General features: G+C 42.3%; 1 protein-coding gene across 6 annotated transcripts; it reads right to left on the reverse strand.

Annotated features, from left to right (window-relative positions):
* Nucleotides 1-31,190: 31,190 nt before the first annotated feature.
* On the reverse strand, nt 31,191-47,964 carry Nr4a2 (nuclear receptor subfamily 4 group A member 2). 6 transcript variants are annotated; one of them, XM_040745364.1, is made up of 8 exons: nt 47,865-47,964; nt 37,160-37,280; nt 35,812-36,677; nt 34,949-35,078; nt 34,407-34,570; nt 33,389-33,591; nt 32,893-33,071; nt 31,191-32,742 (listed from the first exon to the last, which is right to left on the reverse strand). In XM_040745364.1, the coding sequence occupies exons 3-8, from the start codon at nt 36,673-36,675 to the stop codon at nt 32,486-32,488; spliced, it is 1,797 nt and encodes a 598-aa protein (XP_040601298.1). In that variant the 5' UTR covers nt 36,676-36,677; nt 37,160-37,280; nt 47,865-47,964; the 3' UTR covers nt 31,191-32,485. The 6 variants fall into 6 exon arrangements, 5 of the variants coding, with proteins under 5 accessions (XP_040601298.1, XP_012968031.1, XP_040601300.1 ...); XM_013112577.3 differs by lacking the exon at nt 47,865-47,964 and adding an exon at nt 38,884-39,010 and having other exon boundaries at nt 35,812-36,499; XM_040745366.1 differs by lacking the exon at nt 47,865-47,964 and adding an exon at nt 38,884-39,010 and having other exon boundaries at nt 34,482-34,570.
* Between the last annotated feature and the right edge of the window lie 12,984 nt (nt 47,965-60,948).

Below are 60,948 nucleotides of genomic sequence, written 5' to 3' on the forward strand. Positions count from 1 at the left end.
TTTCAATGGGGTAGCTAATTACTTTTTTCTTTTCTTCTTACTAAAAGAATCCTCAACTATGTAAAAATCTGAATATCAGCTGCTACTTCTAAAGGCAAGCCAAGTTGACCAACAACCACATCAATGGCAACTTACAACAAGACATTCAAGGGTCTTGAAGTAAAACAGTACTCTACCAACTTCAGTTTCCCAAAGAAGTAAGTCACAACAAACTACTAGGGTCTAAGCCCCAGGACAGTGAAGTCTTTTGTTCATAATGGTCTAGCCAATGCCTAGACATCACATGGAAAAGCATAAATACTAAAGAAATGATGAATGACAATCTTCTGATTGTCCCAAAGGATGGGGAGGAGCTTAATTGAAAAAGAAAAACGTAGAGTATCAATCAGTGTGTTTATTGGCATGCAAAAACTGTAAAAACATGAATAAGAAACAAAGAGAAGCAGAACCAAAGGGAGGACTCAGACAATAAGGGCCCATACTGTCAAGCCTGGGTTCCATACCCAAAGCCACAATGGTGAAAGAGAGAACCGGCTTCCGTAGTCTGTCCTCTGACATGTATGCACCATGCATGACTCAAGTACAAATAAATAAATGCTAACAGATTTTTTTTAATTTTAAAGAAATTCAACACCCAATACTTGTTGGGTACACTGCTGTCAAGTGTTTCACTGACCTTGCCTTTATTCCCCACAGTCCCAGGGATGGCCCCATGACCTCTATCCTAAGCCAAAGTCTCTGTTACATGAGAAGAATAGATTCCCAAGAGAATCAACCTGCTGCTGTAACTAAAATTTAAACTGAGACTTAACTCACAATTCTGTAGCTCTTTACCGTATCCTCTCAAACTTCCAAAGTAGAGAAAATCCTGGCAGGCCCAAATGCAGAGGTAGAGGCTGAGATTAGAACTGCTGATGACAGCTTCACAAAAAAGGAATGGGATGTCTTATAAATTAACAGATCTAGAAAGGCCTTTGTGAAATGCAATGGTGAGCCAGGCCTGGGTGACATAGCAAGCTCCAGGCTCGCTTTGACCCCATGGCGAGATTCCTGGAAAGGTAAGAAAGAGAGGGAGGGGACATAACAGTGACCACTCATACAATGCAGAAATTTCGTGGGCCTTTAGTTTAGCACATCAATTACAATGTATCTAATAATTGCATTATCATACCAAGCAGCAAGAACGCTCCCCACCCCCCAGAATTTTCAGATGACTTGGACTCTGCATGGTCCTGGTTCATTTCAATGGGCCCTGCATAACCCTACGTTTGCAATTTCTGGAGCACCCTTGCTGGTTCAGTAAGTGATCGTGTAAGAGAAGGAGCTCAGCTAGAGGCTGCACACCCTGGCAGCCTCCAGTGAGCCTCGAGGCTGTGAGAGAAATGCTGAGTAAGTTCATGTCAGTGACACCAAGTGGGAGATCAAAGTTTCACCTGAACAAGTTGGAGAAAGTCACACTGTGCCCCAGGGAGGAAAAAGCTAAACGGAACTAAATTAAAGTTTATTAGATTGATCAGACAGTATGCTAATCAGCGATCTGCTTCTCAGGTCACACCGTCTAACCTGATTGAAATGGGCATGGCTGACACCTGCAAATGAGTTTTAGACACTTGATGTATACACACAGAACATGTTTGGGCCGATCCAAATCAAACCAAAGTATGTGAAGCTAATGCTTAAGTCATATTAATGTAAAGTAACAGAGACCCTAGTGTGGTGACTGCAAGTCAATTTGAAATATCAACTTTGGTGGGAAAAAAAATCTCGTGCACGCAAAGAAGTCATCAAACGGTTGGTTTAATGATTATCAACAGGTCAAGACTTAGAGAGAGCAGAACTAAGGAAAGTTAAGCAGAATCAAAGACGATAGAAAATTGGAAACTAAGACAGCACATCTAATTGGGTACATCTAATCAAAACCCGACATTCATTTCTGATTTAAAAGGCAGTTCTTAGGGCTGGGGTGATGGTTCTGTCAATAAAATACTTGCTGTGTGAGCATGAGGACCTGAGTTCAATCCCCTGAACCCACTTGAAAGAGGGTGGGCAGTGCATGCTTGTGATCCCATCGTGGAGGAGGCAACACGGGCTGGTCCCTGATGCTTGCTGGCTTCTCAATTTATCAAAATCACTGAGCCCCAATGAGAAAGACTCTGTCTCAAAAAAACAAGGTAAGAAGCTGACATGAGTTCACTCTACCAGAAACATAGATGAATACATTTTTATCTTTCCACAGTGTCAGCATTTATTAAATAACAATAAATTCACATGGTTCAGCCATTTCAATAACAGCAATTTTCCAAATGATCCCTTCTACATAATCTGGCCAAGGTGAGTGTAGATTTTTTTATCCAATCTTAACTATTAATATAAAATATCATATCACACATAACACAATACACAGCAAATGGACCTAATTATGAATATGCACATATGTGATTTACAGAAACAATATGAATTAAAGGACTGTAACAGAGTTCAAAAGGTTTCAGAACTGGGCTAAGAAAGACTGTATTGATTAAACAAACCAGACCAGTGCTAGGATAGACCAGTACTGGAGTCAGGGTTTAAGAGTAAAGCTGTTCTAACTATGAGGTGAAAAACTGAACCAATTCAGAACAGAAAATAGCAGGTCAGGTCCAGATGGACAAACAGCTGGGTGGGCAGGCAGTCAAACGGGCCACATCTACAGCAGGAGGACCTAACAGGGCAAAAGCTCCAAGGAAAGTCGGGAGTCCTATGTTGATCTTTGATGAACACACCCAGCATCGGAGGGCAGGTTGACGTGGGTCTCTTGCCATTGCTCTGTTAGACTTGATAGATGTCCATGGCTTTATGAGACCCATAAGGGGATTAAAGCCTTTCCTCAGTCTGGTGTGTCTAAGCTCTTGGTTTTGTTTTCCCTGGTATGATTTTAACCACACCTGTGTCCCTACAGTCTTAGTTTACCCTGATAAGTTTAAAGGGTGGCTCTCTTTCTACTTACAGGAATGTCATTCTTCAGTCTATGCTGGATAGTAGTGTCTGACAAATTTTGCAGTGTCCACGCTGAGTCAGTGACCATCCTCTTCCTTCAAGACAAAGTCAAAAGCTGATAGTGAGCTAAAGAAATGGCTCATCACTTAAGAGGACTGGTTACTCTTCCAGAGGACCTGGGTTTGATTCTCACTGTCCACATGACAGCTAAGAACCATTGGTAACTCCAGTTCCAGAGGATTCCAGCTTCAGGGACAATGCAGGGTAATGTGATACACAAACATACATGCAAGCAAAAGCACCCATACACAATAGATAGGTGGGTGGGTGGGTGGGTGGATAGACAGACAGACAGATAGATTTTTCTAAAGTTGATAGTAAGATGGAATTAGGGATGGCATAGCCTTAAAAAACTCACTGTCTGAGATAAATGTGGAGTGACTTAAGGTAAGTCCATAGCTTGATGTCAAGAAGAGCAACTGAGGAAGACATCTGACATCAACCTCTGACTAGAACACACACAGAGAGACACACACATGCTTACATACACACACACATGAGCACACACATGAACACACACAAACATGCATACACAGACACATGCCCACATACACCTGGCAGATGTGCACAGCTACCAAGCCAGCCAGGGTCTATGCAGAACTTCTTTGGATTCCCCGTTGTCTCGTTTCCAGCATCTCACATCTCTCTATGAAATAGTTTCCTGTCCACTAACTTGATTCTTGCCCCAAACAGGCCAAATCCTTGGTCTTGGTGGGTTATACATTTCCTCCATTCACTTCTTTCCTGGTCTGCTGTTTTTACTGACACCACCAACTGAGCTTGAATTTTTCATCCTCCACCCCATATTTGACCAACCTTCTTCAACAGTGTGCCTTAGAGGGCCATTAGGACTTTACAAGCATGCTAACCAATCTGAGGAATTGTAAGGAACAAGGTGGAAAAGGAGATGGCCTCAGACAGAAATACCACAAACTCCACTGCTCTTATGGAACTCTAGAGTTCTAGTGAACAGACATTCCTCAGTAGGTTGCTTATCTGTGGTTGACTTGGGGAAGCTATTTTTTTAACATCTTTTATCCAGTTTCATGGCTTTGTGAAGGGAGGGAGAATAAGAGAGAGAAAGAGGAAAAGAAAAGGAAAATGATAAAGTATGTATGCTGAATCTTTTTCAGAATAACCAGACTGGGAGTTATTGGAAACAGCTCCATTGGTAGAGTGTTGACTAGCATGCATGAGTCCCAGGATTGGATCTCTATGGCTACATAAGGGAGGCATGACTGTACATGTCTGCACACCCAGCTCTCTGGAAAAAGACAAAAGAGGATCAGAAGCCCAAGGTCATCCTCAGCAGATAGAGAGTTTGAGGCCAATGACACACTGTCCCAAAAGGAGGGAGGTAAGTCAAGGAGCAACTGGAGGAACTGAAGAAGTGTCCCTTAGCACACTTTTAAGAAAGTGGCTCTTAACTGAAGGTGATGACTTTCCCTTAGCGGATGGTCAGCAATGCTGTCACTGGAAAAGCGCTACTGGCTTCTAGTGGGGGAAGGGGAAGGCCAGTGCTAGAACAGGCCCCTACAACAAAGAATTGTGCAGCAAAAATATCAAGTATCAAAGTCAAAAAAGCTAGCAGAGGGAATAGAGAGATGGCTCAGTGGTTAAGAGCACTGACTGCTTTCCCAAAGGACCTGGGATCAATTCCCAGCACCCACATGGCTGCTCACAACTGTCTGTAACTCCGGCTCCAGGGAATCTGACACCCTCACACAAAAATGCATGCAGGCAAAACACCAGCGCACAGAAAACAAAAATAAATAAAAGAAAGAAAAGAAGAAAACCAGATCCAGATGCTAATGCTATGGATGTAACTACTCAGGGTTAGAGCATGTGCTTGCCTAGTGTGTGCTTTCATATCCAGAACTACAAAATAGATAGATAGATAGATAGATAGATAGATAGATAGATAGATAGATAGATAGACAGACAGATAGATAGATAGACAGACAGATAGACAGATAGGTAAAATAAAGGGAAAAACAGAAAACAGCAAAGTTTTCCCTAGCGATTGTCAAACCAAGAAGAAACTGCCTTTAGGTCCAAATAAGTAAGTGTGGAGGGATTGTCACCAAACTCATTTAGACCCCAGAGTAAAAAACAGTCATATGGCAACGTTCCTAGTTTTAGAAAAACTAGGCTTATATCATCTGAGTACATTTCAAGAAAAGATAAATTTACAAGTATGAATTTAGGCATGAAATTAAAATATTTTAAGATTTAAAAGTAAATAATGTTTAAGAGCTAATAAATATGGCTACCCTAACAACATCCAGGAAAAAAAAAGTCACAACATTTTAGCAGTTGACTAAGAAACATCTTGGGAAGATATATGATCTGATTTTTGTTTCTTTGCTTATTTGTCCATTTGCATAATCACTTTATAATAGTTTCTATATTTAAAAAAATAAGTCAATACTTCCTCAAACATAACGGGTTTAAATATATGTCATCCACAGTTTTAGTAGTTTTGAAAGTGACTTGTGGCTTCCCAGTTCAACTTAATGCCATTTTAAATTCATTAACTTTCTCATTGCAATGACTGAATGACTGATACAGCAACTCTCATCTGGGTCATAGCTTCAAAGACTTCAGTCCATGCAGTGGAGAGGGTGTGATTAGGTAGAGCTACTGGCCTCAAGGTGGGCAGGAAGCAGAGTATAAAAGCATCCGCATGATATAGTCCACAAGGACAGTCCTTCAGTGACCTACTTCTTCCAACTAACCCCTACCCTCCACAGTTCTACCATCTCCCAAAAGTCTATTTATTAGACCAGAACCCCTCCCTTTCGATTATCTCTACAAATGCCCTCACAAACACACCCAGAAGTAGGTCGTTCTAATCTCTAGGAAGATTCTCAAGTTGGAAATCAAAATTAGTATCACACTCATGTAACATCTTAATAATTGTTTAACGCCAAAAAAGTAAATTTACATCATTTTGGTTATGACCAGTAAACTTTCAGGACATTCAAGTTTTTGTAGGTAGTGACTGGTATCAAATACTCTTTAACTAGTTCAGTATTTTGTTTTATATTATCTTCATCAATATTGGCAATCTATATCAAAACACCAATAACATGCTTTGCAATCTACGAGTATAATTCACTTGTTTCTTACTAGATGAAACAATTGAGAGCTTATTTATTTATTCTATTCATCATTTATTTCTTCTAAATGAATTATAGCTTTGATATGCCTGAAAATTTTATTTTATGTTTTTCTTGAAAGTAGCTTATATTGATTTAATCACTCAAGTTATCATTTATTCTTCACATTCTACTTGCTTTGTAATTTAGTAGTCTATTCTCTTAATAAATAGAGAAATGGTAAGACAAAGTACCCTTTACTTAAATCCTAATTTTGAAGCCCAAATTTTCTTACTTGTTTTATTGAGATGTCTAAAATATTCTTTCAACTTCAGAATGTGTTTTTCCTCTTAATAAAAATGTCTATGTGAACACACTGTTGGATCCCCTCTCTGGATCTTAGAAAATGCCTGTGCATGTGAGTAGCCTTGATGTTTAAGTTGTATTAATTTTTTCTGAGATGTCCTGCTAAATGAAGTCACTGTCAAATGTTGGCCAAGCAGCAAAGAAACCAAGGACATGAATAGTCAACTATCTTTATTGCTGGAGGCTCCACATAGCCAAATCCAAACTAGCCTCCAGAGATAAAGGGCGTTGAATGACACTGTTAACCAGTTGGCCTCCTAGGCCATAGAACAGGGCCAAAAATTAAAGAGCAGAATAAAAAAACCACATACAAACTAGACAGGGAAAATTTCATGAGGCCACAACCCTACATAAAGAACTATAGGCAGCTGAGAGAAGATGGGAATGGGGAGGGAAGTCTTCCCCAAGGAAGAGCCTGCTAATTGGTTGTACACAGAGCAAGCAAAAGGTCAGTCCTGAAAACATACAAACAAGTAGTACACAGACTATACAGGTTTTATTTGGTTTTATATATATATATATATATATATATATATATTATACAATATATATAAAACCTCTATATATGGGAATATATATATGCATGCATGAAATACCAATTAGTAAGAGAGAGAGAGAGAGAGAGAGGAGGGACATCAGTTTGAAGGAGAATAGAGAGGGGTCTATGGGAGGATCTGAAGGGAGGAAACAAAAGGGAGAAACTAATTTATCTGAATGACTATTATTCTTTAGACTTTCCACCCTACGCCATTTGTTTTGGGGCTGCTACGCTTGTGTTCACAAAGGAAAAAAATTTGAAAAAAATTGTATGATTGGTACTTGATCATAAAGTACCTTGTGGCTTTGCTTGTCTCTCTGAGCTCAGTCCAGTCCGGTCTCAGGGGCTACCATCCAAAATTACCTCTGCCTTCCAATAGCTATTGGCCAACCTGTGCAACTCATACGGTCTGTCTGGTCCTGAAACTCACTGTGTTTGTCTGGCCCTCTGCAGCTGAGGTGTTACTGGCTCATTCAGTCTCTGTGTAAGCTCCACACTGGCTATTCACATTATATTCATAATGCCTCCAAACACAATTTGTGGCACAATAAACCTTATCAGAGGCTCAGGTGTTCACAATATAACATATATAAAAATAAACAGATACTTCCTATTTAGGAGGAAAAGGAAGAAAAGAAGAAAGAGATGGGGGAGGAAAAAGAGGGAGTGGCAGCAGCCGGTCTAGCTAAAGCACTACTTGTGACTACCATACAGTCTTGGTTCAGGAAAGCATATTTATCCTCTAATACATTCGCATATCATAATCATTTTGAAAGCTTCAACACATGTCTTCTAATGGTGTCACTCTATATAATGAGATATGCAAATTAGAATGTTATAGAGTCTTAATTGCATTATATCATTCAGAGTTGTAAATGTTCAGCTAGTTACAGCTCAGATAGGGCAATCAGAAGAAGAGAAAAGGAAGAAGAAATATCCTTTTGGCTGTTTGACCAAAAATGAAATGGACTCACATTGCTAATGGGAAAATTAATATGCTCCTCAGATGTGTAGTATAACAGTGGGTTAACACAGATGGCCTCCAGAGTTATATCATCACTTCCTAATAAATGCTTTATGAACCCTAGCTTCAGCATTTTAGGGTCCCAAGGCACTATTTCATACATTGTGTTAAAGCTTACAATAAACTCACAAAGAACTAAAAAAAAAAAAGTAAAAGTTGAGACTAATATAGCTTATCAGGGAAAGATTATAAAGGAACATATCCTCTGTTGAAGAGAAAATGTATATGCTTTCCATGTCACTAAAAATTTTCCATGATGTTACTTCCCAAAATCCAAATCCTGACAAGATTTGCCACGATGTGAGACTGGAAACTGGGAACCTTTTCTTTCCATCTGAAAATAGGTAGATTCAGCTATGTATTTCCAACTTCTGTTTGAGCGGATGCTCTACAACAAGCGGCTATATGCAGCTTCAGGAAAACATGCATTCATTTTCATCTCCTGCGGCTACTCTGCTTCATTCTGTGCCTGCAAGATCAGAGTCGGAAGAGCGGAAAACTACTGAAATAAATAATATCACCTCTTCCTTTAAAATTCAAGATTTACTCTCCCAGTAGTCACTTTAACTCCCTTCCTCAACTTAAACACCCATTCTTATTACTTCATTTAAAAATCAGTACTTCCACTGGTGGTGACACATGCCCTTAATTCCAGCATTCAGAGACAGATGCAGGCAGATCTCTGTGAGTTCGAGGCCAGCCTGGTCTACAGAGCTAGTTCCAGGACAGCCTCCAAAGCCACAGAAAAACCCTGTCTCGAAAAACAAAACCAATAACAAAAAAAATCAGTACTTCCCCCACCCAACCCAGTCACTTCTGGCATTGTTGCTCCCCCACAAACAGCACTCACCTCTTTGACTGTCCCCGTTTCCAAGGGAACAGTGTTCTAGGACCATGCTCTCTCAAGTTTTCTTTATCTGGCTCACTTACCGTGGTTTCTTGGATTCTCCAATTGGATCACACAGACACTTAATCATATCAGAAAGAGAAAATTTTAAGCAGAAAAATCACTGTGCTGTCTAAAACAATCCAGTTTTATCATTTCATCCTGGAACAGGACATCCTTTCATTTCTAAAAAACAACAGCACCAGGACTTGTCCATGATGCTACATTATATGGGTTCATAATGATCTCATCAACTTTCCAAGACAGGGCACTGGAATGGCAACCCTATCTCTGCCAGTATCGTTATTTCCATGTGTGTCATCTCTTAGTTTGTGCTTTCTTCTTGTATTCATTGTCTATAATGAAGCAACTGACAAGTCCCACTGATTTTTCACCCTGAATGTTTCTGACATTCTATTCCTTTCTCTTGTCCCTTGCCACCACCAATGCACTGGCCACATCATGCCATACTTATTACAGCGTGTGCTTTCCATGATCAAATGATAGAACTAGATCATCTTGGAGTTCTCAGAGTATTCTGCAAATGCTTCACCACTGAGCTACAGACACAGCCAACCATCTTTGCTTATCTATCTGCTCTGTTAACTTTTCCGCAAGTAACTTCCCATTCGCACTTCTATGGTGTTACCGTGCTACCATTTAGGGGTTTTCCTCTGACCTCCCAATTCCAAAGTCCAGCGCAATCAGCAAACATGTGTTTTATTGGCCCTTACCAATTTTAACCATAAAGTTTCCCAGGTGAAAAGACTCTGGTGGTCATTAAGCATTACCCTTTCATTTGAGTTCACTGTCAGAAATAACATATAGGTTAGATAATAAACAAGACTCAAACCAGCCTTCTTGATTTCACCTTCTCAAGTAACAGCGATGTTTAATCTTGTATGAATTGTTGTAGATAGTAGAGGAGGGAGACGTTTTAGCCAGAGGGCCAGAGTAACAGATAATACTCAGGTATTCCCTTCCTAAAATGCTAACTCCACTATTAATTCATATATTACTATATGTTTCTCTAAGTCCTAAGAGTTAGGGACACAAAATTATATTGAGTGAAAAGAGATTAATCTTAGAAGGTTACATACTGCATTGCTATTTTTCCATTTATACAACTTTTTAAATCATAACGTTATAGCTACAAAAGGATTCATGACTCCCAAAGATTATGGAGAGAAGTGGATGGGGAGTTGTTAATAAAAGATTGCATAAGTAACTGTATTTGACCACAGTAGTGGTTCTGAACACCTATACTGTGATGACACAGCATAGACAGACGCAAACATAAGAATGAGAACAACTACAATTGGAACAACCTGTATAAGCTCAGTGGATTTTTCCAACATTACTTTCCCAGTTATGATGTGGCTATCACTGAGGGAGACTAGATGGGATTCTTGGTACTGTTTCCTACAATAACTGAATCCTAAATATGAAACATATAAAGTTTGTTTTTTGAAAAATCAGTGGTATAGAAGAGTGGCAGTGTTGACTAGTGTTAGATTGATTTTTGAATAATACCTGATGTAAAGTTCAATTTAAAGAGAAACATTCACAGGGGATAGTACCAGAATATTCCTTGTTTATGGCTGGAATTCTGGGAGAAGAAGACATTTAAAAAAAACAAGGAAACATATCTACTGTTTTCCTTTTGTCTGTCTCTGACCTAAAGTTCCTGCAATACCAGAACTTGGAGGTAGAAACAGGAGTATCAGAAATGTAAGGCCAATCTTGGCTAGATGTTGAGTTTGAGAATAGCCTGTGTTGTGATACCCCATCCCAAACGTAGGAAATAAAAATAAATAAATAAAGTTCAGTTCAGAAATCATAACATTTGTGAATAATGGTATAGTTTCACCGTCTGCACCACCATTAGGATTTATCTCATTTCCATTATATTATTGGAATCATCCAAGAACTATTTGTTAATTGAACACCTATTATATGTCATGGTCATTGACTACTTGTTCTTCCATTTTTCATGGAAGTCAAAAACTTTGCCATTTACTAAATTTAGGAGTTCTCTAATCTAGTTCTTTAAGTGTATTGATCTCCAAACAAAAATGTAGACACATCATTCTTTGGGCAAACTGTATGTATTATCATTTATTGTTTAATTCTTGGGGATAATTTAATATTTCATTCATCAATACACAGAGCAGCATCTTGATTCCATGGTTCCCCTTCCACCTTAAAACGCAAGTCTTCCAAAGCCTACGTAGGCCAAAGCAATAGTGGCTCTACTCAGTCTCAAAACTTGTTCTTGGTAGGAATGCACTAATTATGTCTATAATAACTAATTTTGCCATTGCCTGGTATCCCAGTAAAAGAACAAAAACAAAAAAAGAGTGAAACAATAAGGGAGCTAGAAGAAGTAACAGCAGGAAGAGGGGAGACAGAGATAGTGGGGGAAAGGAGGGCAGGACAAAAGGAGAGAGGAAAGAGAATGGAGAAAATATAAAAGCAACAACACTACAGAGGGTATTAAATTAGAGTCAGACTCAGAATACACCTGAAAATGTGCTTTTTCCTGTTCTATAAGTTCTTAGTCCAAAAATGCCAACAAACATGTTTGTTGTTACAGCTTAAATAACCATGAATGGTTTGCACTTTCAAAGGAAGCTCCTGAAGACAAATTATAAACAAAATCTTAAGCTTACTTGACACAGCAGTTTAGGTTGCTCTGGGTCATATGGAAGCTTACACTCAACCTATGCCTTAAACCTAACCTGGCTTATGATAAGGAATGACGGAAGAACCATGTTACTCCACTTATGAGTTTGTGTGTCAGAAAGGCTTGCTGTCTGTTCTATATGGTTCCAGGCTCGCATCTCCCTCTGAAAATTTCACTCATCATCAGCTGGACTTAGTAATGATTGATGCCTAGACTCCCATACTCGGGAGGCTGAAACAGTAGTGACCTGGAAGCCAACCTGGGTTAGATGCAGAAGCCAAGTCTTGAGCAGAAGAAAGGCGGAAGAGAATGGAGGAAGAAAAAACATAAAAGGAGAGAAGAAGAGAGGAGAAGGAGGAGAGGGGAAGGGAGGACAGGAGAGGAAAGGAGGGGAGGACAGGAGAGGAAAGGAAGGGAGGGAGAGGAGAGGAGAGGAGGGGAGGGGAGGGGAGGGGAGAGGAGAGGAGAGGAGAGGAGAGGAGAGGAGAGGAGAGGAGAGGAGAGGAGAGGAGAGGAGAGGAGAGGAGAGGAGAGGAGAGGAGAGAAGAGAAGAGAAGAGAAGAGAAGAGAAGAGAAGAGAAGAGAAGAGAAGAGAAGAGAAGAGAAGAGAAGAGAAGAGAAGAGAAATCACTTGTCTTACAGGCCATGACTTTAAACCTCCAAAGCTTTTTGTTTAGAACAAGTCTCACTGTATACACCCTTAGCTCACCTGAGACTGGCTGTGTAGACAAGGCTGGACTCAAGTTCATAGAGATCCATCTGCCTCTGCCTCTTGAGTGATGGAATTAAAGGTGTCTGCTAAACCTCCAAGCCTTTTAAAGAGACAACTAGATTATTTCCCAAGGCCAGGCATGCTGAGGTGCCTAGTACTTTCTACAAGTTTACTGCTACCTTAGAAAGATGTGATGCCTAGAGATCCTCTGGAATATTGGTCTTACCTTTATGGCATCAAAATGCCAGGCGCCTCACTAGGTCTGCTAGGATGATGTGAAAATGAATCATACTGGAGTTGGTACACTACAATGGATGAAAGAAATGTCTCTGGGGCCCAGCTGTCAGGGCTTAACTCCTGGATTTAATATTTGCTAGTTCCACCACTTCGGGCATATTACCCAACTTCTCTGTGCATGTGTCTTTCTTTGATGAATGGAAAATTTAAAAAGCACCCTCCCTCCTCACCAGGTTGTTTTGATGGTTAAACTGGTTAATCCTTATGAAGACTACACAGTAAACTCTCCATCGATAATAGTTGTAAATAATTATTCATTTACAGCTGGCTTGTTCCCAAAAGGTTTAAACAAGCTAACTGAATAAATAAGGCATTAAGTATGTAAATCAAATCCATATTTATGATGTTTTTAGAAATACTATACAAAGCAAGTAGCTCCTGAACAAAGATCACTGCTTAATGACTCTCGTCCATAGCTGCTGTCAATTCACATCAGAACTGGAGGTCTCAGTTCTGTGCAGTGACAGCTACCACGGAGGAAGGAATAAGGCAAGAAGTCACAACCATAGAAAGCATAAAAAGTACCAGTTCCCTGTTAGTCACCTGTGTTTACCATGTCTTGCCCTTTTTGCTTAAATGCTCATCTCTAATGTATTGTCTGACATATGAGTTGCTCGATACTACTTTATATTTTCATTATTTTGATAATATGAGCACAGGTTTCCACAGAGGCTAGAAGTATCAGATCCCTCGAGAAATGGAGTTTCCGGCCTCTGGAAGTCAAATTCTCTTCCTCTGCAAGAGCAGTAAGCACCTATAACTGCTCAGCCACCTCCCCAGCCCTAAATAACATGTCAAACGTTTGAGTTTCAGAGTTAAGTTCATAAAACAAAACTGTACATATGCCTCCATAATTTCATTTGTGAGCTGCTTTTCAGTATGATTGCTCTCTGGACCAAATTATATTAAGTTTTAAAATAAGTTTTAGGCCAGCTCATATCAGCAGTGATGATAAACCCTGGCCAACTCCATGCATGTGATGTTGTTTATAACAATGAAAAGTGTTTTGTGCCTTATAAAGACGTTATATATGTACTGGAAGTCTTTTTAACAACATTAATAATGTTTGCTTGCCTGGATGTGTTTTTTTTCATTTCCTAACAGGATAAAATGGAATGTCTCTCTTGAGGTCCCCATGACACGATAAACATGTTTTTCCTACAGCTATACATGATGTAGCTTATCTGATGCTTTTCTTGAATGCCCCACTAGCCTAAGAGGCTGTCTGGGGTGGCACTGTGTGTGTGTGTGTGTGTGTGTGTGTGTGTGTGTGTGTGTGTGTGTGTGTGTGTAGGACAACTAGGTTTTTCCTCTTGCCTTAAACTCCTGAGTAGCTGAAACTATCAATACTCATCACTGCTTGTGGTCTGTAGCTTTCACTTTTTGCGTCTGTGGTATCTGACACAAAAAGAAGCCTCGTAAATACTATTTAATTAATTCATTAGTATCATCTTTCTGTATTAATTCCTTCTTTAAGCATATATGAGCATGAAGAAAGCCATCTTTATCTAAATCTTTATCCTCCAACAAGAATTCAGTGACCTTGGAGGGACTGCATAGTTGGCTTCCCAGATTATAATCTCCCCAGGCCCGTGAGAACCTGTTCCTACTTCTGCCTTCATGACTATTATTTTCTCTTCTCTGGTTCCCAATGTCTGTGGAACTACAAATGAACTTTATTTTATGAACTGGCTTGCTGGTTAATATTTTTTGTCAACTTGACACAAGCCTTGATCATCCAGAAACAGGAAACCTCAACTGAGCAAATATTCTAAGAGATCATGGTTTTAATATATTAAGATTTCTCTTCTTGGGACATGTATGGTTTACTTTTCTTTTAAAATGACTAAACACTTTTTTTTAGATTTATTCATTTTATGTGTGAGTACCTTGCATGCATGTATATATATGCACCATGTGTGTGCCTGTTGTCCATAGAGATCAGAATAGGGAATTGAATCTCCTGGAACTGGAGTTGTGACATTGTCCTCAACCATCCCACCATGTGGGCACTGAATATCACACCCAGTCCTCTGCAAGAGCAATAAGTGCTCTTAACCTCTGAGCCATCTACTGAGCATTTATACTACTGTACTTGAAAAATAAAGGTAGTGTGCACATTTCTTAATGTACAAATATATTGGCTAGAGAGTAACAGTAATTTTTCTGCTCTAACAGCTACCAGGCTTGAATTTGTTTGCCTTTATAGAAATTTCAAAGAAATTACCACAACATGTCAAACTTCAACAGAAGTTTCACTCCATAAGGAACTGCCCATAGGAGAATCTATAGCCTTCAACTGGACCACCCATTCTGCTTTGAAATGTGACCTAAAGGAACAAAAGCTGTCTTAACAAATACAAGACTGAGTTCAAGGCCAGCCTGAAATTGTAGCAAAACTCTATGTCAAAAACCACTTCGTGAACCCATCTTTCTTTCTCATATATTTTCACCCTCCAGCCATCCTCTGAGTGAAACCGCAATGACCTAGATAAACGTATAATTAAGTACTTTCATTCCCAAGTTATATTAATCACTGCTCACTGATCAAAACACAAGGAATGTTTATGTATGGCTAGGGGAATTCAATCAGACATAAATCCAATCTCATTTAACAATAACTCTCCTTTGAGCCTTATTGTATCAATGCTTTCTAGAAACCCCAGGCTATCTAACATCACCAAGCTTTTTAAAAGTTTTTGCTTTAATTAATTTATTTATTCTTCATCCTGGCTAAAGTTTCCCTCTCTCCTCTGGGCCCTCCCCCCAGCCCAGCCCACTTTGTTTCCATACCCCAGTACAGTTCCTCCTCTGTTTAGGAAAGGGCAGGTCTCCCATGAGAATCAATAAAACAGTTAGACTGCACACCTCCCCTTGTTTTAAGGGTGGGCAAAGCATCCCAGTATGAGAAGTCGAGTTCCAAAATCCAGTAAAAGAATTTCTCCAAGCTTTTGATTTTATATTTTTCTTTCTTGATTTTGGAGCAGACAGTTTTCTCTACAAACAAAGACGTTCCTCTAAATGTTCATGAAGACTTTATTTCACAACATAGGTTAGACCTCTTAACATATAATTTTAAAAGTGTGGGTTTTCATATGTGGGTCTCCCACTTTACAGGAGATCTGAAAGACTCTTTACTTAGTACATAGATATTTGACATCTATTGGTCAAATATAAGAGAAGCCAAAGAGGCCTTTAGCACTCAGTGCCATTATGAACTACCAAGTTAAAGCATAAAATTAATAAGAGGGGAAAGTCTAGTTAAAATAAAAGGTAATTTTCAGAACCCAGCAAGATGGTTATGAGTGTCAAAGAAAACTGGAAATTAATCACTGAGTAGACTCTGTCTAAGCACTCAGGTCCAGGACTAAGACCGATAGTAGACACTGCTTTATCTCAGTTCCAGAAGACATACAGATGAGATAATCAAGTTGTCTGCAGTGACCAGATGACAGATGGCATTGATAAGTGAATGCAGATTTACAATCAGCTACCAGTGACAGGATTTTTAGTTCATGTTCAGGTGAAGGAGCAGGAATCCAAGTCTTCTGTAGAAGTTCCATGAAGTTGTGAGTGTTTGCATTATAAAATAACTATTTCACTGCCTTCACTCAGCTCCTCATCAAATCTTCAGAACCGTCTTCTAGAGTGTGCTCAAATTCTTCTAAAGCTGCCATTCTGCTAGAGTCTGGTTCTTCCTCATGTTTTTCTAAAATGTGTAGTTTATGGGGCTGAGATTATCACTCAGGGACAAGTCACATATTTCATAAGCATGAAGCCCTGGATTCAATCAACAGTGCCCTTGATGGTGTTTACTTAGTGTACACAAAGTCCTAGGATTGATAATCAGCACCACGAAACACTGGGCATGGCAGTGTACAGCTGTATTCTCAGCTCTTAGTAGGTAGAGACAAGACTCTCAAAAAGAGTTCAGAGAAGTCTAATGAACACAGAAGCAGGCACTGTACCTTTGTGTCCTCGTCTGTAGTCTGTCAGAACTAGCAGGTTTCAAAGAGTTTAATTACTAAACAAGTATTTTTGCTTGCCTTTGCTTAAGTGCCAACATTTACCCTAATTAGTTTAGGGATAATTTAATGTCTGTATGTGTAATGGTATGTACAGGTTACCCCAGGATTTTTTCCATGTTGCATAAATCTAATTTTTCTTTACTTATAAACGGGCTTTATTGCTTGTAAGATTTACTTATTTATTTACTTCTTCTGTAAGTATGCTTGTTCACCTGCATGAATTTACGTGCACTACTTGTGTTCAGGTGCCTGAGTCCGTCAGAGGAAGGAATCGGAAGCCCTGAACTAGGGCTGGGGGCAAAGCCCTGATCTGCAATATCAGTAAGTGCTTTTAACCATGAGCCCCTATTTAAAAATGTTAGTTGGTGTAGTAATTGTGTGTGTGTGAGGTGTGGCAGTGCGGCAATTTGACCTTTGTACAAGTACACTAATTCAATAAGTGCATCCCTCTTCTTCAATATGTGTCATTTCTCTGAACTGGGATGGGAGCCTTTGATATCCTTCCTTCCAAGTTTTTTGGAGTGTTTCTTTGTTCTTTTGTTTCTTTTTTATAATATATGGATTCAAGGGGATTACAGTCATCTTTTTGTGTTATAAAGCACTGACAATGGGTTTGTCCTATGTATTTCAACACTACATGTGACTTCCTTATATCTCCCTTCCTCTCTACCTTTCCAAGCCTCTAGTGAACATTGTGTTTCCCACTTCTATGTAATCAACCTTTTAAACATATTTTAAAACATTAAGTCGTTATTTACAAATCCACAAAAAAGGTGTTAAGCAATAAAGCTCATCATTGTCAAAAATTCCCATGTTCATACCAACTTAAGAACTTATTTTTTGGAAAAAAATAAATGGAAGCTATTCACATATGTTAAAGATTCATCTCAAAAACCCTACTTTTTCTATAAATAAATTCATCTTGTATAATAAGCCAAATGTACATAATGTAATTTAGCTATGCTTGGCATCCTAAAAACACTGGGAGAATAGTCACTAAATCATTCCCTAAATGCTGTAATATTCTGTCACTGTATCATAATATTTTATATGCAAAATATGCCCTTCCTAAAGTGGGCCTAAAAACAGTCATTTCTGAGACGTTTATCTGGAATATAAATGTGTTAATGTACTACAGGGTAAGAGCACTTGAGTGCCTAAGGATTTCACTCAGCTGAAGAAATTTATCAAAAGATGGGTCTCTTATTCATTGTAGTAAACTATTCAAAGTAGTTAGCAACTAAATACTAAAGACTTCTACCAAAATTTTGCAAATCCCCATTACCCTCCCTTTAACTGAAATGTTGTCTTTGACATGCAAGGTAAGCAAAACCCAGTTGGCAAGAGAAACAGAGGTGGCTTTAGTCAACCTTCTGAGGCCACTTTAATCATTATCAAGTCACAATTCAACAAATGAGCAGTGTTTATCTCTTTAGAAAGATAACAAATATTAACTGACTCTAGCTCATGAAACTGACATGATGATGAACATAAGCAAGTTATGCTATAGCTACTGTACTTGCTACACACAAAACGAAACAGTATTGCACAATAATACAGTGCATTTGAAAGGATCAGGACAGCTCCTTGACACAACCCCACCACATGACTCTTAGCTTCCTTAATATGGTTCCTTAGCCCCTGCAGAACTAGACTTGTGCGCTCAAAGGGCAAGTGATTAGGAACCACAAACAGCAAAGAAAGAAAAACCATTGCTTAATTATTCCAAGAAATGTTGTTCTCCACAGCTTGAGCCCAGAGTAATTTGGAGATTAAACTGAATAAAGTATCCAATCCCAAGACCCCACAAATAGGTGGAAGTAACTCCACAAAGTTGTCTTCTGGCCTTCTCATGTGCATCCTGGCACATACAATCATGCACACTCACACACCTATGCACACACAATAATAGTAAATGATTTTTAATTGGCTACCGCAAATATCAATACCTCCTCTGTCCACACTGGTCACTTTGAACTCACAAGTGACTAACACAGGAATTTTTTTTGACAATAGTTTATTTTTAGTCTTACAATAGTCAATGATAGCAACTTTGTCCACTCAATTAGCTAATTCAAAAAGGAAAAATAAGGTCATTTCCCACCAAATCATTGACACAGTAACAAAATCAAAACAGCTTAAAAATTCCGAAGGCTGATATTCATCACAGTCTACCTGAAGCATCTCTCCTCAACCACTCATTAAGGTGAGAGTAACTAAATTAAGGCTTCAAGCTGACAGTTTTGCCAAATTCCAAACAAGTTATAATCATTTAGAAAATGAAATTAAACAAACAAAAAACTAATAAAAACATACAAAATTCCACCTGCTTAATAAACTATCTAGTAAATTAAAATGTAATCGAGAAATGCATTTTTATTACTTTTAGTAAGTGGTAATAATAAGGACTCTTGTTATCTCCTGCAGCAGATGAAGAAGCAATTGTGTGAACACTGTGTCACTTGGGACTAAAATTATGTGGGGAATTTTAGTATGAAATTCATCTGTCAGAAATTTAAAGATGGGACTGATAGAACCAATTGGTTGTACTTGACACAAGCTATATGTACTATTAAAAAAAATAACAAAACCCTCAGGATAGTAAAGACAAATGGTTAGGGGTGTTTTTCCTTTCTTGCTTCTTCCAGTTACCACAGTAAATCTACTGGATTTCAGACATCAATGTGCACTGCATAGCTTAAGAGAAAATATCTGTGTAGATCCCCAATATGATATATCACTGCTAGAAGCCCAGCTCACACACACACACACACACACACACACACACACACACACACACAGGAAATATCATCGAGCGTTATCATGGAATCATACATAGGAACCTATCCAGAAATAATTACACACAGCCTTCTGCAGCACAGCCCTGGAAGCCTGCATATGTTGGCTTCTCGGCAGCCTGACAGCAGGCAGTTTCCAATTGCATAGAGAAGGGCGAGTTCATGTTAATGAGATTCTCTACCCCACTGCATCTTCATGTGCAGGAAAGCCTCTCTCCCTCTAAAGCAGGGGAAGCAGGAGAGGAAGGAATAGGCCTTTCATTCACTTGCACGTCTCTCTATCCTCCACTAATGTCTTAAAATCAGTATATATTCCTCATTGACACTTTGCTTGGCTCTACAACAGGTTTCTTTGTAAGATGCTTTCCCTAACATCCATGCTTCTGCCCCTCTCCCCTCAGCTTTTTAAGGCCAGGTCTTACTGTGTAGCACAGGCTAGCCTGCAACTCATGATCTTCCTGGTTTACTTGGCCCTAGACTTTGAGGCAACAGCTCCTTCCAAGCTTACTGTAATTTAGCACGAACACTTCATTTTATTCATTTATCCCTCCAGGATAAGCCACAGTGTTTCAGAGGTGCGTGAAAGAAAAGCAATGAGAGAAAAAAAATGAGAGCACGTCTTATTTCTCTCATGAGTTTGATAATGAATCTTGTCTTTTCACTACCGTGTTGAGAACAGAACATCCTTTGTGAGGGGTTGTTTCACTAAAAGAGAACATTGTTGTCCTCTTGCTGAGGTTTCTCTACAGGGTAGATCCAGGGTATTCTGATGCTAGGACCTGTGAAAATGGGACGGTCCTTCATTTAAGATCCACTCTGATGGTCTGTGGTGCCACAGCCTTTAATCCCAGCAGAGGCAGGTGGATCTCTGAGTTTCAAATGAGCCTGGTCTACAGAGTGAGTTCCAGGGCAGTCAGGGCTACACAGAGAAACACCATCTCAAGAAGAAAAACAAAAAGAAGATCTGACTTTATCCCAGTGTATCTTACTTAATCTCAACTGCATATAAAACTCTGCACATTCTAAACTGAACTACCGAATCTTTCCTCCTCCCCGTCCTCTCCCTTCTCCTTCTCCGCCTCATTTAAAAGCTTCCTAATGGTGAATACATACTTCCTTTCTGTATTTTCAAAAGCAGAAATGAAGTTTTACTCATTCTTAAAAGCTGCTTCCATTGTTTAAAAATAACAACCCATGAATTATTTTTAGACTCTACCAAACTCTACCCATTGTCTTCACTCTTACCTCAGACTTATTGCCATGTTGGGCCGACCTAATAGTCCATCTGTCCACTTTGCTTGTGTTCCCAAGTACTCATACATAGTTGCTTGTCTCTCCTCCCTGCTAGCCTTTTAAAATCTTTCTTCATAAATCAGCTTCTCGATCCCTTAACTACTTTTCTTGCTTCTCTGAAATCCATCCAGTTTGTCGGCATCCCTAGGAAGTTCGGGATGGCTTACAGGATCCCGCTGCTGCTTCAGCAACACTTCCCTCAGACACGATTATCATCCTGCTTCTTCTGATGGTGATAAATCCTTAAACACGATTCTTCAAAAATATGTAAGGCTTTTGGTATGGTTTTACAGAAACTATTTCTATCTAACTTTTTGTCTGACCTTCACTCCAAACATGAGCACTTTACAAATATTTCTTTTGCAGCCGTACTCCATATTTCAAATTTGTTATGCTAAGGCATGTATTAGATGGATTTGCTTTCATCTCCCTCCACTCAGAACAGCTTTCTCTCCTCCGTGTGTGCCTGACCTTTCTTTGTGCTGTTGTATTTCTCCAGTCTGGCCAATTTCTCCATCCAGTGCCATATGTAGTGCAATTAATATGATCTCTACACATTAGAAGGCTTATTAATGATTAAATAAAAATAAATGGTTAAATAAAAATCTTCATAGCAGGACACCCACTGAATCACCCTATATAGTCAGCCTATTGTTAGATAACAGTGTGTTTTATTTATGGTCTTTCAACTCATTTGTACCACATGTGACTATGCCATGTCAAGCCGAGTACCATTCAAATAGGGTTCTGTGAAACTGTATCACAGGTTTCATGTTCCTTTTAGTCACCAGTTTTGTGATTTGATCAAAAGGTTGTTAAGTTTGACTGTTATGGTTCAGTCTTCAATTTTGGAAGTTACTGCTATTAGCCAGGGGAAAAGAAATGATCAGGCTATTCATAGCACTCTAAATGAAATCTATAGCATCCAGACTTTTAAAAATAATAAGCACTCATTGTAAAATCATATAGATTCAGTAATGTCCCTAGTTTCCATATTTATAGTCTCCTTTCACTGTTATCATCAAAATTTATGAATATGTCTACATAATGCAAGTATTTGTATTCAAGTTCCGGAACAGGAAAAAGGGCTCATGCCCTGCCTCTTGTTTGTAATATCTTGCCTTTTCCATCATCCTCTGCTACTGTAATCTAGTAGATAGTGCATGTCTCACCCACACAAGCTTTCCTACAATCATGAAATTCCATATCTATTTTACATCATGCTACATTGGAATGCTTATTTGGAATACATGTTAAGGGAAATTAACTCAGAAAAGATGAGCACTTGATTTTCTTTTTCTTTTTTTTTCCACTAAGTACAGACAAGAAACATAATGAATGAATCAACAGTACATATTTTGATGAAAGCAATGTTAAGCATACAAAACACTGCACATTCGAGAAGAGCCTTGCATTTTCCCAGCTCGTAACATTGAAAATGAGATTCACAATCTTGTTAGTGTCAGGCTATGATCATTCATGTTGCTCTACAAATCAAAATAGTATTTTTGAAAGAACAGCACTGATATTAAAGCTGTTTGTTGTCTGTGCTTTATGAATGAAATTTTGTTCAAGAAGAGCCTTAAGGAAGGCAGGAGACTTGATCAGGTGAGAGGAGAACTCAGGAGGATACTCTGTACAGAGTGTGTGGAAACTGGTCTCTTGTTATCATTTGAATTGCAAGAAGCGACATTAAATACGTGCGCACATTGAAAGTAAACTTACATTAGTCTGGTCAAACCTGAACTGTAGCTGTTCTGCATGTTGTGGAGGTGATGAGTTCATCTCCAGGGACAGGGTGAAAGGAAAAGACACGTGAGATTTCCACTCCAGAGGAAAAGCTATGCTGACACCCCAGACAGAGAAAGCTGCCCTCTGCCCTCTACCTGGGGGGCCTGTGCTATTCTGGCATGGACCAACAAGTGGAGATTAAAAACAAGAGAAATATCTGGGACAGAAAAATGTCAGAGCCTTAGAGTCAACTACAGTCTTAAAGAGAACAGTGTCTGAATGGAAGTTAGGTTATTAACAATGTAGACTTTAAAGGGAAAAAAATAAAAGTATTAATGTAATACTTCCAAATTTCACAACTTCCAGCCATATTCATCATAAGATGGTCTGAATAGACAAAAGTACAAGTTAAATGTGGTGCAGAAATAGTTCCATGCTGCACAGGGTTAAATTTGGTAGCAATACCTTTCAAAACCCTTGTCTTTTTAATAGTCAAGGAAAGAAATAAAGACAAACGCTAGCTCTACTAGTAGCGTGTTACTCATAAATTTGAAAAATACTTCACCAAAGATGAGTTTTGAACTTATGGACTGAATGCAGCCTGAAGAACTTGGAAATGAAACAAAGCAAAGGCGACCACAGCACCAAGCCTACCTTATTCAGTGGAGCTGTTGAATCTCTGAGTCTACACAGGCATAAGTGCGTGTTTTCTTACAGCACACTTACCTCAAGGCCACCTGGGTGTCTCAGTTCAAGAGGAAAGCCCCCCCCACTAAGGAGCTTTTTTGCCCTTTCAAAAGTAAATAAATAAATAAATAAAGCAATAAAGGACAATCTTAAATACTGTTCTGACTGATTTCAAAAACCTCTATTCATTGCACCAGATTTTGGTGCACAAATTCCTTGGCTTCCATGAATATAATCATTCCATACAGTTTTCTTTTTTCCTTCCTTGTGAATCCAGAGCAGCAGCAAGCTTCAGCTACAGAAGCATGCACAAACACATCTTCTCACCCACTGCTTCTTTTAAAACTCAGAATCTAGCATCTCTTTATAAATCTCTCCTTTCTCACTCACATCAGGAAAAGCAGTAATAACCTAATTCATTAAAGCATTATTTGCATAAATAACAAACAAATCAGTCATCCAGTAAGCAGACTTGTAGACACCAAATGCAAACACCCAAAGCTGCATTTTAGTAAGGCAATATGCACTTTGGGGGGAGGAATGTAAGACAGACAGAGCAGTACACCATATATAAAATGTCAAACATGTCAAAACACTCATGAATACCAACATCTCCCACCACACCACGGCCAATTTTAAAGGTTATTTAGGGCTAACACATCTGCAAGTGCAGATTTTACAGCAGCAGACTTTATTTTTCTCAGATATATTAAAAATAAGTCACTGGTATGTCAAATGTTTGCGATATTGTTTCCACACATGCAGCCCATGTTGAAACTTCTGCCCAGCACTGCTCCGAGCCAGGCCACTGCACAAACTCCTGTTATTGTATGTATTATTATGGATCTCTGGAAGCATGTGTTTAACCAAACCAATTCAGCATGCACAGATTAGAACTAAGCAGAAGAAAGCAAATGTAGCCATCTTTATTTCTCAAAAGTAAAACCGTCTCTTAGGGTCTCCATAATTCAACTTTTCAGAATTATTTGAGAACATGTCACAAGGCTTCCTTGTCCCTAAGCCACTGATCATGAATTATTTCTGAATAAATGCAGACAAGTGAGTTTTATAAAACAAGAAGCGTAACACATGCAGAACATGCTTATCCTATTCCCAGCCCTCAGATAACTGAAGCTTAAATTAAATGTCAAAGCTGAACAAAATCTATTGTATAAGCAAACAGCTGACCTAAATCCACCATATTTTGTTTGCCAGTGTATATATTCTAATAAATTTTGAAATATAATAAGGCTATTTTCGCTACCCTTTGACCACACCAAGCTAAATGTAGAGAGGATCCTGAAGAAATATTACTTTCTGCTCAACTCTCTCAACAGCATCTATTTATACCATTCGGTAGACTGTGAGAGAAGCTTTATAAAAAAAAATGTCACACTGGAGATGGAAGGCACAGAAGTGAAGAGGGAGACCACATGCAGAGCCAGGGGTTTGGTCCCTGCTCAGAACAGAGGCCACCAAAAACTACCTTCTTGCCATGCTCTGTGATCTTCCTGACAGAAGGCTCAGAAGCTAGGTGGAAGTCAAACAGTAGAAACAGCAGAGTTCAAGCATCTTAAGGAAGGAAAACACTTTTTGTCTTTCCTGAGTTTAATGACTTTCTCGGTGGCATGAAGGTATACAGCCATCACTCGCTATTTTCTTGGGTACCAATGTAGACAACTATAAACTCCTTCATCGTGAAAAGCAATGAAAATCATGCCCTATTTAAAATGTCACCAAGAAACAGGGCATGATGGCACATGCTGTGATTCTCAGCAGGCTGAGGCAGGAAAATCGTGAGTTCGAGGTCAGTCTGAGCTATGTGGCAAGATCTAACCTCAAAAATGAAAGAAAATTTAGAAATAAGAACTGCTATGGCTACCCCATTTGGTATTCTAAATACACTTGAAGCAGTAGCCTCCCAAGCCCACAGGTGGGAAATCCTTACTTGGCCTCTGTAGAAGCTGTGGGGGAGGGCCCAATCCTTCTGAGGCAGTGCTAAATCAGTACACTTAAATGCACGATTTGACTCTGAATTGAAAGTCTGATAATTACAGATATTTGTACAATGAGGCATTTTTGCAGTATTCTTATCATCTGTAAAATTCAAATAATACCACCCTCACAGCTTAGGGTTCAGAGAATTATAGGATCTGACTTTCACATGCGGTAGATGCTGCTGTAATGGATGAACTTCAAACTGTGGAGTCAGACCTCTGCCCCCTCTCTCATTCTGCTTTGTCAAAGGTCCCAGTCTTTGAAGGAGTCCAAATCACCCCTCTTGGCAATCTCAGCCCCTTTGAGGAAACAACCTCAAACTGCAATGTAATGACATGGATGAGACTTCCCAGGCTGACAGTTTTGTTCTTTTTAATTCTTTTGTCACAAAACATGAAGCCCCCGAGTGACTCCCATTAACTCAAGGCCTCCTATTCTCAGGGCCACAAAGTCTTCTAATACTGCTATAAAAGCCATCATAGCTACCCACTCCCCCATGTCATCCCAATACCCTTCTTCCATGGTCTCCTTCATCCACTCTCATTTCTCTCTTTTTGTTTAAACTCATTCACATTATTGTTGGTACCCAGCCATCCTGTGCATCTAGGACGTTTTGGACTTCTCATCTCTGCTTGCCTTCAGCTGTACACTCTGATTAAATATACTCTGTACATTTCCTCTTCTGACTCCTCAGTCCCCCCTGCAGTGTGATGTGTCATCTTCCATCCCATCCTTATTGCTACTCATTTTCCACAAATGCTTCTGCTTCCTTCCTTCTGCTTGACTCTATAGCTCGATTGGGCTGAGCAGACAGTAAACCATCCACTGTGTCTCTCTCTGGCTATCTCCCTGCCTTCTCTGGCCATTCTCTCCCTAGGGAAGAGCTGCTGAGGAACACCTAAAGGGTAGTTGTCTGCACATCTTCCCTGCCCTTCCCCCTGGTTGGTGACCAATTAAATCGCTTCAAGCAAATAGTGGGTCACAGGGTAAAGAAATGCTGAGGTCTGTTGAGTGAGGAGTTGGTTGCTTCACACACAGCACCACCACACCACCCAGTCTAGTTCATAAACAGTAGCTGAAAAACTTTTCTGCCTGACACCTACTCTTGGAAAATATTTCATATTGTGTCCCAAGAAACGTTTCATCAATCAGTACTTAGACTTCTTGGGAAAGCACTCTTAATTTCTACTCTTTCTTTTTCATTTCTCTGGGGGGAAATCCTAAGAGCAAGTTCTAATAACTTCACAAACCCAGTCATTCGAGGGTCTTGTTTCAAAAACTCTATCTTAGTGCTCACTGATGAAGAGTCCTTTCTCTCCCAATCTCATGCTCTAATCAAAACTTCAATTTAATTTGAGATTGTCAATGCAATCCTCTCCTTTAAGCTACCAGGGCCAGACAGTCTCACCAGGCTCAGTCCCTCTGGAAGTTCCTCGCCTTTGTTGCAAAGTTCTCACCCACCACCCACCCCCTGATGCCAGAAGTCTCAGGCAGAAGCCTACATTTACACTATGTCTGCTAAAACGAGTTGAACGTGGCTTGGAAATCCTACTTCCCCTAAACACAAGTTTAGGTGTAAATAAGAACAGTGAAGTGGTCGGTGACCCCCTCCCGTGGGGGCCAGCACTTGCAGAACGCTGTGGGGTTCCAGCAAAAGCGGGTCCTAGCCTAGCTAAGACGGGAGCAAGGCTGAATCGCCGCAGCCGACCTCCTTCCCTGAGGATAGCGAGTGTACAGGTCTTCCCCCTCGGCAGTTGCTCCAGGCACTGCCCCATCCTGTCACCAGACTAGTCCCTCACTCCGGCAAGATGGCCTTGTACTCCTTACAGGTGCCGTAAGGGGACCCAAAAGGGAATCGCAGACGCTCGCGCGCGTTGATGCCTAGGTGTGTGGGCACAGGTGTACAGCATGCGCTGCAGCGTAGGGATGCGGGCAACTTTCCCAATCACTCCCCTATGTGAGTCCGGACCACTTGCTTAATGTCCTCTCCAGGGAGTTTTGAGGGGAGGCCCTGAAACTGCGGGACATCGGAGACTGACCTCAGATTGGGGGGAGACACAAGGAGAAAGCTCCTAGTGTGTGTTTGCGCTCGCGCGCGCGCGCGATGGCCACGGAGCCTCAAGCCCTGACGCGCCCGTCCTAGACACAAGGTGATTCCAGAGCCTATGGCGACCTCGACCTTTTGTGGTAGTAGCACCGCTGACAAAGACCTGGGAACATCTGGGAGAGCAGGGAAGGACCGAGAGGAAACAGAGAAACTGTCCCAGATTGCCGAGAATCTCCCGATGCAACCTTCAGAAATAAACCAGTCACCAAAACGCACCCGGCAAAGCAAGAGTGTGATCCACCTTGTCCTGGAGGGTTGAGATGGCAGAGGGGATCTCAGACACAGGTTCTGTCCAGCCGTACTGGGGCCTGGACATCTCTAGCCAAGAAGGGGATCTATTGAACAACGCGGCGTGCTAGGGGAGTGAGTGGCCAGACCCCGGCTTCCCCTAGTTAGCTTGCGCGCTCCTTAGGGCCCTGGGCGCCTGTCCCAGCTGGGGACCCAGGCGCGCGCCTCTCCTCCTAACGCTGGCTTGGGGTGCTCTGTTCTCTTGAGCACCCACCTCTTCCTGAAGGACCGTGCAAAAGAAGTCGGACTTTTCCTAAGGAAAGGCTCGTGGCCCCAGCTCGGAGAACATTTCAAGGGAAAATTACATCAGCACCATTTAACTTTGGATTCTAATAAAAAATTTAAAACGGATGTGCGTGTGTCGCTTTAGTATTAAAAAACGAATTAATTCTTTAAATGATGATCTATTTGGAATTCTTATACTGTTTTATCAATAAAGTCGCCTGTATCGACTAAATTCACCACTGCAAACCGTGATTGCTCCTGCAGCAGCTCTGTCGAATGCAGACTTTCCCAGTGTCTAGCAGCCAGATGCTCTTACTTGACGGAGACCTGAGAGCAATGGGGACTGCTCCCGGCTGCTAGAAGCCCCCAATAAGGAAGCTTCGAAATGAGATTACAAAACTGAGTCAACTACCGGTCCGCGGCGCCGGGAAAGTTTGGGTTGCTGAGAAACTCCCAGGAGCGCCATTCCAGGTCGGGGGTGGGTGGGGAGGGAGTGTCAGTCCTTGAAGCGCCCTCTGGAAGAGGCTATATTAAAAGACACTCAGACCGCTATTCAACCGTTAAAACAATACTGACAGAAAGTTTTGTTCCTATGGGCCAGATGCCCTCCCATCCCCTTTCACCTTAGGGAAACCTGTCGCCTTTCTTGCCGCGGACTCGGAACCAAACAAACAAGCGCCTATCCCACGGACTGAGGCGAGGCCCGCCCGAGAGAGCCTCCTCCCTTGCCCTCCTCTGTCACCTTGGCGCTGCTGCTCAGTGATAAAAAAGGAAACCGGTGCGTGTACACAGCTAAGTTACGGGAGCTGGTGTCTACGCTCGGCATGCTTCCTTGGGAGTGCTCTCGTATTAGTACTCGTTATAGGGTCTGGGGAGATAGAAATGCATCCTATACAGGGAAACTTTGTGGTCAAATATTACAAAGAAATTGGAGGGCATTAGCCTGTGCACCCGTTTGTATCTTAAAGTCATTCTTCACTGGGGATATTCTGGCTTAAAAGATAATCAGATAATTGACTATGAGGAATGACACCGCAAAGCCAATAGATTGTTAAGAGAACGTGAAATTAAACCTTCAAATGACATTCTTAAATTGTCAGGAAAATCTGTCTTTCTTGGACCCCCTGTACACACATTAGCGGTCCAGACTTACAGCCGGTAATTTTGAGAGATAGGATCTCCAAGCCTTCTAGGATAAAGTCCAGCCTGGTACAAGAAAGAAGTGCTCAAGGCAAGGACTGTGCCGTGGGTGTGGCTTGATGCTATTACTCTGCACCATGCTGTAGCTCTGTATCAGAATTAGGACCAGTGATTCAATAAACACACACACACACACACACACACACACACACACACACACCTCCTAAGTGCCCTCTGACCAGTTTCAGAAAGCCAAAAGTCTTAGCGAGGAAAGGCAGGAAACCCAGAAAGGCGGAAGGAAGCCAGAGAACACCAGGCAATAGAACTGTCGGTCTGTTTTTGCTTTAAATTAAGGCCATTTCTCCAAAAAGCCAAGAGCGTTCTGAGCAGCCCCTTAAAGTGGGACTAGACCCCTAAGCTTTTAAAGTAGACCTTTTCTCAGAACTGAGAAGTGTATGGATGGCCATGGCATTGGAACAATTACTCTGTATTTTCCATTGCTGAAATGGCACTCCATAAATGAAACCCAAGGGTCACTGGGGAGTGTAGATGAAAAGGAATCCTCGTCATAGAGTTAGACCTCTTCCTGAAGACATTGTGTACACTTCCTTGACAATGTAGAGAGTCTGTGGGGTCTTCCTGGGCTTTATTCCTAGAAAGAAAACCTAAGATGGAAAGAGTTCTGGTTTGTAGACAAGGAAGAAATCTAGGTGAGTGTGACCCCGGAGTTAGAATACTACAGTGAGGCAGAAATCATACTAGAGGCAAATTAGGAATCATAACCCAGCATAGTAGGTGCAGTGTGGAGAGCAGAGGAATGCGGTGTTCCTTTCACTGGAAATTCTCCTGAGGCTCATTGTCCCGGTGCCCCCATTAGCCTCCAATGGTGCGAGCTTGCTTGAGGTTTCCTTAAGGGAGAATCAGCCTTGGGGGTATTTCTGGGATCAACTCTGCCGAATGTAATTGTCTAGAGGGCCCTGAAGACACCTGGGAGAAGAGCGCTGCCAGGTCGCTCAGGCTGTCTACTAAAGAGTTTGTGGCTTTGATTCAAAATAAAATGGGAAAATAAAATCAAATATATGATCTGATAGCATGCATATGTGAGTATATATTAGGAAATTGGGCATTTCCTTATTGTTTGATATCCTATGTTGTAGCAGTCCTCTTTTACCCCTCGAACGCTCAGAGAGAAACCCACCAAGTAAAAATAGCTTTAAGCTACCACAGGGGACTTTCCTTGTCTCTTTTTGCCAACCACAAAGTAATTATTTGGGGGTTTGGGGGGAGGGGTGCCCCAACAGCTCTGGTAGCAGTATACTGTTATGGCAATACATTTTTAAAACAATAACTTTTTTTTGTAAATTTCCATGACCTAGAGGCCATCTGTAATTAGCCAGGGTCGGTCAGCGACCATGATCATCCCATCTTGTGCCTCTCCTCCTAGGCCACAACTGGACTACCATCTGCCCAAGGATAGATGGCTGAGAGCCAGCTCAGCCCAACAACACAGTTCCCCTTCCTTCCATGGGAAGTTGGTGCAGGGTGGAATGTTAGAACCCCATCTTAAAACTTGCTTAAACCAAATCAGAGACCTGATGAGGTTTTTTTTTGTTTTTGTTTTTTTTTAAATCTGGAATACTGAAAAGGTTGAAATTTTATTCTGAAAGTGCAGATTACACCTCATCAATGCCCACCAAAGCGGGGAACTAATGTAAGAAACGTCTCTACAGAACTCAACTGGAAAAGCTGACTCAGGACTCCGAGGGCCAGAGACCCTGAGCTCTCCCTCCCACACACTCATACCAGCATGTGCAGGAACTGAGAAGGCAAAGATAAAGTACAAGATCTGTGTGGCTTTTCTGAGACTCAAGCACAGACTTCCTGAAGAACTTTGTCCATAAGAACTTTGAGAGATTCCCAACGTTTAGAAGCTTCTTGCTATCCTTAAGTTTGTCCTTTGAAAGCTGTACTTACTCAAAACTTACAAGAGTAAGATATTCTAAATCCATTCTGATAAATGTAAGTCACCAGACTGGAAAATTTCAGGCTAAGGAAAAATATTGCATTGAATTCTCTAGATAATTAGTTCAATTACACCCTCCCTGTTGCCACAATGGATTCAGGCTGTCACTCTGAAATTCAGATGTCATGTAAGTGACCTACCCCAAATCAATCTCCGCTTTTGCCTCTTTCTTCTATGTGTTATTTAGTCATCATTTTTCCTGACCCAGAAATAAGACAAAGTTCTGTTCATTTACGTTGTTTATTGTTGTAAACATTAAAATTGTCTTTCTCAAAGAAAGAATTTATCAGAAAAAAAATCAGCATCTCTAACTGTCATACACCATAGAAAAAAAGGCAGTGACTTATCTCATGTGCCGTACTAGAAATATACAAAGAAAAATACTACAGAATATGGCAATATTAAAATCCTTACTGAAACATAAAATAATATATTAACTGACAATTTCAGACATTAAAAAAACAAAAAAATTCAAAGTGCTCAGTAATTTCCAGGGAGTTATGTAGATTATAAGCACTCTGGAAACAGTCAAAAGCTGCTGCATGCAAGTTCTGTTTCGCTTTAGACAACAAAATAATCAAGATATAAACTTTCTTTTATCAACATCAACAGTACATACAACACTTACAAACAAGGAATGTTGGACGGTGTTACAAACACTATGTGTCCCTTTTGTCAGGATTTTCCAATGTATTGATACTGTGCCCACCTATTATACAATTGAGAAAATGTTTTTAAGCTCAGATAACTACCAATCTTTATAAAATCTAACAGACTACATAGTGTCTGAAATACTATTTATATAATATAGACATTACTGAAGTAGCAAGTGCCTATAACATCTTCAACCTAGAATCACATGCTTGTCCCTTTTTATGTACTTATTTTCTTTTTTTTGCAAACACACTTACTTTTTAGAATTTGTAATATTTATTCATAAATAGGCACAAAATAATTTAAAAAGCCAAACTGCATTGGATAAATTTACAAGCCTCTGCCTTCTTCAACTCATGCCACCCACGCAACATTTAGTTTTACTATATATTACAGCTTTCTTTACAGCAGAAAACTTTGAAGTCTTGTTAAATAAAGGGCAAAATATGTGGGTCCCCTTAAGATGGGTGTGTGTGTGTGTGTGTGTGTGTGTGTGTGGTGTTACATTTGTCTTAAATGCAACAAGCAAGCATGGCCAAACATTTCCCATCATACATTAGCAATCCTTCTTCTGAACAATAAATTGATTTTGAACTGATAATAAAAAGTTTATACCACTGTACTGTGTGATGTCCGTTTTTCTAAATCCAGGATGCCCCGGAGCCAAAAATGCCCTTTCAGGTTCTGCCTGCAGGTTAGGAAATAGCGACAGTTTTTGTTTGTTTGTTTACTTTAGGGATGGGGGCTGGGGGTCTACAGAAAGGAGATGATATGAACTGGACACTTTAGCCAGCTCTCTGCCCATGTGGCCAGCCCCCTCTGGGTGGTTTTTCTTTCCAGGTCTTTTGAAGTGCATGGGAGAAGATCTTAGAAGGGTAAGGTGTCCAGGAAAAGTTTGTCAATTATTGCTGGTGGTGGTACTAAGTCTTCCAGTTTCAGGTAGAAAATGCGCTGGAGCCCCTGCGTGCAAAGGGTGCGGAGTTCTGGGAGCTTCCCCAACAGTTTGGACAGATAGTTGGGTCGGTTCAAGCCCCCATTATTGAAAGTCACATGGTCTTTAAGACAATTTACAATTTTGTTTTGTAGTTCTTCCACTCTCTTAGGTTCCTTGAGCCCATGTCTCTCTGCAGAAAATGCAATCAGAAACAAAAGAAGAATGCATAAAGAGTTAGTCAGCTGGCAGAATCGGAGAGCATCTGTGATTAGGGAAAGCCGTGACTGGTCCCACCAGAGGAAGTTCTGTAAGGGAAGTGCCCTGAGCTAACAGTACTGACCTGTGACCATAGCCAGGGCAGCGATGCAGGAGAAGGCAGAAATGTCGATGTTCATATTCTGCAAGTTGGAGGAGAATTCAACAATGGAATCAATCCATTCCCCAAAGCCACGCACGCATTGCAACCTGTGCAAGACCACCCCATTGCAAAAGATGAGTTTACCCTCCACTGGGTTGGACCTGCAATTAATACCAAAGAGAGAGGGGAGAAAAAGAGAGAGAGAAAAGCTAAACAACTAATTACTTGAAGAGCAATAAATGAGGGATTTAAGAGGCACCTAATTACTGAAGAGTTAATAAAATGTAGACCAGTGGACCTTGAAAGGGTTTAATTTCATAACAATCAAGAACGCCTCTAGCCCACCTCCACTCCATTCATTCACCCAAGGCTTCTGGACTCTCTTTCCCTTCCCCACCTTTTTTTTTTAATCTTGCCCCCTCCCTCTCCCCTCCCCTTTTCTTTACTTCCTTATTCCTCTCCGGGCCTCCCTCATTACCTGTACGCTAATCGAAGAACAAATAATTCTAAGAAAGCTGATTCAAAAAGCAGGTCTTGATCAGCTTTGGGAAGGTCAGCAAAGCCAGGGATCTTCTCTGCCCAACCTCTGATGATCTCCATAGAGCCAGTCAGGAGATCGTAGAATTGCTGTATATGTTGGGTGTCATCTCCACTCATCTGATAGTCAGGGTTTGCCTGGAACTGGAATTTCATTTTAAAAAGCACTTAATGAGGTTCTCTAAAATATATAACCCGTGAAATTGCTAACCCCGTTTCTAGTAGGGGAGCCAGGTTTTTATAACAATTAAACCTCTCTCTGACCAGTAAGGAAATTAGATGTTCCGGGGCAATTAATTCAATTAGGGACGGTGCTATGAGGTCGCTGCTTTAAATATGTAAATTACCATTTCCATGCAGACTAAATACAGTGCCATCCAGCCCTGGGAAACGTTCAGTCTTATCTCCACAAAACAATTGACACCGTAGTATTCATGCTAATCCCAGAGTGGGTCTTGAGCAGAGACGCCCTTTGCAAAGCTTAATAATATTGCAGTCGCTACTAGGTTTGCCCACACTCCCTCTAACCAAAACCTGCACATTTTCACAACTGGAGTAAAAGAGGAAGTACACCACTTGATCCTTGACCCCGAGACACCCCCCGACACACACACACACCGCCCGTCATTCCTTCCACTCTTTTCATCCCCTGGCCCCAAGCAAGTTCTATTTTTCATGGGGGGGGCGGTAATTCCTGTAACTTCGCATGAAGTAGATCTGAGAAGGAAGGTTAGGCATAGTCTCAGTCTGAGTTTTGCTTTTCAAACCTCAGGCGGAGGGATTCTCGGGTATTGGAGTTTCACAAACACTCAACCACTCTGAAAGGTTCCGAGATCTACACTTCTGCTACACCACCTCTCTGTCTCCTGGAACCCTGTCCAAGGTTATGAAGCATATATCCTGGTTTGCCTCCTTTACCCTTGAGTTTGTTCACAAGATAACCCCCACTAGCTTCTTACCCTGGAATAGTCCAGGCTGGTCATAGCCGGATTGGAGTCGACATGGGCTCTGACGAGGGCACTGATCAGACTCACCGGAGGTGAGGGGGGAGAGGGATCCTGTGGACTCTTCGGTTTCGAGGGTAAACGACCTCTCCGGCCTTTTAAACTGTCCGTGCGAACCACTGTAAAGGAATAGCCCCGTTAACGGTGTTCCCTTGAACCCAGACTCTGCTACCTCACGATTCTCCCGGGAGGAGAGGCGGCAGTGGGCGCCGGACCTGGTGGCCCAGGGGTCCTCTCACTTGCAAAGACTTTACTGATGAGAAGCATTGAAAAGAAAAACAAAAAACAAAAACGATGGGTTATTGTGTACCTATCTCCAACTGGGTCGGAGGCTAGGAGGACCCTGTGGCTTTCTTTAGAGAAGGCTGGGCCATTAAAGCAGTGGGATCCTGGAGAGTGTGTGTGGAGGGGAGTGAGAGGCAGGGACCGGGGTTCACAAGCAGCTGGTGGTCTTTCGGGGGCACGGAACCAGAGGTCAGCAGCTTGCCCCGACCTACCTTCTTTAACCATCCCAACAGCCAGGCACTTCTGAAATCGACAGTATTGACAACGGTTTCGGCGGCGCTTGTCCACTGGGCAGTTTTTATTTGCTAAACACACGTATTTTGCGTTTTTTTGCACCGTGCGCTGCAGAGGGAGAGAATGTAGGCCAAAAATTATTATCTTTTAATTCAAAGTCCAGTAAACTGGAAACATTTTTAATGGCTTGGATCTGCATTCCTTCCCTACAAACACAAACTACTGCTTTAAAACATTTTTTCTTGTTCTTTTCTTCCTATTTCCTTCCCCCTTTCCTCCCCCAGGGCATTTACCAGAAGAAAATTGATAGCGTTAACATTTGAGCTAACCTTGCCGCTCCTTGCTGTGTTTTATATGCCAGGAGAAGGAGCAGGAGACGCTCAGTAAATACAAATCCGTGGGCATTCATATTATTTACATTCCTTGGAGACCTTCTCTATTTAAAATGATAAGATTATTCAATCAGGATGGCGAAATAAAGAGATCACTTAATTTGACCATAGGGAATTCTGTTCCACTTGGTTAGCTCAGACACGGTTCTCTGTCCTAACCAATTTCAATCTGAACAAGGAAGACAGAGCCTAACACATGCAAATAGCCCTCTTCCAACTCTGGTTCCAGCAATTTCGGGCGGGAGCCCGCCGGGGCGGCAGGTTGCTGTGGGGCGAGGGGGAGGTGAAACCCTGACTTTTGCTCATTCTTGCTTGTTTCTTTCCTTAGACGCCCCGAAGCCCCTTCCGCAGCTTCAGGGAACTAGGGCTGGGCTGCCTACCGGAAGGTTAGGGCACACTCCTGGGTCTCAGGTCATCTCTACCTGCCACCTCCGTCCAGTCTTGCTCACCTTAAAGAAACCTTTGCAGCCCTCACAAGTGCGTACACCGTAGTGTTGACAGGCCGCGTTGTCGCCACACACGGCGCACAGACCCTCGTTGGAGGGAGAGCCCCGGGACGGCGGCGAGGGCACCTGCGAGTCAAGCAACTGCGACGCATGGCCGATCTGCAGACCCGGGAAGCCCATGGATGCCGGCTTGCGAATGGGGTTGGGCACGGCGAAGGTCTGCCCATCCACTACGTGGTGGCTGCCCGCGGGCTCCGGGTTCATAGGGACGTGCAGAGGCCCGTCGAAGCGCATCTGGCAGCTAGACACAGGAGTGCCCGGGGGCGACTGCTTAAAGGAGAAGAGTGAAAGGCGGGAGACCGGCGTCTTCCTCTGCTCGATCATGTGCGTAGTGGCCACGTAATTCTGATGGAAGTTGTGAAGAGACCCCGGGTCGTCCCACATCGGGCTATGCTGCACCTGGAAGCCCGGGGTGCTGGGTGTCGGGGGCGAAGAGGGCTTGTAGTAAACCGACCCGGAATGTGGCATCATCTCCTCGGACTGAGGGGGCAGGTGGCTGTGCTGCTGGTAGTTGTGCATCTGAATGTCTTCTACCTTAATGGAGGACTGCTGTCCGGACAGGGGCATTTGGTACAAGCAAGGTGGCTTGACGTCGTAGCCTGTGCTGTAGTTGTCCATAAAGGTACTGAAGCTGGGGAGAGAAGTGGTGGCAGTGATTTCAGTGTTGGTGAGGTCCATGCTAAACTTGACAAACTCTGGAGTTAAGAAATCGGAGCTGTATTCTCCCGAAGAGTGGTAACTGTAGCTCTGAGAAGCGGGGCTGGCTCCTTGAGGCGAGGACCCATACTGCGCCTGAACACAAGGCATGGCTGGAAATGAAACAGGGTGATACACACTCAGCCTGGTCAACTGAACACTTTCTTCCGGGCTCGGGTACACCTGGAGCTACACCGGCAGCCCGCGGCGTCAGAGAGAGGGTAGGGGTGCGAGGGGGAAGGGCAAAAGAGGTCGGAGCAGCAATGGAGAGAGGAAAGGACTGATCCCCGTGCCACCCAGAGCTGGAAAGCTGTTGAGGGTCAACACTCTCGGATATTTCCCAATGCTCCCCCACCCCAGTCCCTCCCCACAGCCAGTCCTACTCCGATGAGCCTCTACGTTGAAGCTCAGGGTCCACGACGCTGGGGGGGGGGGCGTTCTAGAACCCACGGTCTAGAAATGAAGTTGAATTGCACAACATAAAGTTGGACTCTGTGGCCATAAGGCACAGGGCCGGCCTGAGATGATCCTGTTGGCCTGTGTTCATGTATGTGGGGGAACTCGGGAAAGGTAATGAAAGAAAGAGCTCACTAACCTTCAGCCGAGTTATTGGAGTTTTCGAGGAAATTAAAGGTGGACAGTGTCGTAATTCAATGAAGGACAGAGTTTCCAAGATTTTTAAAAAAGCAATTGGGAATCCAGCCCGTCAGATCTCCCTGAAATACAGACATAGGAAGTTTGAGGATGTCTTCCCACCGAGATTTGGCTGGGTAGAGGCAGACTCACAGGCAGGCCCTTCCTTCAGTGCCTCCTTAGGAATGAATGCGAAGACTTTACCAAACAGCTGCTTAAATGAACGTGCAAAGACGTGGCTAAACAACAGATAATGCCTCTCATCTCCCAGTATAAATCCCTGTAGAGAAAGCATCCTGAAGGGAAGTTAACCCATGAGCCTACTTGATACTTAACAATATAATGAATTGGTCCCTTTGCTCTAGACGGAAGGGTCATTCTCTTTATACTTTATTTCAAACCCGACTAAGAAGACTAATATAAAGAGAAAGCAGAGTGTCGAAGACTTCTCCTAAATATTTTTCTTGTAGCCAAACGGACTTTTCTCTTAGAAGGGAAAAGAAAGTTAGTGAATTCAAGAATACACAGTGGGGGGAAAAAAACCATAGAACCCACCCTTAGATAACATTAAGGCCTGGACATCCAAGAAGTCAATTTGGGAACAAGTGTATAGCTTTTGTAATTGCTTTTGACCCAGCACTAGGGTTTAGGGTACAAGTGAATTGGTGTTCCTCCAGAGAGCTGGATTTTCAACACCTTTAATGGCCCAGAGGTGATGAGAGAGACCTCTACTTTACCAGAAGTATCTTGGGTCAACTGCAGAGGGAAGGAAATATTACACATATAATATTGGCATCAAAGACAGAAGCACGGCAAGCTAAACACCTTCTCCACAATTTTTCCACGGGCTGCCTACTTGCTGGGACAAGGCTGTGTCCCAGCAATTGTCAGACGTTCCCACTTGTGAGGCATTCTAGAGCACCGACAGACTTGTTAATAAAGATAAAGAAACCCAACACCCGCTCCTTCTGCTCACCCTCTCCCTTCTTTCATAATCTTGCTTCGAGGAGTGGAGAAGGTTAGCCAGGAAAAAAAATAGAAAGAGGACTCTTGCTTTCCCCCATCCGCCGCCGCCCTTGGAAATATGTCTGCGCTGGATGTTAACCCCTAGCAGTGTCACAGTTTCATAACTGCACTCTTTACCTCACGCACACACTCTGGCACACTACCCAGGGACATCATTTATGAAAACCAGAAATTTCAGGCAACTTAGCAACAGGACACTCTACGGACACCATCCTTCCACGGCGATACCCAGGAAACATCCGCACACGGGCGAGCTGAGCGACACTGTTCCCAAGCAACGCATAAACTTTCTCTCCCAGACTGTTACCCACATGTTCACGAGCTCCGGAGTCTCCAACAAGCCACAATCAATTTCACACCAAGAGCAAACTTTGCGCACATCTCCGCGGGCAAGTCCGCATCTCCTAAAACTGTGGGAGTCCCCCTTGCACATCCACCAATAAGAAGCCTGGAAGACTCTGCCGGCAGCCAACTCCCCCCCCAACGCTACTGCCCAAGTTCCAGCAAAGGCTCGGCGGAGCGGCGCGCGCCCACTCGCCATCCCCCCCAGCCCCTAGGCGCTCCGCATCTCTGGCGCCCACTTGCAGAGAGAACCTGGCCTCCGGTGCGCGGAGTCCGGGAGAACGCGAGACCACGGAGCGCACCGCCGCACCTACTCACTTCTCCGCTCGCTTCATTCATTCAACTCCGCCGAAGTGCAGTTCCCTCCGGGAGCCGGGGCTCGGGGGTCCGCGGGAGCGCTGCGGGAACCGGTCGCGGGGAGCCACACGCCGCCAGCCCGGCGGGAGAAGAGGCAAGGCAGCCGGTGGGGCAGGCGAGAGGGACGCGGAGCTGTGAGAGCCGCGGGGCGGACTGGCCCTGGCCGCCAATGTGCCTTTGTTTATGTGGCTCGGGCTGCCGCTGCCAACATGCACCTAAAGTCTGCGCGCGTCAGCGCGCGTCAGCGGCCCGCGGTCCAATCGCCGCGTCGCCGCGCTCCCCGGACTCCTGGCCCGCGCTCGCTTTGGTATATTTCCGACCTGACGTCACGGCTGGGGCTGATTTTAAGGTGGGAACCGTTCTGCGTTCACCTTGGTAGCCTACTTGGGTGGGTTTTTTTTTTCTATTTTTTTTCCGAAAGAAGTGTGACTTGTGCAACCCAGGTCCGTGAAACCTGCGGTGATGCTACGCTTCACCTGCCCCCAGGCCCTGAGTCCCCACACGTCGGGAGGGTGCAACAAAAGCTTGAACGGAAAAGAACGCTGGCGTGGGCCAGGTAGCTGGCACCTGGACCGCACGGGCAGAGGTGTGCCTTGCTGCTTTCCAGCATCACCCTCCACACAATCCTTAGCGGAAGTGCAGATATCCCGTGACTCGGGCTTTAGATGGGATTTCCCTGGTCCGTGCACCCCCTTCTCCCTTTTTCTATCTCAGTCTTCCACCCTCCTTCTAGAGACAAGGGGATAGGGCCCATTTTCCTTCCTCCCTCTTCCCTGAAACTAGAAAGCTCTAATAGCTAAAGGAGTGCGGAGGGAGAGTGGGAAGACATTGAGGACCCCACAAGTAGGAGTGAACTGTGGCCTGCTTTTCTTTTGCAGACAATACAGCAGAGAGTCGGGCAACAGGTGCGCCTGCGGCAGAGAGGTGATCTGGTCCATCCCTTCAGTCAGCTCTCAACAGCGCTGACATTTCCCAAAGAGGCCGTCCTGTCACTCTCCCGAGTTTCTGAACCTCAAGGGCTGTCGCACCCGCAACCAAGAAGAAAGAATGGTGGGAGAAGCGGCAAAGGGAGTGGAGCCCCGAGGCTGTGGTGGGCCGTGCGGCGTCTCGGAAAAACGGAGGACGTGTGCCCATTGCCTCAGCCCAGGGTCCCCGTGGCCTGTGGGAGCCTGTCCTACCACCCCGGTCGTCGGAGTGGCCTCCCGCTCCGCTGCGCTAGACAATCCGCCCGCCAAGTGCGCGGATCTCACTAGCAAAAGAATCGCCGCTCCTCTGGAGGGCTAGCCTGACTCCCAGTACCCCAGCGAAGCTGGGCGGCACACTTCCTAAGGTTTCTCCCGAGACCAGGAAGGGGCTTGGGCCCCGGGGGAGGGTGACTTTGCAGGGTCCCCTTCTCCGCCCAGGACAACGCTCCTCCTCCCCTCCTCCCCTCCTCCCGCGCGTTGGCTCGCTCCCAAACTGACGGGGGAGGGGGGGCTGTGCGATGTGCAACTCGGCCCCCTTTCGGTGATCCCAGCACCGGCGAAGAGCACCGCGGAACTCTCAGGGTTGTGGGGCTGCTCATTCCTAGCCTGCTCCTCCGCCTTTGCCGGCTCCGTGCAGGGCGAGCCTGAGGCTGCAGAGGCGTTGCCATCGGGTGCCCTGCGGCTGCCCAGACAAGCCGCGGGCTCAACTGTTCATCAGCCTCGGGGAAACCTACGTGACCACCTTAAGTTTCCCCCAGATGTTGCGGCTGCCTCTCCAGCTGCTGCCGCTACGGCTCAGCGGTGCCCTAGTGGGCGCGAGAAAAATAAAATAAAATAAAACCAGGAAGTGGGGGGGGGAGGGTGTAAGAGGGGGCAGGGTGAAGAACAGCTTATTAGTGTGAGCTCCGCAGCGTCAGCGCCCCGTGGGCAGAAGCGATTCCACGCGAACGAAAGGGAAAAAGTGAGAGTTTGGAGAGCAATGGAGAAGGAAGGGGGTGGGGGTGGCGGTGACGCAGGGGCGCAGGCATTGACGCACCGGCCAGGCTGGGCCCAAAATAGCAGCAACTCCAGCTCACAGGCGCCCTCCCGGGTTCCCTTCCCCTTCCGCGAGGGAGCAGGGTGCGGTCAGTGGGAGCTTTCCTTGATCCACGAGGTGGGCCAGGTTCCCGGCAGCTATTTTCAGACAGTCGGAAACCCAAGCTTAGCTACACTGGAAGTTATTATTTTTTAATACAGTTCCAGGAGAGCGACTACCAAAAGGTTTAAGATCATTACCACAGCCCTCCCTACACAAGTGCGCCTAAGCAGATATGTTGCACACTCCTCTCCCTCAGTTTGGGCTGAAAAATGCCCTCCCAGAGAGAGGTAGGGGGCCCTGGAGTCTTTGTGTTGAGCACCACGGAACAAGCACAGTAGTGTGAGTTATAATTCTTTAGCAACTTGTGGTTCATGATTCTCTGATAAGAGCAAAGCTCGAGTCTTGATATACCCAAGATAAAAAAGCAGCGGTCATAGGCGAGGATAACATGTAAATGTGAGAAAGTGAAGACTTCTTTTCCACCCGTGAGTGAGTTTTCCCTCTCTTCAAATTCATGTTCAGCTTCCTGGGAAGTTACTACTTCTTAGGAAAGACTCATAAACTCGTTTATACTAATTCTTGGCTGAGACTATTCTAAGGTTGAAGTTTGGGGCAAGGCTCGCACACGCTCCAGGTGGGAAGGATCCAGTATAAAAGTATAAAAGGCCCATGCTCAAAACCTTAGGCCACTGTTTTTCCCTCTTAATTCTGAGAGGGCAAAATTGCAGGAGCAAAGACAAGGTCTGCAATTGACAGATCTTGTCAGTAGGGGGCCTGACTCCACAATGTTCAAGAGACACGCTCACACAAGCACATGCACGCGTGCTCACACACACACAACACACACACACACACACACACACTTAGCTAATTAGCTATTTACTACTTAGGCTAACTAAACCCCAAGAGAAAATTCTGCAGACCCAAATGTTCATAGTGTTTGGAATTCATAAACAATGACAATTCTTTTCTTTTTTTCTATTTTGTCCAAAAGGGAAACAGTTCAACACATGGAATTTGGTTCACAATGGATTTTCTTTATTTCCTCCTACCCATGCTTAACTCACTGTTGGGTCACAGAGGGAAAAAAATGGCAATAAAAATCTCTCGTTTTATCTCAAAGCAGTTCAAATTGGCATATAGTTTGGAAAAATGAAAGCATGTTTTAAGATCCTATGATTACATGTTTAAATAAATTATAGTTTAGAAGAGAATTCCTGTGGGTATATTTGCTAGTACATAAGGGAATGCTTTTGTGCATAGAGGCTTAATTACACATATAATGGAATCAAAATGTAGAATTGAACAACCTTTCAGAAAATGTTAAAACGATGCTTTAGGCTAAAAGGAACTGAAATTCTGCATTTATATGGCTGCAACCCCTTTGCATTCTTACACATAAATATTTCAAATAAAGTATTTTATAACTCAATTAAAATGACAATGATGTTTTTTTCTGGATCCAGAGCCATGTAGCTTAAAATTATTACCATGTTTAAATGTGTAAAGTTTTCCCACAATAAAGGCATATTTTCTTAATAATTTAAATAATGGAAGCAAAAAATTGGTGCTATCCGTAGTAGCTCCCACTCATATAAATTTTGTTATTATTATTAATAAATATAATGATGTGACCTCAAAGCATATTGATGAAAGTGTTGTTATATTATCTTTTATGGTACTAACACACACTAAGCAGAATATATTTGCCTGTGTGTAGAAAAACATTTTCATTGAAAGTCAGTATAAATGCACATAAACTCACATCTAAACCTAAGTATTTTATTTTATGCATGGCTAAGCAGATTATACTTAATAAAACTGAGCTTTTGGTATAATTTAGAGAGCAAACATAATGTAATCCCATAGGATTTTCTATTTTAATGCATGGGGAAGAGGCCTCTGGGGATTGATTTCCGTATTCTCCCCAAATGAATTCAGAGACCTCACAATGCAGATACAATGAAACAGACATACCTGTTATGCTGTCAAGGTTGAGGCAACTTCAAGATATTTCTCTACAATATTGTAGATATTGGAACTTATAAGCATTAAAATGAGATGTCTTTTACATTATGTTTGAACAAAGTTTCATTCACAGCCTCTGTTATTTGGTAGGCAGTCTTACAGCAGTGACAGAAAAAGGAAAATTTCCCTTTAAAACATGTTTCTCAAAAGAAAAAAATTAGTATTGAAGATGTTTTATTGTTTTGCTTTTGCCATTTCATTTGCATTCATGGGCTATTAATCAAGCAAACAGCACCTTTCCTGTAGGACTCTTAAAGGAGGCGAGCGTTTCTTTGGTAGTCACATTCTGGAGAAATGCAGCTTTTATTCCGTTTTACTCGGGCTGTTTTTCACCAAAAACCATTGATTTTTTTTAATGTCTTACTTTAATTCAGAAGTCAGTTCTAGAAAATGTGTAAAGAGGCACAGAAGTAAACAGCATTTTTTTCTAGAAGCTTCTACTTATAAATTAAAATTATAAAACTGAACATATGGTAAAACCTCATGCCACTCAAAAACTATTTTACATAATAAAATCTTTGGGTTTTTTTTAATACTTGGCTTGCAGTGATCTTCTAATACTTGCTTTTATAGTAATGGCTTAACATTTTCTTATGAAAAAATTCTCTTCTACTAGAAAGGAGTATTTACCTTTATAGTTTACTTATTTCAGTAAGCATGGAAGACATTAAAATGTACAATATCCTAAAACACATTTAAAGATCCTGAAATAGCTATATATTAATATAAAAGACACCTGAAATTCTAATAAGAGCCAGTGATCTTAGTTGTTTTAACAATACTAAACATTTCTTTGAACAGATAAAATATATACACTTTGCAGAAGTTATATGTAAATCACAGGTGGCATTTTCTAGTTTTTGTTCTACATTTAGTGATAAAATAACCACATTTTACTTTTTTCTTCAAGCTAATTGGTAGAGAACCTCTAATTTAATGAAAAAGAAAATAAGGTATTGATATATTCAGACAAAGACATATATGCCCTTTTCCTCATCATAATTCTCAATTATCGAGCTTACAATTTAAACACTACAAAAGTAACTTATCGCAAGGACCCTTATAGTGATAAGTAATAAATCTAATTACCATATCCTTTGAATAGATGTAATATAAATTTCATTGCTCACTTAAAAGTTCTAAAGTTAACAGCATAAACTTGAAGTTGAGTAATTAAGTAATCCTTATATAGACACTTATTAAAGTATTTATACATATTATCTTAAATCTACATCTATCATTTTGCCAATTAAAATTAGGACTTTAATTGCAATTAAGTAATTTAATTGCCAATTGAACAGCAAAATTGCTAAGTGACTAATTTTAATGCCTATTTTAATTACCAATCATGACTGGGGAGGGAGCTAATCAAGTTACATCAAGCAGTACCAGAGTAATGATGTGGAAAAAAAAAAAAAGAGAGAGAGAGAGAACAAACATTCAAGGCTACACGCTTTAAAAAAAGAAACATAAATTAAATAAATGCAAACACAATCTTATAAATGTATAAAATACTGTATTTCAATATCTGAATACAGAACATGAAGGAGAACAAGATTAATTAAAGAGCTCCTGTCAATCTTCAGTCAAAGTAAGGGCAAACCAAGTCAGTTTTTTTATGTGGTATTTGTATGGCACTCATGCCAACCCATATGAAAACAAAGCTGCATATCGATGAGAAGAGGCCAGTGCTCCTGCTAGGCTGGGGTAATATTACGTTATTATTTTTTAATGAAACGCTCATAAAAGAGACACAAGTTTCTAACGCACCAATATGAGTTCTGAGTCTGAACAGCAGACTCAAGTGCAATGGGTCCACGCTCTTTCCTGATGACTACACCCCCACTTAGCTGAATGAAGACTTTTGCTAGAAGCCTAATGCCTATTCATAACTGGTTCCATGCCATCTTGAGAAAAATATAAACTAATTTAGCATACTTAAAGATCGCACATTTATTTGTGAGGAAGTAAAGGGAAAAGCAAGTAGGATCATATCACAAATAAGATCACTTAGTATGGGGAATACACCTAGTTGTAAATCCTTTTTTTGTTGTTCAGTTAAAATAAACATGTCACCTCAAGATAAAGGCCCTATGTCTACAGGCAACACAAACACAGGAACATCTTCTTGGCCAACACAGTGTATTTTAAACAATTTTCCTGTCCAAACAAATTCTCAGACTAACAACATGTAAGGGCAATACTGAAAAAGGCAACTTAAGTTTGAAAACAAAATACAAGAAAGTGATTTCCTAGTGGACAATAGCAATTCTAGTCCTTCTGAGTTCTGGTGTACCCCTTGGCAGCCAGCCACATTGTTTAGAGTAACGGTGCACATCTATCGAATGTTTATTTAAAGTGAAATGATGCTGTAAGATACATATCCCAGGCATGTTGCCATGTAAGTACACAAAAATTCGTACAGTGTGCATCTGCAAAGGTGCCTGAAATTATTCATGGATTGTACACATAATGATAGAACTGGAGAGACAGACAGACAGACAGACAGACAGACAGACAGACAGACAGCAAACAGTGTTGCTTGAGGTTTTGCTTGAACTCTGAAACGAAGCCCAGCAGGCCTTTTGGCCTGCATCTGAAGGAGGAACACTTTAATAATCACAGGGCTTGACAAAAGGTTGCAGTATGTGCCCGTGGCAATAACAGCTTTATAAGGCAGGTTCTGTGTGATTAAAGGACAGCGTCACTGTCAATTCACAGGCCATGAAGATGGAGTCATTGCTGACACAGTCACTACTGACCTGGCTTTAAACTGGGGTACTAGTGTTGCAGAACACACTAAAAGCCTCAGCTAGGAAAAGATTACAGAGACAGTCCCAGCAAGGAAACTTGCCATAAGCTAGCCATATCCTAATTTGTTCTGTATAAGGTTTTTTGTTTTTTTTTCTATATAGCTATGCAAAAGACATTAGGTATAATAATCAGAATGTCTGAACTAACTCAAGCACTAGTTAACACACCATCAGCCATTACAAGGTGTTAGCAAGTGTGTGTGTGTGCCATCTTGTCCTTTCAAAACGATACTAAAAGGACATGATGTATAAACTTTCAAAATGTTACCACTTCCTGAAAAGTATAAAATTAAAATAAATACATTTTTAGGCCACTCATGTCTATTTATGTGTTTTGCTAGTCTACCAGCTCACATGAACTACTTTTTTATACATATTGTTGAATACAGACATTATATAGCTAACTTTAAGATAACTTTTTCACATGTAAAAGTAAACATGAAATTAAAATTTGAATACTTTGATTTTTGGTCATTTAATACTTTGGTCATTGCTTAACTATCACTGTGATCTGCATTTGTGAATCAAAAATACGGACTGTGGTTAAAAAGACAACTATACTTATAAACCAAGCTTAAAGGCAGTTACAATATTTTGTTAGTCACCGGGAGATTTAAAAATCTAGTATGAAATATTACTAAGCCGTCCAGTAGGATCTAAGTCATTACTTCAGTATGTAGATACTGATATCTTGGAAGAAAAAAGTCTTTATCTCCACAATGATGACTTGAATTAAGGCACAGACAGGGGGAATGGGGTGCCGGAACTGGTTTGCAAAAAAAGTTTTATTTAGGTTTCTTATGGTTATCATTACTTAGAACTGTTTTTCTCAAGAGTTGAAGTAGGATTTTGTTTGTTTTAGGTGGAGAATTTCAATTAAGCCGTATGTTCCTCGGAGTCACTTGATTTTCTAGCTTTAAAGTGTGATGCTCTTGCAGAAGGCTAACTGAAACTAACTCTGGAAGTAGTATTTTCCACCTCTCCATACTCACCTATTAGGTAGAGTGTCAATTTCCAATACCAGTTTGGTTAAACTTTATCAATTTTGCACGTCTAGAAGTGGAAAAGGATAGATAAGGAAATACAGAAATAGATTTTACAGCCAGAATGGTGTGACCGGGGCCCTTCAAACTACCAATAGTTGATATATAATTTGAAATGTAGCTCTGTAACTCAATTTATACCACAGCAATTGGGCAATGCTATCTTCATGTTGTTATAACGCATCGGGTCAAGGGATATAAATTGTACCAGGTAATTCATTTTGCTGTTCAGAGAGTCATTAGGTTTCTCCCAGAATATATATGATTGATATCCCTGGAGGTGAAAGGCTAAAGGAACCATATGGCAACATGTTGCATTCCGTATGTTATCTGCCCATCCGTGCTTAAGCTGCCATTAGCAACATCTGTACCTTACAGAAATCCAGCTGCGCCGAGGAAAGCTGACACAGAATTGTACTTGGGGGGGAAATCTAGCTTAGCGCCATTAACTTGAGACTTAAAAAGAGTCTACCTAGTAGGACGAATGGAAGCTTTCCCAATTAGACGAGACGACACAAATGCTTTATTAAAGTTTAATTTTTGAACTCCCAATTAGCGAAAGTGCATTACAAATCGATTGCAATTTCCTAGAAGGCACAGCAAGTTCTCAGCCGGCCTGCCACGTGCGAGGGGCTGCCGAGCAGCCGGAAGGGCAGAGCTCAGGGCTCAGGGTTGGCCTCCGCGGCCCACAAGTACCTAAAAGTCCCTGCCAGCGCCACACTGGGCTTGGGCCGGCCAGGATGGGAGTGGGGGTCCCGGGCGTCCGTATAGGGGAGACAAGGGGAAGGAGTGGCCGGGAGGGGGCTAGGGAGACGGACGACATGGTGCCCGTGTCGCGTTGTCCTCTCGGGAGGAGCGTGTTGGGGCTGGTCACACCGAAGTTTCTCTCCCGCTCTGGCGCTCCACACCCACCTCGGATTCCTGCACCGACGCGGGACACCGCGGGGACAGGAGTCCGGGCAGGGCTGCCCCAGGCCCTCCCCGAGCCCCCCAGTCCGGGTCCAGAATACGTTACCTGGGCGGCGCTCCCGGCCCCCGGTCGCCGCGTCCCCGGGAGCGGAGTGGTCGCGCAGCCGGCTCCAGCTCCTCGTGCAGTCCGGGCGCGCGCGGCGGGCGAGGAGCGCGGACGGCCCAGCCGGAGTCCCGGAGCCGAGGCCCGCCACCCCCGCGGGGGCGCGGAGGAGCCGAGGGCGGGGACCGGAGAGCGGCCCGCCGAGGCCAGGGAGGCGCGCGCTCCGGCCCACGGCCCATTGTCGCCGCCCGCGCGCACCCCGCGCCCTCGGCCCCGCGGCCAAGCGCGTCAGCGGCCCCGTCAGCCGGGCCGGGCTCCGTGACGCGCGCAGCCAGCGCTATAAATAACCCGCCGCCCGCCCCGGGCGCCCCGCCAGTGACGCCGGACCGGCGGGGAGGAGCGGCCGGGGAAACAATGACCCGCTGCACCCGGCCGCCGAGCTGCTAGCCCGGCCCTCCGCCCTCCCCCGCCTGGCCGAGGGGCCGTCCCACCCTCCGGCGACCGCCTGGACACCCGGAGTTCAACTCATCACCAAGTTCCTCCCAAGTTGCTTTGAAACCTCTCGATGACCCTTCTCCGCCCCAACTCCCCCTTCACCATAGGTCCCTTGTGGTTTGGGGGGAGGTAGTAAATTGTCAAGGAAAAACCGAAATGACTTCTTAAATGTCTGTGAGTGGAAGGCCATGGAACAATTAAGCGATTGTACCGAGGGCCCAGAAGAAAGCAGCAAGGCCTGCTTCCCAGGACTCACCATCTCGGCCAGGGTGTCCTTTAAATCTTTGTGGCCTTCCTGATGGCGCAGCCTGTTGTGATCTTTCCAGTGTGTAATCTCAAAGGCAGTTGGGAGTCCAGTCGAGGCTGGCATTTAAAGGGTCTTTCTCTATAGGTAAACATTTCTGCAGAGACTTCCATTGCCATCTTCGTCTTCAGTCGTTTCTGTCACAACACTCCCTGACGCATGTCTTATTCATTAAGGTTCCCAGATACAAATGAAGATCGGCTACTCTGCTGGAATTATCAATTATCAGTCGATTGAGACCGTATTCTTTATTGTTGCGTTGATATTGACTGTGTGCTTGACTGTGTAAATACATGCACGTGGGTGTGGAGGTCAGAAAGAAACTTCCTGGTGTCATTCTCTTCTGCCATGTATTCAGTCCTTGTGGTCAGCCTTGACTGGTTGAGCCATCTCTCTGGCCTCTAACACCTTGGTTCTTCTGAACCAAATGCCTCAAACGTAGAAACACTGTTTCCTGGGGGTGCTGATAAATAGAAAGTTTGCAAATCTAAGCAGGGTAGTGAAATGATGAGGCAAGGACAAGGCATCCAAAGAACTAGAGAAACGGTTCTTAGTCAAAAATCAAGGTAATGAGGATGCCCCATGGAAGGTCTCATCCTCCCTGGGCAGCAGAAAGGGTAGGGGATAGGGGAGCTAGTGGGGGGCAGGGGAGGAGGAGAGTGAGAGGGAACTGGGATTGACATGTAAAAGAAGCCAGATTCTAATTTAAATTTAAAAAATAGAGAAAGAAAAAAAAGTTCACCTCTTTAAAAAAAAAAAATCAAGGCAAATCGATGTAGTGACCCATCACTGTGCTGGAAGTTAGAAGATCAGGAGGTTTGAGTATTCTATCTTCATTGTGCCTTTCTGCACCATTTTTATTTGTATGGTTTTCCAAAAAGAATAAATTAGCACCATTTGAACAAAGAAACGGAGTATTTAAGAGACAATGGTGGGCCTGTTGTTTCATTTGAGTGCTAGTAGATGTGTTTGCTGTCTAATGATGTCCTAGGCCCTTCCTAACACCACTTCCTTGTGAGAGACATGGACTGAGTTTGTATTGCAACGTACACTAGGACCATTCCCTCCTAGTGCATTTCGTCCCCATCTCTGACTTTTTTCTCCTGAAAGATAATACATTCTCTGGCACATGTCTAACACCCCGCCAGTGTTCCCATTGACCTTCAAGGACAGTCAGAAAGACTGTGCCTTATCCTCCTGCCTTCAGGTTGGTGGGGAAAAAAAAAAACCTAAGAAAACATAAAAGGGGAAGAAACAAGTTTGGAGCCAAAACATTTGCTTCACATAGACACCACCAAAGTGTGATCACAACTAAAAGTTAACCAATATTTCTTCCAGTTAAGCACATCTGCCTCTCTTTCCCATGGAAAGTCTCCTGTCTTCCTTAACTCTGCTCTAGGTTCTGCTGCTGCTCACAAGAGGTATTTTTCTTTAGCCACTGTTGTCCTGAAACAGCCGGCTGCTCCGGTAGTCTTAAGTAAACCATTCCTGCTTTTCACTTTTAGTGTGATCTTTTCTAATCATTATCATTGTCCTTACACTTCTTTTTTTAAATGTTTACATTTACTGATTTAATTGTCTTGTATGTGTGTGGGGGGGGGAGCTGAGTTGCCTCTTCCAGCTGGTGGATTTTGGGGATCCAAGTCTAGTCCTCAGTCTTGACAGCAAGTGCCTTTACCCTCTGAACCCTCTCTCTGGCCCTGCCCTTAATTTTCTAATGTAATGAAAACTAGCACAGCCTGACTAAATATTAAATATTCCCAAATTTATTAATGGTTGGGGATGTGTTATAGTTTGCAACTGACATGTCTTACAGTGGTTCGTGTGTTGAATACTTGATCTCTGATGCACATGTATTCTGAGGTGGTATCTTTGGGATATGATTGGATCATGAGGACTGACTTGACTGATGGGTTCATAATTTGATGGGCTTCTGAGAGGTGATGGAAACAGGAGGTAGGACCTTGTTGTAGGGAGTAGGTCCTCTGGTGCCTGCCCTGGGGAACTATAGCTTACAGGAAAGAGGATGCTTGTCTTATGGTCCCTAGAGAGCAAGGACAGAGTGCAAGAGAGGTCAGGATTAACTGAGTGATAAGGCGAGTGTGCATGGTAACAAGCTTCCTCTTCTGCCACAGGACATTCTGTCTTCTTTCAAGTCCAAAGAATTGGCAGTATCTCAGCTTGGACTGAACTCTTTGAAAACTTGAGCTGACATAAAAGCTTGTTGGAGCCCATCCCCTATGGTGTGACACCATGTTCAGCCTTAATGCATTGGAGAGAGGCTTGGTCCTGCTCCAACTTAATGTGCCAGACTTTGTTGACTCCTCTTGGAATCCCTTACCTGTGGGGAGGAGTGGATGAGGGGAAAAGAGACCCCCCCCAAGGGGAGGTGGGAGGGGCAGGATGTAGAATGAAATTTAAATGAATAAATTATAAAAAATTTTTCTGTTCCAATATGTTTAGCTTAGGAAGTTTGTTATAGCAATGGAAGACAACTAACACAAACCACTTGATTCTAGAACCAGTAGAAACACCCAGATAATTTCTTGAAAATATAAACAATGATACTGAAATCCTTGAAATGGAAGCATAGAAAATAATTTATAAATATTTGGATTTCTTTGATAGCATAAAGTGGTAGTTGTCATACCACTGTGGTTTAAAATGTGGACATTTCCCAGTATTTCCCAAGTTTCTGACTATCTGAGATGAAATCTCTCAACTGGTTATTCTACAATAGCAGTGTTGAAGAATTCATAAGAGGGCTTACTGTGCACTCTTGCTTTATTGCTCAGTTAATCCTGGTCTGTATTTAGAGAGTGGTGCATGCCAGCTTGAGATTTCAGAGCAATGAGCACAAATATTTGTCATATCCTATGCAGTACAGCTCTTGTAACTGACATGAAAAATCACTGAAATTATGGTATAAGCAAATCTAGCAACCATCAAATGGATAACAGAAGGTTAGCTAGATAAGCCATGAGGACTTTGAACATTCCAAATGAAAGAAAAAAAAGACAACCCAAATTATAGAGCTACAAACTTTCTTCATTTACAAAGGCAAGTCAGCCAGGGGTGCCAGCTCCTTTTCAAAGTCATCCTTGGTTACCTTGAGGATCTGAAGTCAGCTTAAACTACCTGTCTCAAAAAGCCAATTCACTCAATTGATCAATCAACAAATGGATAGGCAATGTTCATAAATAAATAAATAAATAAATAAATGTAGCTACATTCAGAAAAATTGCAGAACTCTTAACATCAGTGCAAGACATGGGTAGAGATGCATAATGACTCTTCTTATAAGAGTGACTAGATTTTAATGGTTAATCAATCACGTTATCCTTTGATGGAAGGTACTGCAAGCAACTGTGTTAATGGTATAAATAAATGAACTATCAACGTCAAACCATGTAAACAATATTTTGAAATCCTTTTATGAGGCTGAACAAGAAACATTGACTTTGCCTGAAGGAGGCTTTGGGAACCCATACAAGTTATTCTGGGGGTCAGTTACTCCCTCATCTCCTAATGTCCTTTTCAAAAGTAATCTTTAGTGTAGAAAATGAGCACATACAAAACAAGGGGCAGGGTGGTTAAGTAAAATCAACAATCATGCCGCTATGTTGACAAAACCACTGTTAACCATTTTGATAAACATCGTTTATCCTTTCACTTTATTAAATACATACATTTTTATCCAAATGAACCCATAGGGTGTACTATGTTTTTCCAGTTCACAATGTATTGTAGACATCTGCCTCCCATCCCCCCCAAACAATCATTCCTTAGGGTCCAGGATCCTAGGCCACACACACACACACACACACACACACACACACACACACACACACACACACGTCTTCGGTGTTCCTCTGGTTTGTATAGCAGCCAAAGCTGCATTTCAGTGGCTTCTGTATGCACCAGCTCCCAGCTGCATCTGACCAATCAGAATCATGAACTGGAGTAGGAGAAAAGCCTAGTATTCATCACTCTTCTCTTAGGCTCGAGTTAATTATCAGTGACCCCCCAACCATGGGCTCCAGGGCCACAGCTTCCTCCCTTAGGAGTTTAGGGACTTCATCTTGATTCTCATTAAAAAGGAATCCTCTCTGACTTCCCTCTTCTGTCCCTTGTTTTACAAACTGCTGCAGTTTATGAGTTTAGTTCCCGTAATGAATATGACAGCAGTTTGTGTTTTCCTGGTTGGAACCCAAATCCTTACTTGCCTTGGAGAAGCATTGTGGATGGCAGATACAGCAAAGCCAATTGTTCGTCGAACTCCTTTGCTAGGAATTTCTTTTTTAAACGTGCTATTTCAATTAAGTGGCTCAATCGTAAGAGAAGCGGAAAGAAAACTCACACCCTTTTAAAAATCAATTTTCCAGGAGTGTAATTAAAAATTATAAACACAAAATATTGTGTAACTTCACTGAACATTAGTCAGAACCTGGCAAACTCTTAGCTGAGACTCAGACATAAATTTTATGCTAATGAAAAGGGTGGCATATAATACCTGTCAAGGCTTAATTTACATTACACATCTTCCAGGAGGCCCACTCAATCACCAGCTTATTTGTCAACGGTCTCTGCCTCCTTGGATCCTAGAACACAGGGAGAAAGACAAGAATTCTGGATTGCTAATTTGAAATATCACATATCTCTAGAGAAGTATTTTAAATCTATACGGTATCTCTGTTTTTCTTCTCGTTGTATTTTCTGCTATGGCTTCTTTGCTCCATCCCAGCTCCTGAAAGAAAATAGAAAAAATAGAAGGCCATTGTCTCAGAAGTGACAAGATCAAGGCAAACAGAAGGAGTCTGTACGGACTTCTTTTTTTTTTTTTTTCTTTTTGGTTTTCGAGACAGGGTTTCTCTGTATTGTTTTGGAGGCTTTCCTGGAACTCACTCCATAGACCAGGCTGGCCTCGAACTCACAGAGATCTGCCTGCCTCTGCATCCCAAGTGCTGGGATTAAAGGCGTGCGCCACAAATGCCCAGCCTGTACGGACTTCTAACTCTGTTTTATAGAATTGTAAATTCTCGAAGGAAAGGGTTACTTTTTTATCTTTCTATTTTGAGACAGGTTCTCACTAAGTTTCCTCACTGGCTTTGAATTCATGCTGTATCTCTGCAGGTTCTCCTTGTAGACTCCTTGCCTCGGTCAACCTCCTGAGTAGCCATGACATAAGCTTTTCTTTATGGCTAATGAAAATGAAATACAAGTTATATACATCTGTACATACACATCCCATCTGACACCACACACACACACACACATCCCCCTATACCATACCACATCACACACACATCACATATACACATCACACACATCATACACACACATACACACACATCACCATAGACACACATTACACACATGCATGCACATATCACATACACCATAAACACACATCATGGGCACACACACCCATTCATCCCCTCTTACATGATAAATTAAATGCGTAAAGACATACACATCACACACATGTACACAAATATCACACATACCGTAAACACACATTGTAGGCACACATCACACACACACATATACACAAAACACCATCCATAAGAAGCTTCAAAGGGGAAAGGATTTCTCTGCACCTAGAAAGAGGACCCTGGACAAATAGAAGTAGAGAATGAAACTGGCAAGGACACAGGTTACCTAAAGGACAAATAATTCACTTAGAGCTGATACTCAAAGGAGCAATTCAAGAGAGATGAGTCCCAGAGTAGACTTGGCAAAGGAGTCCCATGATCTCATGGTGATAGCATCCAGGTGTGTCACGAGAGAGTCATCCTTTGAAAGTGCTACACAGACTGTGTTCATTTGCACCAAAGACAATACTAACCCATTTCCCCACTGGCCAGAGTGCAACCTGAGTGGCCAAAATGACAAGTTAGAACTTGCAGGAACCATCAGGAGCAGATTGCTTTCTCTTCTCTACACTTCAACACATCCTATTCCAAACACAGCATCAGTTGTCCTGAGCAAGAGAGAGAGTAGAAAGAACAGACAGAATGCTACATTTAAAGTGGGATCAAACTGTCCCTGGAGCTACTGGACAAGTCATAAGAGTTCATTTGCAGTCTTTTCTAATCTTTGTTGTTGTTTTGAGGTGGGGCATTGAGACAGGGTTTCTCTGTATAGCCCTGGAACTTGCTCTATAGACTAGGCTGGCCTGGAACTCACAGAGCTCCACCTACCTCTGCCTCCCAAGTGCTGGGATTAAAGGTGTGCACTGCCACGACCTGACTCAGTTTGTTGTCTTTTAACCGAAGTAAGTTTGAATTGAATTTTCTGTCATTTAAATGTGAAGAAGTCTACTTCCACTTGCTGCAGACATATACAGAACTTATCTGTAGACCAATATCAATATATCATTTAATGTTGACTTATGTTGGCCAACATCAATGCACACATTTAATGTTGACTTGTGTTGGCTAGCATTAATGCATATGCTTTACGTTTACTTACGTTTCTTACTGCTGGGCAGGGGAAGGGAGATTTTACATGATCACATGTGCCAGCTCTAAATTCCATGCAAGTTTCTATTTTGGTTAAGATTTTACAATGGGGGGATTGGGGGGGAGAGCACGGGAGGAAGGGAGGGAAAGGGAGAGGGACCTGGAACTGACTTGTGAAGCAACCTTTTTTCTAATCTAAATTTAAACTTAAAAATAAATAATTTAAAAAAAAAAGATTTTATTGTGGACAGGAATGCTCTTGCCACAGAGATACTAAACCCACCTATCAACAGCACACCACACACACACACACACACACACACACACACACACACACACGCACACACACACACACACACACACACACACACAATGACGTGTCAAAGCTGGGCACATGGCATATAACAACTTTGTTCCCCACCCCTGACATCATTGTCGCTCCAATGCCATCGCCTGCTTCCTACCATCACCAGCTAACACTAGGTGAAACTGCCCATACTTTGGGCATTGGAATCTCCATGAACCCTCTCCTCAGACCACAGTGAACGTCCCCCACTGTTTACCTGTCAAGACCAGCTCAAGCACACAGCCTCTGAGAACTCCACCTGCCACTAGCACCACACTGCTCCTCGGGCTTCCCACCCATCTATTCAGAAGTGGGCTACTCTTGTTGCTTTTGGTGCACACTTCTGTTGTGATCTCTAGGGTTGCTTGTTTCTTTGTATAGCACTATTACTACCCTTCTTAGCTCTGTGAGGATGTGGGTTCTCTCCAGGATATTGCAGTTTTAAGCGTCTGTTCATTGAGACATCATCAACAGTTTTCTTTTAAAGGAGGGATGGCTAATTTAATAAATCAATGGATGTAGAGGCAGAAAGGTGCACATTTAGTCCTGTGTAGTGGTGCACACCTTTGATCCCAGCACCTGAAGGCAGCGGCAGGCAAATCTCTGTCAATTTGAGGCCAGCATGGTTTACATAGTGAGGTCCAGGCCAGACAGGGATACATTGTGAGACCCTGTATCAAATAAATAAATAAATGGAAGGAAGAAGCACAATTTGTTTATAGCTTGGAGATTAGAGTTAAGCTAATCATTATGAATTAAAATACAAACCATAGTAGGAGGAATAGAAACATTATAAATTCCCAGAGAAAATATATTTATTATAACTCACCATATAGCAGCATTCTATACTTAATAAGCACAATAGTGCACCATAAAGTTTAAGCATTCTTGTTTAACCTTGCTTATCTTGTTCTCTAGTTCAAGCTGATCATCTCCTTTCTATTCCCAGTATTTCATTTTCTATGCATGGCTGATTTTTCCCCAGATAGGTACAGTATCTGTGATTGCGTAATATTTTGTAACAACCTGAAACAAAACACTGGGTCAAACAGGAAATAAGTTCAGATCCTTAAAGAATCAGGCTAAGTACATATGGGAAAATAAAACAAATGGGAAAATAAGAATAAAGCTCTACACACTTTGTACAAGCACATATATGTACACACACATTCACACTCCTTAATAATCCCATGGTTTCAGTATCTTGTGTAGGAAGAAAGTGCTGTCACTTGAAAAGGTTACAGTAATGGATGCTGTTCCTTACAGACCTGTATGAATCTGGGAAGGCTTGGAAACAGAAGGATGAGCGGAGTGGGAGGCGGCAAACGTCTGCACAAAAATCTATCCAGTTATCCCCATTTAGTATAGACTCCTGCAGATTGTGTTATATGAAATATTCCTCTCTCTTTCTCTTCCTCCCTTGCTTCCTCCTCTCTCTCTCCCCCTCTCTCTCCTCCCTCCTTCTTTCTCTCCCTCCCTCCCTCTTCTCTCTCTCTCCCTCCCTCCCTCCCTCCTCTCTCTCTCTCTCTCTCTCACTCTCTCTCTCTCTCTCCTATCTCTTTCTTCCCCCCCTCATATATAACCCAAGATAGCCTTGAACTTAATATGTATAACAGACTGATCTTGAACGCAGAGATCCATCTGCCTCTGCCTCCCTAGCGCTGGGATTAAAGGTCTGCACCACCATGCCCAGCTTCTCTTTATTAATGTAAATTATCTTTGAAAATGTAACTAGTTGCCCTTGAAGCTGACTGCAATTGTGCATGCCTCTAATCCTAGCAGAGACAGGAGAATTGCTCTTAGTTCAAGGCTAGATTACAATATATAGAAAATTCAGGGGCATCCTAGATTATACAGTGATTTTGAGGGCAGCCTGGGCTACAGAGTAAGAACTTTTTTAAAAAATATTATTTACCTTTGGTGTGCGTGGTGTGTGTGTATTTATGTGTCTGTTTGTCTTTCTGCCTGTCTAGGCATGTATATGCATGCATGTGACTGAAGGGATGTTAAAGAAAAATGAGGTAAAGGCAGATATTGACATACAACTGGAATCCAATCACTAGTGAGGCTGAAGTCAAGGCCAGGCTTAGCTGTATACAAAGACTCAAAAGAGAGAGGGAGAGAAACAATCAAAACAAAACCAAAAATGATGCATAAACCATTTCTGCAGCTTATAGTCTTTGGGAGCTGCAGAAGCTCTCTGCATCTGGGGATTTAGGTATTCACAGCTGCTGGCTTGGGTCTCTTGTAGATCCATTTAAAAATGCCTTTTCCTCAGTTAAGAAAGGCCACTAAAGTCATTTGTCATGCTAAGAAGATTCCATTTAAAGACTTCCCCATTTTAATATTACCCAAATTTTCAAAACTAAGACAGAAGGCCCCACAGTAGGAGCTGTGATGTCCTCGAAAAGCTGTGGGTTTTGTTAGGAAAAGTAACTTTTCATATAATGATCATTTAACTGTGTGAGCTGCACAATCTTGAATAGTTTTTTAATTCTATCACAAGGTTGTGGTTCTAGATTAATCTAGGTCAAGGGAAATGATGAGAGCACAGCAGGACAGAGAGCAACACAGCCTTCAGACGGAAGTGGATTTACCTCCTGGTATCTAAGTCTTTACCGTGTACACAGCACACTTTCTGAAAGTTACCTTTTTCTATGTGGATATTTGTATGTGTGCATAGGTATGGGGGTGGGAGTGGGGGAGTGCAGAGGTCAACCTCGGGTGGTATTTCTCAGGAACAGTCCACCTTGTTTTTTGAGACAATGTTGAGAACACAGCCTCACCATCAGTCCTAGCTTGTGTAGCTTGTGTTTTTTTTTTCCAGTTTAAATTTAGATAAGAAACAAGGTTGCTTTACAAGTCAGTTCCAGGTCCCTCTCCCTTTCCCTCCCCTCCTGCCATGCCCTTCCCCCAACCCCCCCCCCCGTTATCCCCTCATTCCCCCAGGGAGGGTGAGGCCCTCCATGGGGGTGTCCATAGTCTGTCATTTCATATAGGGCAGGGCCTAGACCCTTCCCCAAGAGTTCAGGGTGAGAGTGCACCTCACATTGTTCTATGGGAGTCCAAAGTCCGTGTGTATACTTGGGATGGGTACTGATCTGCTGCCCAAGGCTCAATAGATTACCTAGGCCTCCTCACTGCTTGTGTTTTTAATGTGAGTATTGAGAATTGAACTCAGATCCTCATGCCTGTACAGCAAGCAAGCATTTTGCAACCAAGCTATTTAACACTTTCATAAGTTTTCCATGAAGCTAAGTCCATGCTCAGAGTTAGTCTATACAGTGGGAGTGGTTTCTATGTATAGAAATGAGAAATAAAGGCCATTAACATGCCCATTCTCTCCATCCCAGTCAGACACAGTTTGAAGGGCCATATGAATGTCTCTTTGATCTGCTGTTGGATAGTGCAAACTGGATTGCAGAATCTTGTCCCCGAGTCAAGATGACAAGGCCATACTAAGAGGCTTTGTATAAAACTTGTGCCCATTTCTATCGTGTCTTTATAATTATGATTGACATAAAATGTCTCCTATATCAACCATTACTTTCTCATACAGTCAACTCCAGTATTTGGTTTGCATTCCTTATATTCAAAAGCCCTTTACCATTGCTGCCCACACATGCTGACAACTGTTCCTGTCCCAGCAGGAATAACAGATTTGATTTCTTAAGCATTGCAGAATTAAACCAGAATGCTAGCAATACAGAGAAGATCTCATACTGGTTTTACAATACAGAGAAAAGTAAGACTTGAGATGAAAATAATGAAGGCTATTTTTAAATGCCCCACGTTTTCAAAATTGTAATTTAATTTGGTTTCCACAGGTGACATATTCAAATGCTCAAAATTCAAAAGGTCCAACAATATAGACAGAGAATAATCTTGTTGCATCTATGTTCCTCTGCACTGATTTCTTGCAAGGCTAAATCAACATTATTTATCCCATATGTTTTTCTCATAGAGATAGAATATATACACATTCCTTCAAGGAAATATAAGCACATATACTCTATCTTGTCTATCTTCTCCTAATGAGTTACTTCCATAATAGTTCCATATTGGCACACGAAAAGCTTCTAGCTGGGTGGTGATGGTGCTTGCCTTTAATCTCAGGAGGCAGAGGCATGTGGATCTCTGAGTTTGAGGCAAGCCTGGTCTACAGAGTGAGCTCCAGGACTGCCAGCCAGGGTTACACAGAGAAACTGTCTCAAAAAACCAAAGTGTGGGGGGGAGTTTCTCATTTTTCTGGTTGCATACTATTGCACTGCAAATATAAACATAATCTGTTTCATTAGTACTTAACGGAAGAATATTTGTTTGCAATATTTTCCTACATCTACATTATTTTGCTTATGGATATATGTTTCTTTAGAATAAAGCTATATGTTATGAATTTTAAATATACATTTTAAATTTATAAATATTTATTAATTTATGCACATATGAGGAGGTTGAGCGCAATTTTCAAGAGCTGATTCTCTCTCCTCTCCTTCCAACATGTGGGTTACAGATACCAACACAGGCATGGTAGAATATTATTTTAAGGTGTGTGACTTTTGTTTATGCTGCATTTGTTTAGTTCTGTGAAGTTGTGATTCTTTGCCTGTCTAAAATACCTTGTGGTCCTAATAAAGAGCTGAACGGCCAATAACGAGGCAGGCGTAAGGATAGTCAGGGCTGACAGGCAGAGAGTATAAATAGAAGGAGAAATGAGGAAGAGGAGATAAAGAGAACAAGGAGAGTCAGGAGAGTCAGGGGTCTGCCACCCAGCCACCCAGCCAGCCACTAAGTAAGAAGGAAAGTAAAATAATAGAGAAGAAAGATAAAGGCCCAAAGGGAAAGGTAAACAGGTTAATTTAAGGTACGAAAAGCAGGCTAGAAACAAGCCATGCTAAGGCCAGGCATTCATAACAAAGAATAAGACTCATGTGTGATTTACTTGGGAGCTGGGTGGCGGGTCCCTCAAAAAACTAAAAGAACAAAAACAATCACAATACATAGGTCATCAGGCTTGGTGGCAAGTGCCCTTACCTGCTGGGCCATCTCACCAGTACAATTTGTGCATAGCTGAATGGTGATTTTACAATTCAAATGAAACAAAGGAGTAAATTTTGAAAAAAAAAGTCTTTTCCAGCTACCACCTCTGTTCACCTTTTTACTTCTATGTCCCCAGGAGCAAATATGTTATTACTCATATCTTCACACACACACACACACACACACACACACACACACACACACACACACACACGAGTTCATTGGGGAGATTTGACTTATACAGGCATATTTCTATTTTTTCTCTTTATTGTAGTCTACTTAAGAAAGAAAGCAAATGCCATCATCAAGAAAATACCAAGGTGGTTGCTGAAGGATTTGGTGTAATCATTTAAGATGTAAATATACCTCAAGCAATAAAATCCAGAACTGGAGAGCTGGCTTAGCAGGGAGGAGCTCATACTGCTCCTCCAAGGACTT

Source organism: Mesocricetus auratus, unplaced genomic scaffold (assembly GCF_017639785.1).
Source record: "Mesocricetus auratus isolate SY011 unplaced genomic scaffold, BCM_Maur_2.0 Super-Scaffold_100004, whole genome shotgun sequence".
Lineage (NCBI taxonomy): Eukaryota > Metazoa > Chordata > Mammalia > Rodentia > Cricetidae > Mesocricetus > Mesocricetus auratus.

Bases quoted from the DNA above. Each gene is read 5' to 3' on its own strand.
- Nr4a2 (XM_040745364.1), bottom strand. From the start codon at position 36,675: ATGCCTTGTGTTCAGGCGCAGTATGGGTCCTCGCCTCAAGGAGCCAGC. The intron at 33,592-34,406 runs GTAAGAAGCTAG...ATGAAATTCCAG, and splicing joins CCAGCCTGGACTATTCCAGG to TTCCAGGCAAACCCTGACTA. The intron at 33,072-33,388 runs GTAATGAGGGAG...TATTAATTGCAG, and splicing joins GTTCTTCGATTAGCGTACAG to GTCCAACCCAGTGGAGGGTA.